At 37.8% G+C, this 71,862-nt stretch overlaps 1 protein-coding gene across 2 annotated transcripts; it reads left to right on the top strand.

Annotated features, from left to right (window-relative positions):
* The first annotated feature begins 11,231 nt into the window (after positions 1 to 11,231).
* Positions 11,232 to 59,533, top strand: LOC117394740 (M-protein, striated muscle-like). 2 transcript variants are annotated; one of them, XM_059015264.1, is made up of 37 exons: positions 11,232 to 11,357; positions 11,754 to 11,954; positions 16,618 to 16,758; positions 18,839 to 19,052; positions 20,165 to 20,322; positions 22,066 to 22,158; positions 25,228 to 25,316; positions 26,332 to 26,388; positions 28,019 to 28,183; positions 28,749 to 28,910; positions 30,930 to 31,071; positions 31,444 to 31,643; positions 32,327 to 32,383; positions 32,919 to 33,043; positions 34,641 to 34,824; positions 34,996 to 35,170; positions 35,470 to 35,591; positions 43,012 to 43,208; positions 45,073 to 45,199; positions 45,432 to 45,616; positions 45,875 to 45,989; positions 46,852 to 47,008; positions 47,156 to 47,262; positions 47,698 to 47,742; positions 48,227 to 48,363; positions 48,811 to 48,955; positions 49,259 to 49,318; positions 49,953 to 50,020; positions 52,630 to 52,743; positions 53,498 to 53,585; positions 54,102 to 54,140; positions 54,247 to 54,352; positions 54,681 to 54,844; positions 55,059 to 55,095; positions 56,684 to 56,706; positions 56,915 to 56,970; positions 58,276 to 59,533. In XM_059015264.1, exons 2-37 carry the CDS (start codon positions 11,827 to 11,829, stop codon positions 58,564 to 58,566), a joined length of 4,473 nt encoding a protein of 1,490 aa, XP_058871247.1. In that variant the 5' UTR covers positions 11,232 to 11,357; positions 11,754 to 11,826; the 3' UTR covers positions 58,567 to 59,533. The 2 variants fall into 2 exon arrangements, with proteins under 2 accessions (XP_058871247.1, XP_033849139.2); XM_033993248.3 differs by having other exon boundaries at positions 11,749 to 11,954.
* Positions 59,534 to 71,862: the final 12,329 nt, after the last annotated feature.

Below are 71,862 nucleotides of genomic sequence, written 5' to 3'. Positions count from 1 at the left end.
AGCTTAGCTCCTCAGATTGCAAGGGTAGTTATAGATCATGAGATGGTAAAAGGTTGGGTTTGGCCGGGGGTACCCTCTTGAAGAACCCTCCTCGCAGAGGTAAAGGAAAGCAGAGCTTAACCAAGGGTAAGAGAAAGTGAGATCACTAACCCCCCAAAGGATGGACCCTCAGGTCCCCGCTAAAGACTCCTATGAGTGCATACAAACAAAAGAAACGCCAATGCATATTAACAAAGAAATAAAGAAAACATTTACACAACAAAGAAGGTTAGTGACTGGCTCCCTGCTAACTATGTGAAGACCCTCAGTGGAAAGGAAAAAACCCTTTCTTTTTAGGAGGAAACCTTTGGTGGTCCCGGTGGAAGGGACGTCGCCACTCCGGACATACTAGCAATAGACTGTTGTGCAGAAGATATCTCAGATGGGGAAGAAGGTATATATGATTCAACTGCTGATAAGGTCCAGTGACCCATATTTTTAACCACCCAGCTGCCTATTTATATCGGCAATTTCCATGTTAAAAATTATTATTATTTTTTTTTTTTACAGATTTTTCATTCTTAGCCCTCAAATAAGCAATTTGGACAGTTTTCTAAACAATTTTTGCTATCTTAATATATATTTTTTATTGTGATTATGAAAAATGGAAAAACAGTATTTCAATAGAACTTAAATAACAACATAACAACAATGTGTTTACAACTGTAGCATTATAATATAGATCACAACATAACATCATTTTTTCCAATGGCAGCATTATATAAGTATAAATAACATACTTTTTTCCAATGGCTGCATTATAATAATATTATAATACTTGTGCAGGCATATCACTTTTTAGAATTTTTTTTGTGTGTGACAGATTTCAAAGCAGACGCACTTTAAACCCTCATCAATGCTAACATCTTTATCTAGCACATATACATCAGAAAACTTCAATCACGTCATATACAGTATCTTCCCCAGTTTCAGGCACAGGTGTATAGCACTGTTATTATGCATTATTATTTGTGTAGATACTAATGCATAATGTAATTACGCGTGGATACACCCATAAAGAAATTGCAATACATTTTACAGTCATATATAGTATTATATAGTATTAAAATGTGAGCGTGTGTGTGTGTGTGTGTGTGGGGGGGGGGGTAATACACTATACTTACGAAATGCTTTTTTCGTAATGGCTTCGCTTTATGGTGTATCCACGCGTAAATACTCCTAATGACAATTAAGGAATAAAGTGTTATTTTGTGTTTTATTCGTTCACGTAGCAATACTAACATTTACTTCAAGTTATTTATTTATTTTTTGTCTTCATATTTTCAATCCATGAAAGAGGTTTAAGCTAGGCTACTTGTATATTTTCAAATATATTAGGCTCGTAGCAAACAAATAAATACATAAAATACAACCCACAGCGAATAACTAATCCCCACAACAATCATGTAGAAAAGTTTTTGTTTTCAGTTGATTGACATTCGCAGTAGCCAATGAAATCATAGGATATGCAAACTTAGAAACGTGATTGGCTGTTACGTTAAGTCCCAGAGAAAATGCTGTCTGATGGTTGACAGAGAATTTCATTGACAGAGGTTTTCCATGACTCAGAATTTGAGTGACAGACGTTTTCCGTGACTCGAAATTCGAGTGACGGTGGACACAAAATACAAATGATACCTGATACAAATAATGGCTGACATAAAAATCACATGAGGGATGACAGAAAAAAATGATTGTGAAATGACGACTGATCGCCAAACTAAATGATCCATGACAAAGAAATTCCTGATAACTGACGCTGAGACGTGAGAAATGACGATGTCCTAATATGGACACCGTACAGGCATCCATTTTTCACTCTCAGATGACCCAGTCTGTCAAGCACATTTCTTAGGGACTGCTGCCATCTGCCAGTGAAAAACAAAACTGCTTACACTTTTACAATACAGTTTTCTTATTTTTTCATTGAAGCACGTTAAAAAGACTAAAGTTAAAAAGGATTAAATTTGCAGATGCACATATAAGTGCCTGCACGCTAGTCTCACAGGATTGACAAATTTGGACTCGCTTGCACTCTGTTCCCTTTATACAGTGCCCTCACAGGTCGGCAGGAAGATTTATAACCAAGATTCATTCTTTGTCTGTCACACCGTCACAGTAGTTGGATAATAAGAGGTGAACTGGAACGGCCGTTATTGATAATATGAACTGTAGATTTGTTATCGCAAAAGAATAGTATTGATTTCTTTGACCAAAGATGACCCCATAGATGTGCTGCCGCAACTATTGGGTACATTTCAAGAAGAGCTGTGGATTTTAGATGCAGTGATAGGTTTTCAATTTCTAGTGGCCATGCACTAGAGAACCATTGATTGTTTAAAAGACCTCTGAATCCTGTGAATGAAGAGTCCATAAATAAAGCCAGATAGTGAGGTGGTGAAATGAAATCATCATAGAACATAGACAGGCCGTCCCGATGCTGTATGAGAGCAGACCACATTTTAATGTCTTTCCTAGCTTCTAATGAAATATTGATGTAGGAGTCCAAGTTTTTTGCTGTCGATGAAAGAGCAAGTAATCAAGATATAAATGTCCGTCTCTGGGGGACAATGTGAATTCCAAAATTGAAATGGCCCAGCAAATAGAACAGTGTGAGTTTCCTGATCGTTTTACTGATCTGAAAGTTCTGAATAAGAGAATGAATATGATCCAGTTTAGATATGGGGAGGCTGGCTTCGATACTGTGTCCAGTATGATTCCTAGAAATTCCAGTGAATGAAGGGGGACGATTGTTTTTTCTTCTGAAAGCGGGACACCAACCTCTGAAAATAAACTTTTAAGATTGGTGATCGCTTCTGCTGGCGGATCTGAGGGAGGAGAGATCGCTGTGGATCCGCAGTGCGAAAAATGATGGATTGGCAGGAACACATTTCGGAGGACGCGTATTTCAGCCTACGTTACCTGAGTCGCCGGGGGGTTGCAGCTGTGAACCGGGATAAAAAAAAAATTAAAAAATGTGGGCATTCCAAATTGGGGAGAAAACCGGGGTAAAAACCATTGGCGACAACAACATTTAAAAAAGTAAAATAAATAAATAAATAAATAAATAAATAAATAAATAAATAAATAAATAGCAAGTCCAAACAGGTATTATATGTTCAAACTGGCCAGCTTTATTAAATTAATCACCCCAACACCAGCAGTAGTAATGGGGAAAACAATAGCCGGTGGGGATTTGTGACAGAGATCAAATGATTCTTGGTGTTAGATCTCCCTCCCGACCTGTGAGGGCGATGTGTAAAAGGAACAGTGTACCCTTAACTAAATGGCATGACAATTTATTCCTTGGGTTAGGTGGAAGTTGGTCATCTAGAAAAGGGGCTGAGCTACGGTACCCAAACTCAATGACCCGGACGGGAAATGGTGTGGCAGCCGCGGATTGGAGGAGCGGATGCGCTCGTTAACCTAGGGGTCATGGGGGAGAGTATATAAGGGGTCGTAGTGTAAGTGATCTGTTCCTTGGTAAATGGTTAGATACAACCTACAAGGAGCCTGTGTTACATTGCTGAAAACCGTGAGTTTTGTCTTGTGTGTGTTAGTGTTTGTTATAACTGTCTGTTTGTCTTAAACTAGACTACCTATAACACAATCTGGAGCTGTAGCACAAGCCAGCATCAACCCGGACATCACTTTCACCCCTGCATTCATGGAGAACTATATTACACCACTATCACCTATTCACTGTCACTAAAAACTGTGTTTGTGTTTAGTGTTGGTGTACGAAACTGGATTTTTGGTTAAGGGTCAAACCCAGGGATTACAATTACCAAGTGATACACGCCGCTGTATCACTCTACCATTATTATTTACAGGTGTTTGCCATAAGGCTCTGGACATTGTTAATAAACCAATAAACACCCTTCCACCTGGAAATCATTGTCTGTCTGTTTTGCATCCACTCTGCACTGCACGCACCTGTATTCACTCACCACTTTGCCACAGGATTGCAGTCCCAAATCAAAACAAACAAAACAATAATATTTCCCCGCTTCCCATAGCTCTGCTCCAGGCTCCGGTGCAGCAATCATGCAAGAACGTGCAGGGGTAAGTGCTCCAGGGTGAGTGCTGGCTCTGCGGCTTCAGCTCCTATAGTATTCCTCCTCTGCAATGCAATACGAAAACAAACACAGCAGCGCTCCGGCTGAATTAGCATTCAACGTAAGGGGCCATACTCACGTAGCTGCGTCCACTTTGTACTGCCAAACTCCTCCCTGTAGTCAGTGCGACGCCACTCTATATCCAATTGCCGCCCACACCACAACTGATCACAATGGAGTTGTTCCGCAGCCACACAGCTACGCCTTTTCCCCAAGATGGCCGACTTCTGGTTTCGTCCCCCCCATCGAGTTGACACATCTTGGAGACGGTGTACCACCAAACTTACCCAACGCTCTTCTCAGTCGGGAGGTAGATTTGCAGCTTGGATTCCTTCTCTTCTTGTCACACGACCCATCACCCATCTTCTTCCATACCAGTCGACAGAGTGAAAGGCTTATCAGAATTCTGAATAGTTATTTTAAAAAGATTTATATAGCACGGCTGCCCTTTATCATTAGCAAGATCTTTTCCTTTTATTTAGTATAAATTAATTGGGCATGTTAGAGTTAATAGACATGTTGAGAGTAATTGTCAACTTGACATCAGCTATTACATGGTAAGGATCATCCTATCAGGCAGGATGTCATGTAATAAACTGTTGCTCACTAATGATATGATTATTTGTAGACAGTCCCTTGTTGACATGTTGAATGTATTTGAGAGTTCATAGAGTACTAAACGCGAAGAAAAATTAATGGATAAATTGCAGCCCCCAGTTAGCTTACAGTTAGTGGGAAATCTTTCTGAAAATTGGAAAAGATTTAAACAACACTTTGAAGTGTATATCTGCGATAGAAGTGGATGGAAATAGTGAGAAAATGAAAGCAAACAATTTACTGCACATAGTAGGGAAAGAAGTGTTGGACATTTATAACACATTCGAAATCGAGGTGTTCAAAGAAATGGAAATAGATGCATACCTGCCAAGTCTCCCGATTTTGTCAGGAGACTCCCGATACAGAGGCGTGATCTCCCGTCTCCCAGTGAGACTCAAGAAACTCCCGATAATTTAGATGCATTATTACCTTAAGTAAATTTTCTCTAACAAGCCCCCCCCCCCCCCCCCCCACCCCTCGTGCACGGTCACACATGGTCGCTCTACAGGGGAAACAGTAACTGAATTAGGAACATGCAGCAAGACCTGTGTGAATTTGATGAGTTAACAGAGTCACTCTTTAAAGAATAAGGATTGCTTACCAGGAGAACACACAATTAAAACAGACACACAAATCAACACCAGTAATACATTCATGTAGGAAGCTACCTTTTGCACTGCAAGACAAGCTTAAAGCAGAGCTTGATAGGATGGAAAGCCTAGATGTAGTGAAGAAAATAGATGAGCACATTCAATACACCACACAGGAGATATAGATGTGCTACCATTTGGAATTGCCTCAGCATCGGATTTGTATCACAAAACCATACACATGCTATATATGAGCACATTGAGGGTGTCGATACATCTATGGATGACATCATAGTGTGGTGTTCTACCAAAAAGGAACAAGATTGCAGACTTCAAAGTGTTATGGAAGCTACCAGGAGAGCAAACTTGATGCTGGACAAAGAGTGTGTACTTGGAGTGACATAGCTGACATTTGTGGTTGACATACTGACCAGTGAAGGAGTTAAGCCAGACATGGTAAAGGTATCAGCAATTGAAAATATGCTTCCACCTCAGTGTAAGAAAGATGTTCACAGGTTTCTGGGAATGGTCAACTGCATGGGCAAATTCATACCAAATCTCTCTGAAAAAATAGCACCTCTGAGGGAACTGACTGAAAAAACAACTGCATGGAATTGGAGTTTTGAACATGAAGCAACATAGAGGCTACTTATGCAGGAAGCTGTGTTGATGGTTTTTTGATACAGCCATACCAATTCAAATGTAATCTGATGCTTCACAGACAGGGTTAGGAGCAGTAGTACCGCAGAAGTACAACGAGCAGTGGCAGCCAGTTGCCTATGCATCTCGTTCATTAACTGATGCGGAAACTCAAATTGAGGAGTTGCTGAGCATTACCTTTGCTAGTGACAGATCCAACAAGTTTGTGTACAGATAAACAGTGAGCATCGACTCTGACCATAATCCACTAATTTCCTTGTTTGTTAAACCTTTGAATGAAAGACATGCGGTAAATGTGCCTTACACATCTGGAAAATTCATGTATCTGCTCACACTCTCTCGAGAGCAGTGGATACTAAAGCTAGACCTGAAGAAAAGTCAAGTGAAGAAATTCAAGCATACGTTGATATGATCCTCACAGCCATGCCGGTAATAGACCAAAACATTTTGCTGATTCAGAAAGAGACAGAGAAAGACAAAGCCTTCCAAATCCTGAAAGATACAATATGCTAGGGATGGTGTGGCAGGGCAGAGGAAAAGCCTACACATGAATAGGGGGCAGGGCAAAGCCCTGTTGTTTAAATGTATTGTTTGTTAATTTTAGAATGGGTGATTGTATTTTGTGTTATTTAAAAATTATTTTGTGTTTTGGTAAAAACACAATGTGGGGTTATGATTTAAATATATTGTTTTGTACTTTGATTTAAAATACAATGTTTTGTTATTGTTTGGTTTGAATGTGGTCTGGCAGAGGTGGTGTTAACACAGCTCGTCTCTGTCAGATAGATTGTGTGAATGCATGGTCAGCAGTCGGTGATTGACTTCGGCCATGCAAACAAAAACTCTCCGGAATTGACTAATTAAGTGTTAATTTGGAGATGGTCACAAGGATAAAAGCCTGCAGCTTCTTCTGTTCTGGGTGGAGTGTTTTGGAGCGAGGGAGAGGGAAGGAGAGCAGAACTGAACAGAACAGAACGAAATGAAACGAAACAAAACTAAAAATAAGGATCAGTGAAGGCTACTGCCCAGCCTGACCTTACGGTTATTTTAGTTTTCCTGTTTAAGACTTTGTTTTTTTTACCTTTTTTAATTCGTTCTGTGAGCAGTGTTTTTTTGTTTGAATATTTATTTTATTTTTGTGTCAATAAACACAGTCCAACAGTGCGCTTTGCACCCGAGTACCTTGTCTGTGAGTCTGACGTCACCAGCCTCAGTCATCCTGTCACAGATGGCCACGAGAGAAAAGGGATTGCCCTCTGCATATTCAAGAGTATTGGAACTGTAGAGAAGAACTGACACTGATTGAAGGAATACTATACAAAGACAGCAAGTTCCTGATCCCAAAAAGCTTAAGAAAGCTAATGCTAGAAAAGATTCATGAAGGCCATATGGGCAGGTCACAGATAGCTTGTGGTGGTGACGTCAGACCCGGAAGACAGTGGACACAGACAACAGTGCTGGGGTATGAAACGTGAATGAAATGTGCTGACGCGCTGGTTTATTGCAAAATAAAAGGTTTTAAAAAACACAAACACTGATATAAAACAAATGGTACGTTGGCCAAATGAACAGACAGACACTAAATAAACAATGTGAGTCAAAACGTAACAAACAAGTATCGTGCTGGTCCTTCCAGCACAAATAGCAATTGTAATATTTATCTTTAAAGTTCACTCCCTACTTTCTCTCGTTCTCCACTCACCGAACACCCAACCCAGAGTGAGTGAAACACCATTTTATGCAGCTGTACCGAGATTGGATTGCTAATCAATCATTCAATTGGAATCTCGGTACATCTGCACGTGAACTACTTTGTGCACTTCCTGTGCTTCCATACAAATACCCCTTTTAATCTGCATGTGAAGTGATTCTGCCATCCTCGTGTCTAAATACAAATATACATTTTATAACACTTGTGCTACATAACCCCACATTATATCCCGTGCACCAATACATATACACCAACATGAATACACCACTGTGGCAGTCTGGCTGGCAGTGGTGAGTGTGATGACGTCACGGACCAGGAAGTTACTGACACAAAAACAGTGGATGGGCGGGTGAAGCTGAATGCTTGTGCACTCAGCGTATTTAATAAACAAAACAAAAACAAGATTTAAACAAAACAACCAAACAAAAGGGCACGAGGGCCAAACGAATGAACAAACAAACAAGTAAGTGATGTGCTGGGTAATCCAGCACGTTTTAGCAATTGTTTTTCAAATGTGGCTTTCTCTCTCCACTCTCCCGTACTCTCCTCTACACTCTCAACCACGAGTGCACAGAGCTGCAGGTTTATATACTCTGGCCGAGGGATTAACTAGTAGTTAATTATCTTATTATCCCTCGGCCAGAGTCTGCACGCGTTTGGTAAGGATGCATGACTGTCAGCTAGTTAAATAATCAGTAGCTGATCAGCCATGCATCCTCACGGGGTTTTTAAATATAATAATTTATACAAACAAAAATACAAATAATAATAAATAGGGGCGGGACACTCCGCCACAACCACACACAAATATAAACATAAAATACACACAGGGGCGGGGCACACTGCCACAGGGCACTAAAAATGTAAAAAATGGGGTTGTGAAGTTGTGTACTGGCCCAGAATAAATCAAGATATAGCAAATGAGGTATCAAGCTGTTCATTGTGCATTACATATCGATTTGTCATTTGTAGACAGCCCCTTGTTGACATGTTGAATGTATTTGAGAGTTTATAGAGGAGCCCTGTATTGGAAGAGGGAAACTAAAAGATGGCTTCCAAAGTTTACATTAGTATGTGTTACAGCGTGTTACTAAGAAATTAATAAAGTAGTTTCCTTTCATTCCTTGTGGAGTTATTCATGAACCCAAGAATACATAAGGAACAGCACTCACCACCTCTCTAGGAAATAAATATTCAAACAAGCAAGCCGCGAACAACAGGTTATTATGCAATTAGAGATGAATTTAGGATTGTTCCAGTTATTATATTGAATTCTCTATTAAATTAGCCTGCTTTACTCATAGTTTCTTTGGTCTACAAAATGTATTATTTGTTGCAAGGTGTTATCTGTAATACATTAAAGAGTGGTTGTGGTAAGTGGAGCTGGTTACAAGACTAAGAGTCAGGAGATCTTGGTCCAGTACATGTACTTCGCCTCCAGTTTGCCCACAGTGGAAAATAGCCCACTCCCTGTGTGTCCTTGACCTGCCAGTGTCCCAGTCTCACCCAGTTGTCAACATCATGGTTAATGGTTTAGAGTAAGTTACAGTAAGCTGGAGTTTTAGCTTGAGTTTCCAAACTCAAGAGAAGCATTGTTTAAGCTACAGCATTCTGGTTACAATCTCCCTTCAAAGAGTGCATTTGAATACCAATATTAAACATTTTTAAAAAGTTTAAGAATTGAAGGCTTACTGTAGACAGCCATTTCATCTGACACTGTAATGGACAGACAGAGTCTCAATTTTGTAATTTGAACTTGTACTTTTCATGTAATCATTGGCAACCTATTAACAATAACCCATTTTTTTAATTGAAATTTTGCCTATTGCTATTATTGGTAGTTTTAAGTTAAGTTTTTTTCTTTTTTTTTCCACGCTTTTTACGCCATGTATACAAATGCACATAAACATTTGTTCCACATGCAATAATCATACCTCTGACCTCTTCTATGTTTAAAATATCATGATAGATTTTTTTACTGCATTGTGTGAAATGACACCCAGCTGTTACAAAGACATTGGACATTGCAAATACAGGCCTGTATAGGGTTTACAACTTTGAAGCTGACATTTGTTTGAAATGTCATTCACTAAAAGAGAGTAACTCTAAATTATGTTATATAAGTATCATTCATGTTCTTTGGTTTCTAATTCTTGTTTCATTTCATTTCCCATCATATCCTTGAAACTTTATTATTATTATTATTATTATTATTATTATTATTATTATTATTATTATTATTATTATTATGTTTGAGTTCAGCGTGGTTTGTAGCAATATTTTTTACTGCCAGACCATTAAACATTCCTCTAATTTAGGGCTTCCCGACCCTGGTCCTAGGGACCCTAAGTGTCTATTGATTTTCATTCCAACTGAGCTCTCAATTACTTAAGTAAACCCTTAATTTAACTAATAATTTGCTTAATTACTTTTTACTTGTTTTCAGCTCTTAACAGATGCAGATTTCAAATTAGCAATAACATTTTATAAGTAAAACTGAACTTTTTAGTCACATTATTAGCTCAATTAAGGATCTAGTTAAGTAATTGAGAGCTCACTTGGAATGAATTTTTTTTTACACCATATTTATTCTATTCTACCTTTAAGTCCAGATTTATTGTAAATATTGCTATATAAATGTTTTGTTGGCTTACCAGCAGTTTCCCCTTAATTCATTCAGGCTTTGGTTTCCCTGTTATTATAAACAAATACATACTTAAAATGTATATTGTATAATATGTTTGAAATAAATATTGTTTTAAACTGTTTTAACCCTTCAGTTGCTACTGTAGGCTTATAAACTTCGATGCATATGAACTTGTCACAGAGTTCTATTCTAAACATGCATGTATTGCACGTGCTTGGATCACACCCCCTTTTTGAGCAGCTGTCACTGACAGTGGAACAGTCATGTTATAAACTAAGAACACTTTAGCAGATGGGGGTTTGACACTGTTCTCAAATACTTTGCTTTAATACTGATATCAACCCTAGTTACTATTACAAACAGAAAAGCAAACTGCCTTATGATAGGAATCATTTTTGCCTTAATCTTTTATGAAATAGATTTGCTTTTAAAACAGAACCACTGTAATAATAATAATAATAATAATAATAATAATAATAATAATAATAATAATAATAATAATAATAATACATTTGGCCATTCGATTTTCTTTCAAAATATAGTATTTGCTTACGAAGAATAGTTAAGTAGCTGGAACTTTGAATAGAATAGAATAGAATTTGAATAGAAGTGCAGAAGTGTGGAGATTGTGTGGATGTAGTGGTACTTCAGTGCTGAATTACACTCCATCACAAAAAGCCAAAACACAAACACAATGCCTTTGTCTTGAGATTTCATACAGCTTTGTGTGCAATGCTTGTGCCTGTTCTGTTCATTAAAGTGGGTGAGCGAAGATAGCCTACTGCTCCCTTGCGTCTATATTTATCAACACTTCCTGGCCATAAAAGGTCGGGACTGTGGCACTGACATTCCACTGACTGCATGCATTATTTTTGTTCTGGACCCTGGAGTCCAGTCCGCAGCCTGTTCCTATCCACCGCTTTGCTTGGATTCATCGTTAGTCACTGGGATTTTTATTTCCCACTTTTTCACCATTTGTTTACATTTTAGCTTTGGTAAGTACTGTTATTTTTTCTTTTCTATCTTCTGTAGTCTTTGTCTGTTACAAAGTTGTGACAGAATTTTAACCGACCGATCTTCACTGACAATCCAAAATGTTGACTTGGCATTTTGCTGATGCATGGCTTATGGGATTAACCTCTAATTTGTTTTAAAATGTTGTTATATTAATAAATTACTCTTACACTAGCACATTATCAGTAAGACAGTATCAATGTCAGTATCTTGATATTTTTTGCGCATGACCATTGATCAGAAAATAAAATCCTGCTTCATGACAACATGATTATTTATATACTTCTGAAAAGGTTTTCTGATGATAGTTTCTGTGCAATTCATAAATGTGAGAATAAATAAAATGATAATGTTTCTCTCTCCTAATGTTAGAATAGTGCTTTGCAGGAAAGTCACTATTGCTACAGAAGAATCGAACTAAATAAAGATCATTGACTGGAGCCTCTCAGGATGTCCTTACCTTTCTACCAGAAACACCACAAGCACTATGACCGCGGGTACCGCAGCACAGAGGTGCAGTCTGCGCTCAGCCAATACCACCTGGATGAACAAAGCAGCACTACATCCCGCAGCAAAGGGTAAGGAAGAAATCTTCGGAATCAGTGGGCTGTAGTGCAGTGGTGTAGTGGTAAATAAAAAAGTGGGTAAACTCCCCTGTTTGGTGCTCAAGGCCAGGCAGTGGTATGGTAGGAACGTTTTTTTAATTCGGTTTGGAGGACATCAGGGGCAAAAATGAAATCCATTAAAATGCATTTCTGGCTCTCAGTTCCACAGGGACAGTGACAACACTGTTTTAAGAATGATTTTGGTTTTATAAATAGCACAAACTAAAGAAGAGTCTCCAAGGCAAACAGAATGCACACATTATAAATGTCAGGACTCTGGAAAACCTTGTTTAAAAAAATAATTGAAGCACTGAACCAATGCCCCCCCCCCCCCAGGGTTTTATTACCTGCTACGTCAATTGTGGGTGTCTGCTGAGTGACCAGGACTTATTTTGGGACACCGGCCCTGTTTCTGCAGGATTTATGATTGAGCTGGCGTGGTTTATTCACAACACACGCTAAACTAGCAGCGACACAAGTATCACCTAACTCAAGAATTTTGTACTGTGAAAATGTACATCATACCAGGCCATCTTTTGAGAATAAACACTAAAGTTACACAGCCTTTTTCAGACTATGATAATCCTTATAACTATAATCCATGTTGTAAGTATCTACTGCACAATGGCCGTGCATTCAACAAACCAACAACAACTAACACAATGCTCAGTTGTGCAGCTCCAGCGTTATCAGTTGTCTCGTCAAGTTGTATGACATATACAACAGTATTTTCCGTCTAAAGTGGTTCCGCTTGTTTCACAGAGTCCTAATGGAGATGGGAACCTATTTCAACAAGCTCCGTCTAAAATAAAAATGGTCTGATGTTGTGACAATGGTGATGAAGCTCAATGTGCTGCTAGAAATTGAAAGGGATAATGTAGCTGTTATGCCAAAATGAAAAATAGATAAATAAACAAATACATACATGAATAAATAAACAAATATAGAAAGAAAGAAAGAAATGTTTATATACAGTATGTATTTATTTATTTCTATATTTATTTATGTATTTATTTATTTTTCATTTTTGCATAAAATATCCCCCATAACCGGGTACATGAAAATATAATTTAATACAGTATACATTAAAAAAAAAATAGGCTATATTAAAATGAGTTGTCTAACTTGACTTTTTTTTCTCTCTGTCCTGAAGTATTTGCTTTATTATTATGTTCTATTAAATGTATCTTCTCTTGTTTTTCCATATCTCCTGCAACACATGTCTGTTTTGTTTTTCTCTGCTTTACATTTCAATCCCACCTGTCCATTGATTGAAATCCTGAGATTACTTAAAAACTGTCATTTGCATCATTGACATATAGATTTCTCATTTAAATACTGAATAATTATTCTGTCACCTTTATGTAAACTGCACCCATTCCACCTGTCAGAAAACAGCAGAAAAGAGTTTAATTTTATGATGGAAACAGCGTTCTAGATAAGATTGTGTCGGCAGACCTCTAAATTCAGTAGGCTGAGGGCTGCGAATGTCTCCCTCTGGGGTTAAAATTTATTTGTGTCTCATCAACTGACTTTATATTTTCATTAGTTTAAGAAACAACTATTTTTTAACAAATCATTTATAAGAACCCCAAGAACTCAGATACTTGTATATTAGCTTTCTGAAAGGCTCCCACTTGAAACCAATCAGAGCAATTGTATGAGATTGTTTTGTGTAATTTTGGCCAGCTTCCTATTAAGCAAGGAAAGCTTCACTTGTAGGGTGGTGTAAATTGTAGTCTTATTACAGGATGTCAGTTAAGATAATAATTTGGATACTGATACGGTGCGCAGTGACCTGCGTTTAATGATTATTGGCTGTGACTTTATCACAGCAATTAGAAGGAGGCAGCCAACATAAACTAAAACTTCAAAAAGAAACTAAAACTAAAAATAGTGATTGACAGGCCATGGCTTTGTTATTGATGTTGCTTGTATCCTCTTGCAAGAAGCAAGAAGCAGACTGGGACAGGTTTCTTATATACAGTTTTATGCATGTTATGTAATAATGTGTTGTTTTATTATAAAGCTGAATCTCTACTTTAATTTATATCTTTCAATCGAACAATTAGAAATTATAGAAATCACTTTCTTTGTGTTTTTTCTCTCTTTTTTTAACTGCCCAAATACTTTTGTCTGTGAATGTTTATACAGTATATACTATAAAGATATGAAAACATTGATTGTATTTTTAAGATAAATATAGGGTTGAAATGAAGACTATAATGAAGTTTGGGACATATTGGTAAGCTGTTGCGTCTTGTCTCAAACTCAACTGATGGTTAAAAAACAGCATAACCACTACAGCTGTGGCTTGTGAAATGTTACTGCCTCCTGTGTTCTACTTCTCGGGATAAGTTGGTATGTCGAATTGTAATACCGCCTTAGACATCTTTCATCTAAGCCATGGGATCACAGGAAAATACCATTTTTGTCTACAGTTCCTATTAACTCTGTTGCTGTTTTCTCTGAGAGGGACATTTATTTTGACAGAAAGTTCAAATTTCAAGTAGTTTTTCAACCGGTTGTAGTTAGGCCATCATAATTACTGTAGCCATGGTGAAATTCACCTGATAGGGATACGAGTGATGGAAAAAAGGGATTCCCAATAAGGGCTCTTAAAGCAATTGTAGCTAACAAAATTATTTGATATATAATACCCATTTTGTACTTCCATTAGCATTATAGTTCAAAATTTTAAAGAAAGGGATGTTATAGCAAATGTATATTTTCATTTAAAACAGACTTCTGGTACTACACTAAGTTCTCAGTTTGCTTGCCTTGTCTTTAATTCCTTGATCAGTGTCTTCTTGGTGAAAGCAGCTCAGTGAATAGGGAAAGCAGCTGATTGGTTATTGACAGGGAAGTAGCCAGTGAATCCCTTTCCAGGTGAAATTATCTAAAAGCATGGCTTGCAAATAGATATGTCTTTAACTAGTTAAGTACCAGATATCATGTTTTAAAATAAAAATATATTGTTGCTAAAAAGAACCCCCAAAAAACAATAATGCGTTTCTTTAAAAAAAAAAAACACATTTGAGATTGAAATAATGAATGGATGTACTTGGTGGAGAAAATGTGTCAAACTATTTTGTTGGCTACATTTACTTTAAGAAACCCTCACACAGCAATGAGTGCCAATAGATCACATGAGCAGCAAATTTTACTTCCAAGAAGTTCAACAAAATGGTAAGAGTGTTGTAGGTCAAACCCCTGGACAGTGAACTTCTTCCCCAGTAGCTGGTATCCAGTGGGTTGGTAGCAGCAGTGTTGTTGGATTATCTATGAAAAAATGATGTACTGAGAATTCTAGAGCTACATTTTGAGCTTTCCAATTGTTATAGCCATTATTATTATTATTATTATTATGTATTTCTCAGCAGATGCCCTTATCCAGGGCGACTTACGATTGTCATAAGATATCACATTATTTTTACATACAATTATATTTACACATTATTTTTACATACAATTACCCATTTATACAGTTGTTTTTTTTACTGGTGCAATCTAGGTAAAGTACTTTGGTCAAGGGTACAGCAGCAATGTCCCCCACCTGGGATTGAACCCACGACCCTCTGGGCAAGAGTCCAGAGCCCTAACCACTACTCCACACTGCTGCCCATAAACTATCTACCAATTACTAAAAAAAAGTAGTTGGTAGATAGTTGACAAATCCTCTGCAATCCTTGGTCACCTTTTCATTGAAAAAAGGAGTTAAAGTTGAGTTCAAATTATTGGTGTATAATATTTCTTGGAAGCCAACTTAATTAACTCAGGTCTACCTCCTGCTTTGCAAGTTTTTAAAATTTGATGAGCCAAATCTTTGTCAAGTTTATTGCTTTCTAGTCAGAGGTCAGAATCTTGGTGACTTACATTTGTATGATTCTGAACACTGATTGGTTGAACTATTGAAGGATTTGTCTTTTGTGTGGTACTGACCCCTGTAATTAGTTTTTTTTAAATATATATTCTACTGGGAATACATATGTCACTGACATACCTTGTTAATTTGTTCAGATTCAGGGTAATTTGTTCCTTAGATGGTAACTCATCACCTAACCAAGTACCGGGAAATGTGAACTGCTATTTTTTAAAGAAAGTAAACAAAACTGATTCCAGTAGTTGCCGATGATTAACAATTTGAAATGGCAAGTTGCAATCTACTACTGAGGTTTAAATTAATCAGAAAACCTGGTCTGAGCTGAGACTTGGTTAAGCGCTAGTTAGGATTGCTGGCTGACCAAAATAATTAATACCAAATACCTATAATGAAAGAATTTACTTCAAGAATTACTTACATGTGGAAATATTGGGTGTTGGTAAATTACAGTAATATACTGTAATGACCATTGTACAAAAACATTATGCATGTAAGCATTCTTTTACATTAGTGTAACATCAAATTGCTAATTAATCGTCCACTAGTAAATCGTAGCCTGCTGATGGAACCGGTGGCAGCCAGAGTTTGATATTGGAAAGAGATGAGATTGAGTTTTTGTCTCGTGGCATTTTTGTAAATTCTTTATTGTAGTTTTCTCTATAATAGTTCTAGAAAACAAATTCAGAACAATGGATTGAAGTAAGGTGAAGTGCCGCCAGCAGTTAACCATTGGCCATGTTGTTTTCATTGCAGATCGAGAGTTGCCCTCTATTCAGATGAGGTACTGGTGGAGAGCTCCTCCAAACTGAGCCCACGACCCAAGAGACCAAGACCGACCTACACTGCTCTGGATCATGAGATCATCGGATATGTGGTGCCAGTGTTCAGAGGCCGGTATGTAATCTGTGGCGTGGGATATCTGAACATTTTAGAGCTGCTCTGAAATGGACCTTGAGGTCACGATATCAAGGACATCATAATTACGGTAATCAAATTAATGGTTTGCAGGCTTTAACCTTTAAGGGGCTTATCACTTAATTCCATGGTTAAGGAGGACATGTGTGGGCTATAAACCAAGTGCCTGTTCCCAGCCACTATACTGTGCATTCATCCATAAAACCCATTTAAGCACAACCTAGATCTGTCAGTTATTAAGTTTTATGGCCTTAATAAAACATATGCTTTTATAGCCTTTCTTTGCCCTATTCTGATTTGTTTCAGGCAAGGTCCTTTATTATTATTATTTTTTTCTTCACTACAATGCTGGGCCCTGATATATTTTAAATGATTATCATCCCCCTGGAATTGCATATACCAGAAGACAAGGATATAGTGGCGAGTTATATCTAGGTAACTGCTTTCTGATTCTGATCATTTTTAGGTCCTTCTTGATCTCAAATCATTAAGAGATATCAGAATGAAGGTAAAAATTGAGGAATATATCTGTCCCTCTGTGAACAAGTGGTTTGCAGTGCGCAGATGTAGTGGTGATGCAAATGCTCCAAACAACGACAGACACAAAGTTCACAGTTCAAACAGTCTTTTATTTCTCTTGGTCTGCTTGAGACCGTTAAATAATAATGCTGGCTCTACACAACAATGTGTATTGCCAGCATATAAACCATGAGGTTCAGTCCCGAAATAATAGTAACACACAGACACACAACACAGATAAAGACACTTCTCTCGATAGTGAGTGCTCTTGGTGCAGGTGTGGTGTAAGACAACAAGTATACAACAGGTGCAGTGTAGTCCGGGTTTGGTGCTTGCTGGTAGCGACAGCTCCCGGGTTCATGTTAGCTGTCTAACAGTGACAAACGCAGACAGTTAGCAACAAACAAACAAAACACTTAACACTCACGATACGTATAGTAATGGTCCGTTTCCTTTCTCAATCCTTACAATAACCATAACAAAGGAACTGATTACATCATCACATCCCCAGATATACCCTTAGTCACGCCCCCTGCGATAGCTAGTTCAATCACATCTCCTCCAATCCATGGCTGACACATTGCGCACCGCATTAGGGCGATGACTTTGGGCATTGTGACTCCGCCCCCTTCCTGGATGGCTGGCTTTCGACTGACTCTGGAATGAACTGCCAGACCATCCAGTACAAGGCACACTGTTCCTGTTATACAGCGCCCTCACAGATCGGGAGGGAGATTGTTGACTAGGATTCATTCGTGCTCTGTCACACCCTAACACTTACGTTGGTCTGCATTTTCATGATTCTGAAGGTGATGGTGGGGAATGAATATTAGTAATATTCTTGTTATCTAAACAGAATGCAAATGGGTTAATATTAAACATAAATAAACACAATCCCATGCACATATTTGCATGTTAGAGTCAATAACAGAGATCAGCTGGCCAGCTGCAATAAAGCAGATTTTGATCTAATAGTTTAGGCAATTTCTGAAATATTTTATCCATAGAAGAAACCAAGGGTCAGTAAGTCTACCAGTAATTATACAAGGTTGTCTTGCATATATTGGCACACAAATGTTTTATTAATACAGACCCAAATGTTGAAATATTTTAAAATACATGCAGGGAAAAAAATTTTGTTCCAATATGTATTCAGGAAAACATCACCCTAAATAATACAAGGCCATGATTACATTAAGCCTATCTGGTGAACACTTATTTTACTCTGTAGAAACTAGCTGTTTATTACTGAAACAAAATAGGGCTTGGTTTCACCACAACAAGCCTGTTTTTTAAACCAGTTCTTTTGCTACAGACATTCTGCCTCTAACCCTCATGGTATGCATATCAACAAATCACTAAATCCTCAAAAATCCCTGTCATTCTCAGTATGAGAGGTTAAGGCATTGGGTCTGACTTTGCACACATAATCACCTAGGATTTGATCTCCTGACTGTGTAAAATAATTGCTCACTTTTCATGACCTATTTTCACATGTCAATTCGAATTACCTGAATGACAGTGCATTTTTTTTCTTCAGTCGAGAATATATTAGTGGAATAACAGATACAGAAGAGGAAAGGATCAAGGAGACGGCAGGATACCTGGCTAGAAGGAACCTTTTCACTACCGGTGAAAGTGTCACGGCTATCAGCAGATCCACGGTGGACACTGTGGGGGAAAAGATGTTTGAGAAGAAGTCTAGAAAGACTGCAATGCGAGAATCAGCCGAGCACATTAACTTAAACAAGAAGGTAAGGGAGTTGAGCCCTAAAGGCACATTTACTACCATCAATTTCTTGTGACTGAGCACATCTGTGCAGTGCAGGGGTGGACAACTTTGGTCTTGGAAGGACCTTTTGCTCTAAGTTTAACAGGTAGAATGAGATAATTAGCTACTAGAACTTGGTGTGAGTTTTAATTGGTCCAATTATACAATTCATGACATGGCTGTAACAAAGCCCTGGTCTGCCTTGGCCAGAGCTCTCTATTCCTAGTGTAGTGTAACACCATGGGGGTTTGTGCTGTGGTGGAATTGTGCACTTCCCAAACGAGTGTCTTAACCACACGAACGGTTGTAGAGCCTGTAACTTTGACACCTACTGTACATGGGTAAAAGTTCATACTGGCAGTATATCACAAAACACTGCCTGTTACATTAAATAGTCTTTAGAATTTAAGTCTAGGCAAGAGAAAGGTACAGTTATTTTCAATACAAGACCACATAGTCTTACTATAACATCAAGACTGTAATAAACTGACTAGTAAAGAGACAATTTTTCTCTGCCAGCACCATTAAAATTCAACATCTAGATAGAAAATGGCTGATGAGTCCAAAAATTCCCAGCTTTTATTTCTAGTAAAAATGAATTAACCCAGCTAAACCAGTAGCTTTTTAATATGATTTAGTTATGTTTTATAACAGCATACTACAACATGTTATTATTTAAAATAACTGTCTAATCTTTCGTAAAACATAAAAAAAACATTTTTTAGCATTCCATAATATTGTTATGGCCACCTTTGTAGAATCCAATAAAGTTTTAATGAGAAAGGTTATATCCCAGTAACTTCCACCTAAGGAAACCTAACCTAATATTATCAGGTATTACCCGAAATGCAAATTGATTTAAACAGTGGGATCTTAATACTGTCACTACTGAAATCATCATAAAAAATAATAAAAATTATTTAATGACAATTAAGATTTATAAAAGGGCAAGTGAGCTGATTTAGTGCAGTTATTTCTGTTACAACATAAAACAGGGAGTTCATGGAGTTATTTTTTTATTGATTTGAATGGTATTAAAATCTGTCATTGTTGAGATGAGTTATATAGACCCTGTTATGTTGACTTACTTTTCAGATCCACGAGACCATGGAATTTCACAGGAAGCTGAATAAGGACAGTCTATTGCATGCTCCTGAGTTCGTCATTAAGCCCCGGTCCCACACTGTCTGGGAGAAACAGAACGTCAAACTGCACTGCACCGTCTCTGGCTGGCCTGAGCCCCGCGTAACCTGGTGAGCACACAGGCCCCAAACACTGAACTAACCGCCAAAGTGGACTGTATAATTGGTGATGCTTCCTATCCCAAAAGAGGACCAATTGGACTGGTTTGCTTGTGGAAATAGGTAATGTTACAAAAGTGATAATAAGTAACTCAGAAAGGTTATTTAAAAGTGCTCAAAAGTGCCAACGTTATTTGTTATCAGTTTTGTAACATTAACAAATTATGGTTCAAATCTAATTTTGCGCCAGTATAATTTTACATCTGTAGAACGTTAATGTTCTAGGCTATTGTCATTGCAACCTGTGTAATGAGTAAATATAGCCACTAAGGTATTCCAAAGCTTTTGTGTATGCCTGCACCCCTTGTAAATTTCCATTCTAATGGAGATGTTATTTAAATCCTGATAGTCTGACAGGGATACTGGACTGGAGAAGGAGTTCACAGCTGACCTTGTCATTAGGGAACTTGCTGTCTAACTTTACCATCTGACTCTGCCTGATTGGAATGTGGCTTGGCAGAAATAACAAATGTTACTAAGAGGTGTATCTCTTAACACCCGTCTGTAAAAGAAAAACTACAACATTTTCTTTTTTGCATTGGCGACTGTCTAGAAACTAGGTACTACATAAAAATGAAATTGTGACCTCAACTCGTCATGTGGATGGGAAGTTTTCATAAAGGTTTAAGAATGTATAAACTCCAATTTATATACAGTTGATTATATATATATATATATATATATATATATATATATATATATATATATATATATATATATATATATATATATATATATAGTTTCAAATGACATTTTAATATTTTAAGATTTTTGCAATCATTCTGAGTGGTTCTTTTTGCAGTTATGCAAATGTTGCATATTTTTTAGCTTCTATAGTCTTTAGGTGTTAAAGTGTGCTGACCTGAGTAAGTAGCAGTAATATCTAGGGAACAGCCAAGCTTCCATTTACATTGCTGACAATTAGGGGTGTGGAGATACTCACATTTTCCCAGTTATTCCATTGGACATGTTTTAAGTTGTTAGGTGCTGTTAAAATAATATACAACATGGTAATTTTACAACACAAAACAAAGCTTTCCCTTGTTCGCCCTTTTCTACATCTGTATTGACCACCAATCACTAACAATCTGACAGTGTGATTTAATACACAACCTGTTGTATCAAACCAACTAAAACCATTCATATTTTGATTTGACATAAAATCCTTGTGATTTCACTTCCTGATTTTTCACTTTTCTCGTCTCCATAGAAACGCATCATCTCTACACTACATTTTGGGATTGTAGTCTTGGACAAGATTTAATCTGTGATTCAACTTGACAAACTAACACATCTTCCAGTATAGAAGACTGATAGATAATTCAGTCAGAGTAATTAGCAAATCCGTGGATGGCAAGAAATACTGAATAACTAAATCTTCTGAACTAAAATACAAATTAAAAAGTGCAATAATTACCACTTAAAATAATTGCAAACATCATAAAGGGTAAGGGGGCTAAAAAAGAAAAAAAATGTATTTTGAAGCTACTTAGTCTTAAATTAACCATGTACACTTTGATTTAATCTAGGTCTTTATATCCCTCAGAGCTTTCGCCAGGCTCTTTAATCCTTCACATATGCTTCTACTTTCCAACTCCTTATTCTTCTCTCTAACATTCTTGAAATTATCTGCACAACTGTTCTATCAATTATTTCTCATCTCCTCTGTCCCTTTGCTTTTTGTCTCACTCTCAGGTACAAAAACAATGTCCCTATTGAAGTTGATGCGTACCCTGGCAAGTATAAAATAGAGAGCAGGTACAGCGTGCATTCACTGGAGATCTACAGGTACAGAGGCTATTTCACTCTTGTTTTATTAATGCACATGCAGTGTTTTCTTTTGTTTAGGACAGTGGTTTGTTATTCATGCTGTAAAAAAAAATCTTCACATAATTACATAGTGTTAGAGAACACTATCTCATTTGTGCAATGCAAATATTATCTATGTAGTGCTGCATTCTGCTTTTTGTGTATTGATGCAATTTCCTTTTAAACATCACATGCCTCAGGATATTGATCTACTAGGGATTTGCTCCCAAACACCTTCGATTACCATAGATTACCACCCATTGTGGGTGCATGTATTGAGACCAAATTAGGTATAGATATGGCACAGTAGTTCACCGCTTAGTTTAAAGATTCATGCAAAAGCCTAGTCAATTTAAATTGTTGTCTTGTGTGGCAGTCTATTTATTCTGAACAAAAAAGATTATTATGTTCAGTAATGATAACGTATCAGCAGAATCACAACATAAACTATACAAATGTTAGAACCATTAATTAATGAGTTGTTGTTGCTGGTGAAGGATGATTTGTGTCTTTAACTGAATATACACCCTGAGAAAGCTGCCCACCAGCTGTTTTTAAACAAAGGCTTCCATACAAAATGTAGCTGCACAATAAACTAACCAATTATATTGTGTATGGTATAAGGCCACCTGACACTTGCCTCAAGGATTTGGATCTCGGTACACTGCTGACTGGAATGAGCAAATGTCTCACTTATTCGCTGCTTTTCCATAGCTGAAGATAATGGTGCAAATGCTTTTTCTTTCTGGCCAATGACAGAGCAGTTCAGCTTCACTTTTCAGTTTTTTTTTCTTCTGCATGGAAACATTTTAATTGATGCCAATAGTGCCGTTCAGGCATAGGCTATTTAATAACATATCTATTAAAATGCATGGCACAAAAAATAATAATAATAATAATAATAATTGAAAAGGGAGTATACATTTATAAAGCATGGATAGTCTGATGCAATGTACCATGCAGGTGGTATGAAAATGGATAGTAGCCTACATACATCCCCTCAGAAAATAAATGTAATATTCAGTGGCAGTGTACTGTATATACTATAGAAATGCTTGTTCGCAATTTAATTTGTTGCCTCTCATTCCATGTGTCAGAGGCGTTAAAAGCATTGCATGATGCGTCCCTGTGGGAATTGACCTGGTGTTATATACAGACATGCTCAAATTTGTTGGTACCCCTCCACAAAAAACGAAGAATGCACAATTTTCTCTGAAATAACTTGGAACTGACAAAAGTAATTGGCATCCACCATTGTTTATTCCATATTTAATAGAAATCAGACTTTGCTTTTGATTTTTTATTCAACATAATATTGTAAATAAGAAAACAAATGAAAATGGCATGGACAAAAATGATGGGACCGCTAACCTAATATTTTGTTACACAACCTTTAGAGGCAATCACTGCAATCAAACGTTTTCTGTAGCTCTCAATGAGACTTCTGCACCTGTTAACAGGTAGTTTGGCCCACTCTTCCTGAGCAAACTGCTCCAGCTGTCTCAGGTTTGATGGGTGCCTTCTCCAGACTGCAAGTTTCAGCTCTTTCCATAGATGTTCGATAGGATTCAGATCAGGACTCATAGAAGGCCACTTCAGAATAGTCCAATGTTTTGTTCTTATCCATTCTTGGGTGCTTTTAGCTGTGTGTTTTGGGTCATTATCCTGTTGGAGGACCCATGACCTGCGACTGAGACAGAGCTTTTTGACACTGGGCAGTACGTTTCGCTCCAGAATGCCTTGATAGTCTTGAGATTTCATTGTGCCCTGCACAGATTCAAGGCACCCTGTGCCAGGCGCAGCAAAGCAGCCCCAAAACATAACCGAGCCTCCTCCATGTTTCACTGTAGGTATGGTGTTCTTTTCTTTGAAAGCTTCATTTTTTTCGTCTGTGAACATAGAGCTGATGTGACTTGCCAAAAAGCTCCAGTTTTGACTCATCTGTCCAAAGGACATTCTCCCAGAAGGATTGTGGCTTGTCAATATGCATTTTAGCAAATTCCAGTCTGGCTTTTTTATGTTTTTCTTTCAAAAGTGGAGTCCTCCTGGGTCTTCTTCCATGGAGCCCACTTTCGCTCAAAAAGCGACGGATGGTGCGATCAGAAACTGACGTACCTTCACCTTGGAGTTCAGCTTGTATCTCTTTGGCAGTTATCCTTGGTTCTTTTTCTACCATTCACACTATCCTTCTGTTCACTCTGGGGTTGATTTTCCTCTTGCGGCCGCGCCCAGGGAGGTTGGCTACAGTTCCATGGACCTTAAACTTCTTAATAATATTTGCAACTGTTGTCACAGGAACATCAAGCTGCTTGGAGATGGTCTTGTAGCCTTTACCTTTACCATGCTTGTCTATTATTTTCTTTCTGATCTCCTCAGACAACTCTCTCCTTTGCTTTCTCTGGTCCATGTTCAGTGTGGTGCACACAATGATACCAAACAGCACAGTGACTACTTTTCTCCATTTAAATAGGCTGAATGACTGATTACAAGATTGGAGACATGTGTGATACTAATTAAAGAAACGAATTAGTTTGAAATATCACTATAATCCAATTATTTATTATCTTTTCTAAGGGTACCAACAAATGTGTCCAAGCCATTTTAGAATATCTTTGTAGAATAAGCAATAATTCATCTCTTTTCACAGCTTCTTTGCTTTATTCTATGACATACCAAAGGCATGCAAGTATACATGATAAAATAGCTTTTAATTTCATCACTTTTCAGGAGGAATGAAGCATTATTTCAATGAGCTGTAAGGGTACCAACAAATTTGAGCACGTCTGTATGTACCTCATTTGTCAGCTAGCCTGTCTCAAGAGTAGATCATTGTATATCTGAGTGTGTATATATACCTGTAGTACATCTGTCCATTGGTCTGCCAGTCATTCATGGTATTAAAACTTTGCTAACTTGCTGTGACTATGTTTGCACTGAAGCTTTTAAAATCTGTATTCATTTAAAGTGTTTCCAGCATTTGTTTAATGTCCCAAACCATAAAGGGGAACTGTAAAAAATGTATTTTCTCCTAATGTTTTCTTGTTTCAGTTGTGACTTTGATGACACAGCGCAGTATCGTGCTTCTGCCATGAACGTCAAAGGGGAAGTCTCTACGATTTCCTCGATTGTGGTGAAAAGTAGGTTTCCAAGATATTCAGTTTACGTATTAACATCCCTGTGGCAAACTTGAGTATCTGTTTATGTGTGGGCTTTGTTTTCCCACTACAAACAGTTACGGCATATTAATCCATTTTGATAGCATTTGGCAAACTGCTGAATGACTGAACCACAGAAATGGATGATTAGCAGCACAGTGGTACAAATACGGTACTAATAATGATCAATGTTTTAGTACCATTAGTATGTCAAAATACAAAAATATATATGTTAGAATATGTGCTATTGAATCATTTGAAATTATGTGAGATCACACACTGTAAAGGTAAATACTATTTGCAATACAGAGACACCTGCATGTTTAACTGCAGTTCCCCAACTAAAACAGTGAAACAGTGATTTTAACAGTCAGTTCTGAGCAGAGCTCAATATGTATAGAAGCAGCTCAGTGTCATTTTATTGGCCATTTCCTAGTAGGAATATTGTGGCCCAAGGAGTATGCTATAAACACTGAATTAGGAGATGCCATCTACTGTATGTCTATATTTTCTGTTGACTTGTGTGTTATTTCATGGTAAATATGTGATCATAGCAAGGTTATTTATTTATTAGGCTCATTCAAAGCTCTACCAAAAAAACATAAGCATGTATTTATGTATGCATTCCTCTTGTGTCGTTATTTGTGTTATGTAAAACTGTAGGTCAGATTTATAAAGTGCTAAAAAACTCCTATTTTTTGAACGGAGAACAGCTGCTATGCATTTTAGAAATCTAGGATCAAAGAACTAGATAATATAATGAAATGTATTGCTCTCAGTATTGTAATATTAACATCAGTAAAATAGGAGAAAATAGGGCATATATTTGTGCTTCATGTTAGACATGTACATGCTAACCTTTACAAACATTCATTAATTGTGACCATGATGTTTCTGCCTATTCATCCACTGTAACTTCTGCAATGTGCTATTTTATATTTTGTTGCTATTACTTTGCATAGTAAATCTAAAACATAAATGTGTTTCCCCTTTATAGGATACAAAGAGGAGATGGATTCTTCTTCTCTTGGCACTGTTTCATTGCCTTTATCATGTAAGTAATGCACACCATAAAATGTGTGTTTAACTCTGCAATGTCTGACATATATTAGTACAGAGGTTCCCTACATTTTTTTGGTTTTGGGGACCCCTCTTTTTAAAATGATTTTGGATGGGGACCCCCAGCTGAAAACTGAGGAAAAGGCAAATTTCAATAAGAACACCCTTCAAACGTTCATGATAATTCTTAACAACCATGTTATATCAGGTTGGTGAAATCTGGGCCCATTCTGTCTTGCATATTTCCTTCAACTCAGACATACTGGATGGATACACAATGCTTGGCTACAGATTTTTTCAGATCAGTCCAAAGCATTTCTACTGGATTGGGACCTGGTGATTGTGAAGGCCATTCCAGAACTTTTATCTTCATTGTCTTCAGAATTCCAGTTGACTTAGCCATATGCTTTGGGTCGTTGTTGTGTTGGAAGATAAACTGTCTGCCAATCAGCCTACGAGCAGATGGTATCATTGTACTTTGCAGAATGTTTTGATACAAGGAAGCATTTGTTCAATCTTCAATCACATGGATGTCTCCAGTCTGAACTGCTAAAGCACCCCCATATCATGATCAAACCACCTCCGTGTTTAACTGCAGTTCATAAACTCATTGCCAAAGTGTCATAACACAGACTTATAAAACAAAAAGAAAAACACTTGAAAAACATTTCAGTACATTGCAATGTAAGAGAACGGTAAAAATGTACTTTGAAGCTACTTGCACTTTAGAAGTTTCCTCTTTGACTCCCACTGGAGTTCAAGAACCTCTGTACTAGTGGATGTTAACATTTAATGTATTCTGCAATATCATATTGTGGCGAAGTGGTTTGCAGTGTGCAGGTGTAGTGGTGAGGTGATTAGGAAACAGAAGACAGACAACAAAGTTCACGATTATTTTGTAACTCCTGGTCTGGCGACCACAAAGATAATCTCAGGCAATACACAGCAATGTGTACAGCACTGTTCCAAAACAACAGGTTGCAGTCCCAAAATAATAATACACAGTTCGAAATGAATAAACATGGTAGAACACACACAAAGACACACACATTCACAAGTCCAGACTGACTGTTATAGTACTCGTGGTGAAATACAATTTACTCGTGTACAATGGTGCAGCATTGTCCGGGTTTAGTGCTGGCCTGTAGCGACAGCTCTGGATCGTGTTAGCCATCTAATAATAACAAACAAGTAGATTTTTAGACACGACAAAACAAACAAAACATTCACGATAATTCACAGTACTCCTTCCGGTTCAGCTTAACTATAATAAAGGAACAGATCTCCTCGTTACATCCCCTTTTGTACCGTCAGTCACACCCCCTTGGTTGCCCCGGAAGGGAAGCGGTTGCCACATCGCTTCCCTTCTGGGTCGATGACTTGGTGTATCGTAGCTCCGCCCACTTTCTAGATGGCCGACTTCCACCTAACCCTGGGAATGAATTGTCAGGCCATCCACAGCGCCCTCACAGGTCGGGAGGGAGATTTATCACCAAGAATCATTCTTTCTCTGTCACACACATATGAATATATATATGTACATGTTCAGTTATACTAAAACTTACAAAATGTTATGTCTTTGTCATCTCGTCTTACCTTTTTCTAAAATAATCTCATTTTTTCAGATGGTCTTTCAACCACTGATTATGGCACAAAGTTTAATATCCACATTGTCGAGAAATTTGCTGTGTCATTTGGTAGAGAGGGGGAGACCATGAGCTTGGGCTGCACAGTGATTGTCTACCCCAATATGAAACGCATACAGCCGGAGATCCAGTGGTACAGAGATGGTAGGTGGAAAAATGTTAACACCATGAATGTACTGTGTTTATCCATACTGATGTAACAGTTAGAGCCTCCCTTTTCTCGTTAACATAAGTATATTTATTACACTAATTTTAAAGGGTACTTGCTTTGTTTTTCTATACTTGATTAGCTTTAATATAATTTTCACAAGTTTCCTGCTATCCTGGTATGAGAGCCTTTGTTTACAGTTCAGGATTTGGTTGTAGTCTTCCAACAGCACATAGCAGAGTTCTTTATAGAACTTGTGGAGACTTTTGTACGCATGCTTGTCACACGTTGGGGTTCCAGAGGACTGTTTATCTTATTGTGATAAATCTTGGTTACAACATTCTTTACTACACATAATGGAAAATCTGTGAGGATACGATGGAACATGTCCATCTTTATGTCACACTTACACTTTCAAATTATTCATGTGGTAGATGTAGTTCATCGTTACTGACTTTTTCACAAAGCTCTTATTTTGTATTTCCAGCGGTGGCAGGGGGTTATAATAGGAACATACCAGTTGGAGCTTGCTTATGCAAACACATGTCATTTTGTTCCCAGGCGTTCTTCTGCAGCCTTCCAAATGGGTGCAGATGCACTGGAGTGGGAACCGTGCCACACTGACACTTACCCACCTCAACAAGGAGGACGAAGGCCTCTATACCATGCGCGTGGTCACCAAATCAGACTATGAAACCTACAGCGCTTATGTGTTTGTTAGAGGTAAGATGGCACAGCCATTTTAAACAAGACATCTTGGAAACCAAAGCTGATGAACTTCCTAAGACCCAAAATGAATGTAACTTCAGAACTTCAGAGATTGGTTCACATTTATCAAAGCAGGGTGTCATTGATAGGATAGAATCCGATAATACTTTAGAGTCCTTAAATTAAAGTCTATATTGAGATTTTTTGTTTGCAGGTGTGGCAGGCACATACACACATAGCTAGGAAAAGGTCTCCTACACAAAGAGCAAAAGACAATTAAGAATGATGAGCTAACATTTCACAATGGCGCCGTTGTGATTTTATATTTATCATTGTTAGTTACTAAAACACTAATTAGGCACTTACACTCTTCATAATGATATTCATTGGTGTGGCCAGTTTTAAAAAAAGAATGGTCAGGTGAACAGTGCTGTGTGTGAGGTACAGTATTTATTATTTTACAAAAAGTAATAATAACTATTGGTGCCATGTGTATTTACTTTCCAGGAGAATATTGGATTGATTATTAAGAACAGTTGCTAAAAATGCGATTGCTATAATGTTATTGAAAGAGAACGGGGCAGATGTTTGTGTAGAGGGAGGAGTTAGTCTCAGCTTTTTGCTCCGGGTCATTTCCAGTGTGTACGAAGGACCGTTTCAATTTGGATGGTTCACTACCACTGCCAGTATTTGTTTCTTCATGGCTCGCTTACCAGTAGCTTCTGATGGATGCCTTATGTTTTGTGACCTGTTATCGACATTATTAGCTTTGATGAGTATATGAACAGCAGTAATGTCAAATCTTATTGAATGATTTGTATATATATTTGATAGTCACGCAGCTTTGCTCAGCTTCAACATCATTGAACTAAGGTAATTTGTTCTCATTGGCTCCAGTGAGTAGATGATTTTGTGGGAGGCAGTGTAACATTTTCATGAATGGGTAGAACATATGATTGACCAATCAGAGAGCAGCATCTCTGTCTGCTGTTTTATAAGGACAGTTTTATACTTATTTTACAGGTACTGTTTCTTTAAGAGGCATCTTTCCTATCAAATTTCATTGGGATGAGTCATGAATCTATTTCTGTCCCAGTTGCTGAAGGCAGCTTAAGTTTGTAATATTAACCTAAAGACCAATGGGATTCTTAGCTAGTCGAACATGCTGAGAACTGTGTCACTTTGCACAATTCAGCAGAACCGTGGAATAAACTTTTCAAACGCCCAACAAAAAACAACATCGGAACTGGAATCTTTTGTGCATTGAAACGATTCAAGAAGGATTTCTTTTACATTTTTCAAGCTGGAATTTTGTAGCAGATTGTGTTAGGTGGAATTGAACCATAAAAATCACCAATATCTTTTCAAGTGTCCTCATCTAAAATGTACACTTAAACACGAATGGCTAATATCAGGTTTTAATTTAGACATTTTCTTTTAATGAAATAATCTTGAAAGATGACCTTAAAACATTAAGAACTATAAAAAAATATGACATTTTGCATTGAAATTTTGCACATTAACAGTCATTATTTTACAGTAAAAAGTTATGCAATTCAACAGGCTTTCTCTGAGCTCATCCTTAAACTATAGCATGACTAGTATATCTTACTAGGAAACTATAACAGACACATATCTCTTAAGTAGTATTTATTCACTTTCCACAGTATGAGATTTTATACTGGAGAAAACCTTCTAATCCACGTTTCTGAGTTAAGTAGCACAGTCTAACCTGGCTGTGCACAGTGCTAATCCGGAAGTGTATTCTCACTGCCTTGTGCCACTGCAACACTAAGCAGTAACTTTAGGGCTTTCTTCTGAACGGTATGGTCACATTGTGCTCTGTTGAACTCAAAACACACACACACACACACACACACACACACACACACATGCACAAGCGTACACATTTAAAAATAAATCCCAGTCCAAAATTCTGAAAATCCTTCTGATGCATAGCATATTTTTATAGATCCAGCATCAGGGCCAGCGTGCTGTTCTATTAATACAGCACTGGGTTTGCTCATGTTTCAGATGCTGAGGCCGAGGTTGCTGGGGCTCCTGCTGCTCCCCTGGATGTAGAGTGCCTGGATGCCAACAAGGACTATGTCATTGTCACTTGGAAACAGCCTGCTGTAGACAGAGGCAGCCCCATCCTGGGATACTTTGTGGACAGGTCAATGCCAAGTTAATTTGTTCAGTGCTTTCAGAATGCCTGGCCTTTTTTAATGACAGTAAAATCAAATAGGTATGCAAGGGCTTAGGAGAGCATCTTTTTAACTATTGCAAACATTCTCTGAGATTTGCTTCTGAGGGATAGGAAAGCAGAGGAATGTTTTTGTCATAGTTAAAAGTAATGATCTTTGTCTCCAAGGGATGTTCAAATACTGTATATGTTGGCATACTATTTTTTTTCTATATTTGGTTATCCATAATGTATTGCAATATAAGAGTCCATATACTGTAATATATTCTCATTATATTGCAATACATTTAGCTTATGTAAGGGAAGAGAGTAGCAGCATTAAACTCTTTCTGATTTCATCAGGTGTGAGGTGGGCACCACTCACTGGAGCCAGTGCAATGACACCCCATTCAAGTTTGCTCGTTTCCCTGTCACCGGCCTGGTGGAGGGCCGCTCCTATACCTTCCGTGTCCGGGCTGTAAATAAAAATGGCATAAGCAGACCATCTAGAGTATCCAATCCCATCGCTGCAATGGACCCTGCTGACAAGGCAAGAATGAAAGGTGAACACATTTACTTTGCCATCTGTTACAGGGACTCAGCACCTGACAGTGGAGAAATAAGTGATTCTAGATGTGGCATAGGTGGCGGTGTGGCTGGCTCACAGCTCCCTTGCTTAATGATAATTTATACTTCCTCAAAAATATTGTTTTTCAATATCTTTCACTTTGCTTTTTGTACACTTTTACCCAACGGATAACTATAAGCAATAACTATAACTATAACTATAACTATAAGCAATAACTATAACTATAACTATAAGGAATAACTATAAGCAAAGAAGCTACCCACTCCTTTCTACTTACAATTATAATACAAATTATACAGCTGGCTTAGTTGGTACTTTTAGTGAATTGAACATTTTCTTCTGGATGTTACCTGAAATTGATGGTACTGTACCTGAAACACATGGATTGTCTTACAAGTTATATGTACTGTTGCCATCTAATTTAAAATATAATCTATAGCTTGACATTCTCAAACATCAAAAATCAGAATTTTACTAAAGAAACTTCTGTCAGGTAAACTAAAGTTTCAGCGTTCTGCCTTTTCAGGTGTAATGGATTAAGATATTTGTTTAGTTTCATTCAGATTATAACAATATTCTGCTTTAAACCCATGTGTCCTTCATCATAACTGATTATAGTTCTGTCATACAAGCCTCCTGAATTGTTTTATTTCTTAGGTCATCCATCTGCACCATGGACAGGGCAGATTATTGTAACTGAGGAGGAGCCTGCAGGTACAAATAATTCATTTTTTTATTATTTTTATTTCATTGTTTTCTCAAGATCCAACAATTTAAAGACAACACTAAAATAAGGTAACAAGAAATTAGTATTAAAAGTATGGTTTCATAGAACCTGATTAGCACTAACCTTGGGCTATCTAATGTTAATCGGGGGTCTGGAAAATCAGCTGGAAAATGTATAAACATATCAGTAACTGAACTATTTTTGTGGTTTACATATACAGTATGCAAATAATTACAATAAAAACATTGGGCTTTTTTAAGTGCAGAAGCTAATTGTAAGCATAAAGCTAGAAAGAAAGTAGTTTATGACTAGCTGTATGTTACACGATTTTTTTCCTCTCCACATTTCTTTTGCCTTTGCTTCAAAACAGGCAATCAGATAAGTTTTCCAGATGCCCAGTTTCCACTATCTCCATGTAATACTCGTTTAGTGTGTACTGTATAAGATTGATCTCCTCTGTTCCTCAATGCATTCCTATCTTATTCAGCAAAACAAGCCATGTTATTATTTGTGCCTGTACAGAGGGAGTGGTGCCTGGGAAACCCTGTCAACTGGCAGTTACTGAAGCCACCAAGAAATATGTTGTCCTGAGCTGGAAACCCCCTGGCCAGAGAGGCCATGAGGGCATCATGTACTACGTGGAAAAGGTGAGCTGCAGTGACTTGAAACAACACAGAATATCTCACTTCAGAGTTTGCTTCTGGTTTCTAAAAAACTACAGTGTAATAACCCTTTAAATACCCTACAGGCTGTTAAAAATAATCTGATAGTGGTTTATATATAGTTTTGCTAAGGTAACAGAAATCCATACTCTTTACTTTTGTTTTTTTTGTTTGTTTAAAAACCATGCTGGAGGGGGCTCCCGAGTTGTGCATCCAGTAAAGGCGCTCCGCGTGGAGTGCAGGATGCACCCTATAGTCTGGACGACGCTGGTTCAAGTCCAGGCTATTCCTTTGCTGACTGAGGATGGGAGCTCCCAGGGGGTGGTGCTCAATTGGCCGAGCGCCACCCGGGGGAGGGAGGGTTAGGTCAGTCAGGGTGTCCTCGGCTCACCGCACACCAGCGACGGGCGACTGGCCGGGCGCCTGTGGGCTTAACTGTAAGCTGCCCAGGGCTGTGTTGTCCTCTGACGCTGTAGCTCTGGGTGGCTGCATGGTGAGTCTGCAGTGTGTAAAGAAGTGGGCAGCTGACGGCACACGCTTTGGAGCACAGTGTATGTTAGAAATGACATAGTTTATGAATAACACTTCTTTGCAGCGTCTAACATTTAAAAACTTTAAGACTGCATCTACCTTAACATATTTGGGAAGAAAGTCTAACAATGTGTAACTAACACACATGAACAAATAAAGAACGACCATTAGTCTTCTAGTATCCGACAAACCACTGCTTAACAAAGTGTTAACTGATCAAAAGATGTCTTTGACTGGCCATCTCGAAAACTGGATCAATGGGCTCAGCAATGGGCTTAAACTCAGTATTTGTTTTCTTGAACAGTTAATTCTAGAAATGGCCAGTATGATTCACTGCTAAATACTTACAGACCATTGCAATGCAAGTATAGTTTTATAACGTGCCAGATTTTATACAAGCCTTACATTGTTTTGTTACATTATGAATTTTATTTACAGCTAACTTACCACTGAATGCAAGTTATACACCGTGAAATATATTTTAGGTGGTGCATTTTGTATTGAGCATATCTTACATAATTCTTAAATACTGCCAACCACATCTTCTTAGTGCTACTATAATGCACGGGACATCAATTGTAAATAATATGGTATTATCAGAAAAAACAAAACATCGCACAAAAATACAGTTGTTTATTCTATGTCATTGGTTGCAGAAATTCCTATATGGTCTCATTGATTAAATACTTTGATCCACTCCCAGCAGCTCTCACACGCTGCTTTTCAGGAACCCTGTATATTTCAATATTGTTCAAGTTTTAGAAAAACAAATCAAAGATACCACGCTTCGATGCATTCCACGCACGCCTCTTCATCATCCTCAATAAAATGCAAATGGGTACGCGTTATACCATGAAAACTACGATATACCCTGTGGCTAAATAGGTTCGTAGTAAAATCCAAAATGGTTGAAAAATGCTATGCAATGGGATTCTTATTTCCATTCCTGCTTTAGCACTTAATAGTTACATGAATTGCTCTGTAGTTACTAAAATGCATATTGCAATAGCTGTAATATGTTCCCTGGGCTGTAACGTGTTGTTTCTCGCAGTGTGTCGCAGGCACAGATAGCTGGCAGAGAGTGAACACAGAGATCCCAGTGAAGTCTCCCCGCTTTGCTCTCTTTGACCTGGCGGAGGGCAAGTCCTACTGCTTCCGCGTGCGCTGCTGCAACTCTGCCGGAGTGGGAGAACCATCTGAGCCAACCGAGGCTACCGTCGTGGGAGACAAACTCGGTAAGCGCAATGCCGATAATAGCGTATTTTTTTTGTGCATGATGTTTACAATATGCCTTGCCCCCCCCCCAAAAAAAACAAACAAACAAAACAAAAACAAAGCAAGTGTATTTTTCCCATAGATATATATAATTATTATTATTATTATTTTTTTTTACCATTTCTGTACAGATATCCCTAAGTCACCAGGCCATGTTTTGCCAACTAGGAACACTGATACATGTGTGGTCCTGACCTGGGCGGAATCCAAGGAAGCTAAGGAGCTGATTGGCTACTACATTGAAGCTACTGTTGTGGGCTCAGGAGTATGGGAGCCCTGCAACAACAAGCCAGTAAAGGGCACCAGGTACTGCAGACTGCATCTGCATATTTGATTTTGTAAATGTTGTTCAAAAGAGGTATACATAGTTATAACAGACAAATAGAACAGAGTTTTTTTTTTTTTCAATTGACTGTTTGCTTCCAAGAAGCATCCGTAAAATCACATACATGTGTTAAATTGCTGGTGAGCTATTTAATGCCCTCTAGTGGCAATGATGTTTTATAACAGTAGCATCTCCTCTACACCAGTACGCCACGCTTGCTGCTTGAAATACACATAGATATATGAGGTAATGTTTTGTTTTATTTTGTTTTTTTGCACAGGTTTTTCTGCCATGGACTTTCAACTGGTCAGACTTACATCTTTAGAGTCAGGGCTGTGAACGCAGCGGGGCTCAGTGAATTTTCACAGGAATCTGAGGCTATTGAGGTCAAGGCAGCAATTGGTAAGCAACTAGACATACCCTTTTAAACTGTTTATAAATCATAAGGTCATTTTTAAAAATGTTTTTGAACATCTATATGAAGTTTATTAAATATATTGTTTTACTGTTCCATTAAGTTTTTATTGCACTGCACCATAAGCATTTCTTTTCCCACCAGCAATCTCTGTAACTGTGCACTTTGTACCTCACTGTAGTAACAGAATAGAGTAATTCTGTCCACCATCCCGTCCCGTCCCACCATTGATATAACAGTAGTAGACTTCCTCTGGTTTGGCCCATCAATATCCAACATGGGAGGTTCCAAACCAGCCTACCAACTGCACAATCACATTCCCTCTGGACAATGACTCCCAGCCAGTCCCTGGTGTGTAAGGTATCACTTCCTTCAACCTCACCATATGCTGTATCTGTTTCCATTAATCTCGCTTCATTTCTTTCCATACCTGGGAACCTGTGATTACTAACACTGGACTGCATTCATAAGATTTCAACAGTGCATGTAAAATGAAACTCCAGCTAACCAGCTGCTCATTTTTTAGCATTTGTTTGTTGTTGTTTGGTACCAAGCAGCATGATTCCTTTTGAAAATACCCCTTGGGATATGTGCCACTGTAATTTAATTCACATGCACCCCATAAAGGACAGTGTTTGATCCCACAGATGCTGCTGAAGCTCTGCATAGCTAGTGTATAGACACAGTGTTGGGCTTAAATTCTAGTGGTTTAATTTCCATGGAGTGTTATTTTCAAAAAGGGCTGGTCCAAAGCCTAGTTTGTGTGTGTCTTATTAGACCATTATATCGATAATCATCCAGATGTCTTTGCCTGACCATCTTGCCTTCAGTTTTTCACCCTTGAAAAAAAATGAAGGATTCACTAATGTATTTAATATTTCTTCTTTTGATTGTTTTGCTCTGTATACTGTATGTGCTTGAATAAAGTACTCTCCTATTCTCTGCTAACTCTAGGGGGAGGTGTTCCTCATGGTGTGTGTCCTGAAATAAGTATAAAACTGGTGGACTAACCGAGTGCTCGTCACGCTGGGAAGGCAAGCATGGGGCCTCTCAGCCTTCTCCCGACACTTTGCTAAAGCGCGATGCTCAGGTTAACAGGGACATGCTGCCCGCTAGCTTGGAGTCTTTAGCTCCATGTCCCAAAGTAAGTAAGGACAAGGAGGCCAATGAGGGCACTCTGCCAGCTGCACCCATTGCCTCAAAGAAAGTAGATGTTGAGCAGACAAGTAAGTCAGAGCTAGAAGGTTCAACCAAGAAGGACAAAATGAAGCAGCGGAAAGATTCAGGTGAGATTTAAAGAAATTATAAATAAATCATGTTTAACATGCATCTTTGAATTGTTTAATATGTATTTATAAATTATCATTCGAATCCGTAATTTTTTGATTCCTATGCTACATACAGTACTGTGCAAAAGTTTTAGGCAGGTGTGAAAAAATGCTGTAAAGTAAGAATGCTTTCAAAAATAGACATGTTAATAGTTTATATTTATCAATTAACAAAATGCAAAGTGAGTGAACAGAAGAAAAATCTACATCAAATCAATATTTGGTGTGACCACCAAAACAGCATCAATTCTTCTAGGTACACTTGCACACAGTTTTTGAAGGAACTCGGCAGGTAGGTTTGCCCAAACATCTTGGAGAACTAACCACAGTTCTTCTGTGGATTTAGGCAGCCTCAGTTGCTTCTTTCTCTTCATGTAATCCCAGACAGACTCGATGATGCTGAGATCAGGCTCTGTGGGGGCCATACCATCACTTCCAGGACTCCTTGTTCTTCTTTACGCTGAAGATAGTTCTTAATGACTTTCGCTGTATGTTTGGGGTCGTTGTCATGCTGCAGAATAAATTTGGGGCCAATCAGATGCCTCCCTGATGGTATTGCATGATGGATAAGTATCTGCCTGTACTTCTCAGCATTGAGGAGACCATTAATTCTGACCAAATCCCCAACTCCATTTGCAGAAATGCAGCCCCAAACTTGCAAGGAACCTCCACCATGCTTCACTGTTGCCTGTAGACACTCATTCGTGTACCGCTCTCCAGCCCTTCGGCTAACAAACTGCCTTCTGCTACAGCCAAATATTTCAAATTTTGACTCATCAGTCCAGAGCACCTGCTGCCATTTTTCTGCACCCCAGTTCCTGTGTTTTCGTGCATAGTTGAGTCGCTTGGCCTTGTTTCCACGTCGGAGGTATGGCTTTTTGGCCGCAAGTCTTCCATGAAGGCCACTTCTGACCAGACTTCTCCGGACAGTAGATGGGTGTACCAGGGTCCCACTGTTTTCTGCCAATTCTGAGCTGATGGCACTGCTGGACATCTTCCGATTGCGAAGGGAAGTAAGCATGATGTGTCTTTCATCTGCTGCAGTAAGTTTCCTTGGCCGACCACTGCGCCTACAGTCCTCAACGTTGCCCGTTTCTTTGTGCTGCTTCAAAAGAGCTTGGACAGCACATCTGGAAACCCCTGTCTGCCTTGAAATTTCTGCCTGGGAGAGACCTTGCTGATGCAGTATAAATACCTTGTGTCTTGTTGCTGTGCTTAGTTTTGCCATGGTGTATGACTTTTGACAGTAAACTGTCTTCAGCAATCTCACCTTGTTAGCTGAGTTTGGCTGTTCCTCCCCCAGTTTTATTCCTCCTACACAGCTGTTTCTGTTTCAGTTAATGATTGTGTTTCAACCTACATATTGAATTGATGATCATTAGCACCTGTTTGGTATAATTGTTTAATCATACACCTGACTATATGCCTACAAAATCCCTGACTTTGTGCAAATGTACCTAGAAGAATTGATGCTTTTTTGAAGGCAAAGGGTGGTCACACCAAATATGGATTTGATTTAGATTTTTCTTCTGTTCACTCACTTTGCATTTAGTTAATTAATTAATAAATATAATCTATTAACATGTCTATTTTTGAAAGCATTCTTACTTTACAGCATTTTTTCACACCTGCCTAAAACTTTTGCACAGTACTGTATATATTTTTTTAAATTTAGTCATCGCCAATTATTTTTATTAGAATGTCCAATTATTAGGCACAGCTCACCGCTGCCACCCCTGCGCTGACTCGGGAGGGGTGAAGACGAACACATGCTGTCCTCCGAAGCGTGTGCCGTCAGCCGTCCGCTTTTTACACACTACAGGCTCACCATGCAGGACAACGCAGCTCTGGGAAGCTTACAGGCAAGCCCACAGGCGCCCAGCCAGATCAGCCAAACTACCCCCCCCCCCCCCCCCCCTTGGCGGCACTTGGCCAATTGTGCACCACCCCCTGGGAGCTCCCGTCCATGGTCGGCAATGGAATAGCCTGGACTCAAACTGGCGATGTCCAGGCTATAGGGCGCATCCTGCACTCCACGCGGAGCACCTTTACCGGATGCGCCACTCGGGAGCCCCCCTATGCTACATTTTTATGGGCACACTTTTACAGACCACACTTTTACAGACCACTTACCAATAACCTGCCAGGTCAAAGAGTAGCATGTCCATGCATTTTACAAAGCAGAGTGTGCAGAGGAAGTCCATTAATAAGAACATAAGAACATAAGAAAGTTTACAAACGAGAGGAGGCCATTCGGCCCATCTTGCTCATTTGGTTGTTAATAGCTTTTTCATCCCCGAATCACATCAAGCAGCTTCTTGAAGGATCCCCGGGTGCCAGCTTCAACATTACTGGGGAATTGGTTCCAGACTCCCACAATTCTCTGTGTAAAAAAGTGCCTCCTATTTTCTGTTCTTTATATAATCTCCATTTGTAACCCCTAGTCCTTGTTTCTTTTTTCAGGTCGAAAAAGTCCCTTGGGTTGACATTGTCAATGCCTTTTAGAAATCTGAACGCTTGAATCAGATCGCAGCGTAGTCTTCTTTGTTCAAGACTGAATAGATTCAATTCTTTTAGCCTGTCTGCATATGACATGCCTTTTAAACCCGAAATAATCTGTTCGTTCTTCTTTGCACTCTTTCTAGAGCAGCAATATTCTTTTTGTAGCGAGGTGACCAGAACTGAACACAATATTCTAGATGAGGTCTTACTAATGCATTGTAAAGTTTTAACATTACTCCCTTGATTTAAATTCATCACTTTTCACAATATAGCCGAGCATTTTGTTGGCTTTTTTATAGCTTCCCCACATGGTAGACGTAACGTCAACATAAACTCCTAGATCTTTTTCATAGATTCCTTCTTCAATTTCAGTTTCTCCCATATGGTATTTATAATACATTTAGTCCTGTCATTTCCAGTGGTAGTTCTGTATATTATTAGACATTGCAGTACTGTGTTGCTATTTACATCTCAATATAGGAAAGTGTTTGCATTGATAAAACACTGCCCCTTAGTGATGTTCATGTACAGTATTCAGCTCTTGTTGCTGAACACAATCCTATCTTTATATGTGGAATTACTTTACAATTTGTTTTCATCCCTTGGGATCATGAGTCTTTTTTGGTTAGTTATACAGTATTTGTATAGTTGAAGCAATAAAATATATGCCTCTTAACCTTATGTGATTATTCAATGCAGTTATAGTTGAATTAACTAGGAAAGGTCAGTAGACATCAAGTCAGCAGCGTCATTCACTTCAGTTTATAACAAGTCTATGACATTGACTTCACATTGTTCAGTATAAGAAGGGTCCATTGAAAGAGATGGGATTGTCTGTATCTCTGTGTAAAACTGTGCCCATGGGAATATAGTATTAATCCTGTCCTATGTTAGTATGGTAATTAAAGAGTAGCTTGGTATGGGTATGAAATATCACAGTTACCTTAATTCATTTAGTTGTCTTCTTGCTTCAGTCACAAGTAACTCACAAGTAAAAAGCACATGTGGCCTCAATAGAGCTCTCAAGAATCTCTCCTAACGAAATACCATTAACCGGTCCTCCGATACACTCTTATCCTATTGGGCAGAAGCAGTATATTATAGAACAGTGGTTCGCAAACTCATTTTTTTGGTGGCCTCAAATGCAGCCACACTGTAAATGTTTCCTAAAACATATGAAAAATAAAGAAAATATAGACATATGCACTTTTTCATTTATTTCTATAATAAAGCCAGTGTTTCTCTTTTAAAAAATACAGCAGTCCCTCTCAACTTTTCCAGGCCCTTCTAATAAAAAGCTAGAGACAATAATCTTGTATTTTGCTAGATTTATTTTTGTATTGCTCTGACAACAGGTCAAACTTAATAGGTTAATAGATCATATACATTTATATAAGTTAATATAATGCCTAAGCTAAAGTACATTAACGTACTGAAGTTAAATAAATACAAAAACTTGTTTCACTTTCCTGTTCCAATCACATGCTGCACAATTCCAAGCTAAATTTAAGAAAAGTATAACGATTTATATGATATTGTACTATATTTGTAATATATGGTGGATACAGATGTGCAGCAATGTTTGTTACAATATTCAGATTGTTTCTCCACACTAAAGAAAATAATATTACTCCATGTTTTCATGTCACACTAAAGTCTTCTCTCGTTGATCAAACAATAACCACTGACACAAAGCGAAATGGGCAAAGATTTGTGATGCATGCTAAAATGAAATCTGATCAGAAAGAAGCTTGGCCAATCAACAGGCAGTGATTATACTGACGTTAATGCTGGCCAAGAAAAGCTAGAAACAGAAGCATAATGAGGAATTAGAATGCAAGCAGCATGAACTGTCCTGAATGAAAGCTAGATAGCGGTGCTGATTAAGATAAAGATTGATTAATAGAGGAGTTGCATAGAACACAAATCTGGTATTTCTTATGTCCACTGTACAGGTTAATGGTTATTCTCTGCTGTATCAGATGAGAGAAGACATGTGAGATCTCTATAGAGGCAACAGGGGATTTTAACCTCTGAATCTAAAACGTGAATTTAAAAAAGAAGAATACATTAGTCAAGATAAGTGACATCTTTCATGTCCCAAGTTGCTCTTTAATGTGTGGTAGTACAGTACTAGGTGCTGCAGCAGGAAGGCTAATCTCAAAGCCACATATAACATATGGGCAGCAATAGTGCATAGCCACTCCAGTGTGCCCAAACCATAAACATGTTCAATAACCCTCCACCTCATTCACCTCCACTCACTCACACTCACGGCTCCATGGCCTTTCTAAACCTAAATTATGACAAGGTCTTATGAATTTCTCTGGCCTGACCTAGCCTGAGCAGCATATAATGCCTACCCACAGCTGAGACTACCAGACACGTGTAGTTTTTAAGCTGGTTAGAAATGTCAATAGCTGGAAATTTAAAATTCCTATCACCCTCCTATCACCTTAATTCCGACATTAATTTGTTCTGGTTATTGTGATTTCTCATCAAATCATAGCATACAGCTATGCCAGAAGTGTTATCAGACTTTAATGACAAAAGAAAATACAGCGTTGCCACAACTCCTAAACTACAGTATTTGTGTTGCATGTGTTTTGAGACAATAACAAATACTCACTGTGCTACTTTAGCTTGAGTTTTTAGTAATTAATGTAATCTCTCAACAGTAGAACTGTGCATGCAAGTTTGTTCACTGTTAATATTACAAGTCTAAAGATGACAACTCTTTAATTGAATTTCAATAAGCAGCTGCAATGTAAGTTCTGTATATGGTGCATGAAAAACACTCAATTGGAAAGATCATGTGTTTCAGCATGTAGAAGAGGCTGTATTGCAGATTGTAGGTGTGGTGCTCTTTGGTCGCTGGTCTGCATGTGGTAAATATTAAAACAGGATTCCAGGTGGGAAAGCAGTAAACTGAGTATTGCTTCCAGGCAGTAAAGTAAGTGTAAATTGTTGAGACAGGAGAGATTAGCAGGAAAGTTTCTTTGTGGAAGGTAAGTGTTGATATTGGACAGCATGATAAATAGAGGGTGCAATGGCAGGCAGCATCCACGTGCTGCTCAGTCCTTTAAATATGAACTTATTATATAAATAGCTTTTCTTCATGTTTGAAATCTTTCATAATATACAGTGGCGTATCTGCCACCATTTTTTTTGACTTATTGGTTCATTCAACAAAAAAATGCATTTAACAATATAAATTTGCAGCAGTTTCTTTAAAGGGGTTACTGGTTAAAAAGTCTGTGATTTTTCAATTTAAAAACAAAAAAGCATTGCATCTCTATGTTAAATACTAAGACCTTGCTCTGGTTCCAGGGCAGGTTACTGTGGTACTGTAGTATTAACTCACTGTGGCACTTATGCACAGCCAATTCAGGGCACTTCCCAACACTGGTTATTAAGCACATCCATGTGGTCAATATGAGATTTTAAACACTTAACAAAAATGATGTTGTTTTTTTATGTATAGTTATTTGCTATATAATGTTTGTATATTTCAACCCCCCCCCCCCCCCCCCCCGTGTTTTACACCCTGACCTTTACTATCTGCCAATTGAAACAGCTTCCCCTGCCCCACCCTATGGAATCAGTGTTCTTGAAAGCGTTCACGACTCCATGGTGCTTGGATGGAAACAGCCCAAATTCATTGGCGGGGCTGAGATTACTGGGTACTTTGTGGACTACCGTGAAGTGATCGATGGCGTAGTGGGGAAGTGGCACGAGGCCCACATAAAGCCTGTCAGCGAAAGGGCATACAGGGTAGGTTGCCTATTTCAATCAAATCAATCAATCAAATTTATTTGATATAGCGCCTTTCATGCTGAAGCATCACAAAGCGCTGCACAGTGAAAACAAGTATACAATATAAAAATAAAACATCAATACTAAAACATTAAAAATAAGTACTTAAAAAAACTAAAACTTAATAATAATTTAATTCACAATATAACAATATAACAGCATGTAAACAGTCTAATACACAAAACACTCAAATAGGCCATCCCAGTCTACAGATAGGCCTTTGTGTAAAAATGCGTATTACGTTTAGATGTAAATGTATTTAATGAATCAGCATTACGAATTTCGAAAGGGATAGTATTCCACAACGAGGGTGCATAATGACTAAAGGCTCGTCCACCAAGAGAACTACCGTTAACCACTGTAGACACCAGAAGTCCAGCACCTGCTGATCTCAGCTGGCATCCAGGGACATAGAGGTATAAGCATGTGTGGCAAAGTGGTTTGCAGTGTGCAGGTGTAGAGCTGATGTGATTATGAAACAGAAGACAGACAACAAAGTTCACGATCCAAACAGACGTTTATTTTTTTGTAATCCCGGTTTTCTGGTGACTGCAAAAAAATAATCCCAGGCAATACACAGCAATGTGTATTGCACTGTTCCAAACAACGGGTTACGGGTTACAGGTTTCAAGTGGTGAAATACAATTTATTAGTGTACAGTGGTGAAGTGTTGTCTGGGTTGGTGCTGGTCTTAAGCGACAGCTCCCGGTATGTGTTAGCTGTCTAATAAGAACAAACGAGTACAATTAGACACGACAAAACAAACAAACACTAAACACTCACGGTTATGTTATTATTCTCCTTCATGGGTTCTCGCAAACATTACAAAGGAACAGATTGCTTCTTTTGTACCGTCGGTCACGTCCCCTTGGTTATTGAGTGCAACCGTTTCTCCTCCAATCCGCGGTTGCCACATCGCTTCCCTTCTGGGGCGATGACTTGGTGTACCGTGGCTTCTCTCACAGCATGTCATGTAAGTAGGGCCATTTCCAGAAACAGCCCTAAATGTCATTAACAATATTTTGAAGATGACTCTATTTTACTGGAAACCAATGTAGCCATTCAAGAACTGGTGTAATGTGTTCAGATCTTTTTGTTCCTGTCAGAATACGTGCTGCTGCATTCTATACATGCTGTAAGCGATTGATAAGCTTACAGGGCAGACCAGCCAGGAGGGCATACAATAGTCCAAATGGGAGGAAACAAACACATTAATTACAATTTCAGCATCAGATTCAGCAAGATACGAACAGACTTGAGCAATGTTCCGCAGATGGTAATAAGCAGACTTAACTAGAGACATGAGGCTGGAAGCTGGCGGTGGAATGCAACGAAACTAGTTTGTGAATCCAAGACTTTTCTCCGTTCATGAAGAGCTGATAGGGGGACTGCTTAGGGTCAGTAATGATGGAGTTTTGTTTAGTATTGTTTTAGAGCCAATCAATAGCAATTCATTTTTAGTTTCAGCTGCAAAAAACTTTCAGATTTCCTTTTTTCCTATTCCCTGCCTGTGTTCTAAAGACAACAACAAATTTAAGTAATTTGAAACATTAAGGCAGGGAGAGGGGGGTTAATTCCATACTTTCCTAATAACAACATATTTGCTCTTTCTGTCTATTTTGTTGTTTTCTTAAAAGGATGAGTGTATAGAAGGCATTATTATGGACTTTAGCTGTGGAAAGGGTACAGCAAAATGAATGGATGAATTGATATATTACTGCTGTAGCTAGAAAACCTATTATTAGTAGACTCATAATTAGAACTAGGGTTGATATGGTTCTGGAAGTTAAGTTTTAAACCAAGTTGTATTTTTTTTCTGCAGGTAAATGACCTAAAGGAGAGCATGACCTACCAGTTCCAGGTTCGTGCTGCTAACATAGCTGGGGTTGGAATACCATCCCTTCCAAGCACACCCTTCAAGTGTGAGGAATGGACCATTGCAGTGCCAGGTGAGAGTCAAATGTACAGTTGTAGGTGTTTTTTTTTAATGAGCAGTGAATGAAATTATGAGTTGTTTACAGTAACATACTGTATATGTGATAGGAATAACTGCACAAATCCATAATGAATTCCAAGTATAGGAATAACCTTCACAAATTCGCTGAACCTTATACAGAGGTGTGGCCAAGCGCTCCAGTTGCTATTTTAAGTGAGGGCTTACACATTGCTGTCTTTGCACAGGACCTCCTTATGACCTCAGGTGCACTGAAGTGAGGAAAAACTCTCTGGTGCTGCTCTGGAATCCCCCTGTATATACTGGCCGCAGCGAGGTCAATGGGTTCTACATAGACATCAAAGAGGCAGAGGCGGATGAAGGTCAATGGAGGTCTGTCAATGAGAAGGCAACACAAAAGAAATACATGAAGGTGAGGGGAGCAAAACATTTATTGTATGGGGGATTCATATTCCACAGCATTGCTTGAAATGGAAGCCAACATAAAACAAATCATTTTGTTATTGAAACTTTTATCTCAATCAACTCTTGGATGCCCTTGCCTGTAATCCTGCTGTCCTTTTCTTCTTCTCTTTTATCACAGTTACAAAATAATTACATGTGCAATTACATGACTGTTAATACCACTAAAAAGTAAAGTGTTACCTTCTAAATCCTTTTTTGTGAACAGATTAAAGACCTGAAGGAAGGCGATACCTATGTCTTCCGTGTGCGAGCACAGAACAGAGCTGGAGTTGGAAAACCCTCAGACGAGACAGAGCCTGTCCTTGCTGAGACTCGCCCAGGTGTGTAACTTAGTCCAGGTTAACTGCTCTTGAAAGTCGTTATATACAAGGTATACAGTATTCTGTCTATCTACAGGGAGAAAATGGCGTATGTAAAGGATACTCTTTGGCCCGTCTACACTTGTGAAGTTCGTTCCTTATTTTGCTTCTTGTGTTTTCTTTATTTGTACTATTACATACAAACCTACTATCTCCCCTGTATACCCTCTCTAGTTTATTTTAGCTTTCCCTTAATTTAGGTGGTATATACAATACAATATATTTACAAATGTAATTACATTGTAGATGCACTAAGCCTAGCTACATGTGTAATTACAATGTGATTAATACTACCTGAAATAATGTTATACATTTTCAAGGCACTTTTGTAGTTTACCATTTGCTTGCAAATACTTTCCTGTGCTGTAACTATGCTTTATTAAACTTTGTTAGGTTTTTTTAAGGTGGTATACTTTAATATACTTACTGTAACCAACAATTGAACTACGTTAGGGAATGTTCGCTCACCTGTATAGCAGTTACTAAATTGGAGGTTACATAATCTCAATTCAGATTTCAGAGCTTCATTGCGTCATAAGTCATAAATTGCCAGCTCTGAAGTGATTCAGTTTGTTAATGACATTGCCTATTTAGGCTGCAGATAGAAGGTGATGAAGTGGTCAGGTTACAGGAGATATAAATAGAGCAGCTTGGGCAGATAGAGAGTCAAACAAGTAGAGACTCAGAGAAACTGGGTGTGTAGAACAATGCTAAGACCCCATGCTTTCCAGGGGCACAGGGATGTAAAGTGTAGCTGTATATGTATAGTATTATAGTGAAATGAACCTGACAGGGTAATGAAAACCCTTCCATTTTTCTTCAGGAACCAAGGAGGTGGTTGTGGATGTTGACGATGATGGTGTGATTTCATTGATCTATGAGTGCTCTGAGATGACTGCAGATTCTAAATTTGACTGGTCGAAGAATTACGAAGATGTCTCTGATTCGTCTCGTCTTGCTATGGAGACCAAAGGTGGCAGGTAAATCATACCTCTTCAGTTCATTTGTAGTCAACAAGGAGCTGTTGCTGTTATCTATGAACTGCTGATCTAAGTAAATAATGCTAATGCGATTTAAGAAAATGAACGTAAAAAACTGTATTTGTATCTTCACCCTTGTTTCCTTAGGTCAAGAGTGGTCTTCAAGGACCCAGCAATTGAAGATTTGGGCATTTACTCATGTGTTGTCACTGAAACAGAGGGAGTATCTGCTAGCTATACCTTAGATGAAGACGGTAAGTGTTTTACTGTAACAAAACTGGTTATATTTGATGGGTAATTTCAGTTTTGAAAGGTTGTCTTGTAGCTGTATTTTACAGAAAATGTAACTTATTCGTTAAATATGTATAACATGTTAACTGTTATGAATACTATTTATTTTTCCTTCAGAAAATGAATCTAGAGCTGACTAGTACAAACAAAAGGAAAGTTCTCTTTGTGCTTGTGTGTGGCGTCCTTTGGCTCATTATGAGAGACCATCACCACCAGGGAGACAGGAGCACCATCAGCATCTAATAGGGAGCTCATTTTATGTTTTGATAGTCATGAGTTTCACAACAGTGTTTCTTTTGAACCTTGCCTATATTAAATGTAGGTTTATAGGTCTATAAGTTAGTAAGCAAATCAGAGTTGAACAAAATGACTAATTGTTGTCTTGTCTCTTCACACAGAGCTGAAACGTCTGCTACAAATCAGCCACGATCATAAATTCCCCAGTAAGTAAAAAAAAAAAAAGAGGAGCTTTTTTATTAATGTATGGCCAAAACTACATTATTTGGGATACAAAAAATGTTGTATCAAAAAGTCTTACAATATTGTAGTTTATAAGTTGAAAACATTACTGTTTCTGGAACCAACATATCAGACTATAATGTATCAGATACATTATAAAATGGTTGCTAAAATGCCAGTGGCATTTTGTCATTGTACTCAGCCAACCAGATCTGGCACAAGTTAATCTATACATATTGTTAAACTTAAGTGATTTTTTAGTGTAATCACAGTATGTGATGTATTTGACATCAGGTTGGTGTACAACTACTGTACGCAAGAGGGGATTTATTTAGAATACGTCTCCCCACAATACCTTGCTCTATAGTGTAAACAGTGTAAACAGTGTTTTGACTAACAACCAAATAATATATAACTAACCAAAACTGGGAAACAGCACTAAGCCATTTCCTTTCCTTTTTTTTCTAGTCGTCCCTCTCAAATCAGATCTGGCTGTTGAACTGCTGGAGAAGGGACGCGTTCGCTTCTGGCTGCAAGCAGAAAAGCTCTCTGCCAATGCTGTAACTAACTTTGTCTTTAATGATACAGAGGTGATCCATGGAGAGGTACGTCCTTTTTTATTATTATTTACCCAATTTATTTTATAGTTCTGTACACTGTTTCACAGCTTTTACATTAGTTCTGTCATACTTGTACAGCTCTTACATTAGTTTAGTCATACTTGTACTTGCTAGAACCAGAGTCATTGTATTTATCTTGCTCTTAATTGTATTATTACTTGTACTGTGTAAGTCACCCTGGATAAGGGCGTCTGCTAAGAAATAAATAAATAAATAAATAGTTCAAAAGTGTTAAATTTGCACTGTAACATAATCTTAATATAATCTTATAAACCTGGGGTTATTTCACTCATCAGGATAACTGTCAACAACCCTTCTGGGTTATTCAGCCATCCTCATCAACAGAACGTTCAAGAGGTGTCCTATATATACTCTATATAGCCAGACTGGTTATTGTGAGTAGTAAAAATAGTTGTTGATTTTGTTTTACAGAAATATAAAATGAGTGTTGACAAAAACACTGGTATTATTGAAATGATAATGGAAAAATTGGAAGATGAAGATGAAGGCACTTTCACCTTCCAGCTAAAGGATGGGAAAGCAGTCAATCAGTCCAGCTTGGTTCTGATTGGGGATGGTAAGGCATTGGAATAAAAGATCAGGCACCTTCAAAACAATCATACTAACAACTGTTGTTTTATTACATGCTTTTAAAAGGTACAGTTAGTGGTCACACACTGATAAGTATAGTTGTAATGACTTTATGTCAAAGCAATTTTGTTAATGAAGAAAGCTTGTTGTTGCATATTCTAAGCATATTTGCAAAAAAATGTTCATGTGACAATATTCTAGTGGAGATGTATTATACACTCCTCAGCATGTATACGGTAATATGATTCAATGCAGTTGTTGGGAGTAAATCATTTTTTTCTATTTGCAGTGTTCAAGAAGCTACAGAAGGAATCAGAATTCCAGAGGCAAGAATGGTTCAGAAAACAAGGTAACCACAAACAAGATGCTATGCAAACAGCTTGGAACATTCGAGCAATCTTGAGTTGTTGTTAGCAGCATTGCATAGATGTGTCATTGTTATTTTAGTGTGAACGTACAGTGGTCACCGGTTTCTTGTAATTTAATTACATTTGTTTTACAGTTTTTTGTCATTGTATAAGTGTGATAACACACTGCAGATAATCATATCTGTGTGACACTACACTACACGTACATTTATTTTGCCTTTGTTATGATACATGGGTGGTGTTCCACCATTAGGCATTACTCCTTATCTAAAAAATACCACACATTTCAGCAATATTTGTAGTCTCTTCTTCAGGATTGAGGAGAGTTGGCAAGGTTATAAGGCATCTCACTTGGTGTCTCTTGGCACCATTGACTATTTTTCCCTATGGACAAATAGCAGGCAAATTGCCTCTTCCATAGTATTGTGTATTACATGGGCAATTTCTCCACAGTAACATTAAAGTTACAAAATAGATATATTAGAAAAAATGAAAAAAGTCCACCCCTTGTCATTATATACTGTTTTAACATTTTGAAAAATAGAAAAAAATAAGTTCTTCATTCAGTTATTAATATGAATATAAATCATTCTGTTTAATTCCATTTTTATACAGGTCCTCACTTTGTGGAGTATCTTGGATGGGAGGTTACTCCAGAATGTGATGTTCTGCTGAAATGCAAGGCAAGAAAATAAATCAATTATTATAGACAGTTTATGGTTGTGTAGTTCTCCTTTAATTTAATTAAGATTAATTGAATGTTTGTGACTGAACATTGTAATAGCTAAAGAGAATTAAGAGGATTTCATTTTATTTTGTTTTTTTATGTTTGTAATGTTATATATTTGGCTTTCATCTACTAAAAATCTTTTTAACTACAAGTAATGTATTCTGTCACCCATAAACAACATTGCGTAGGGCAAAAGTCCATTCTGGTTGTGCTTCAAAATGACAGCCTAATACAAACCATAGAGGCTGGATTAAATTATGTTTTTAAAAATAAACATACAGTAAGATTATTCTGTTTTGTTGTTTAATCAACTGGCCCATTGCCTCTATTCGTACAATATATTGGACAGTATATTGTTAGTTTATTATCATAACCCTGGTTCTCTGAAATAGAAATGTAACCATTACCGTACGGGTATTTACCTTCTAAAGACCCAAAACCTGAATAAGATATACCAAAACTGCTCAACGAGCCTGTGGTGCAGACATGCCCGACCCCAGAAGGCACAAAAGTACTGTGCTCACAGATCTCAGCATCATTTTTCCTTCAAGCCTGCTGCAATCATGGATGCAGCGACCTTGAAGGTTATTGGTTACATTTCTATTTCAGGGAACCAGGGTTATAATAATAGCATAACGTTCCCTTTCAAGTACGAAATGTAACCATTACCCTATGGATGAGTGTACAATGAGGGCAATATTGCAGAACGGCTAGAATGCTACACAGCTAAGCCGAGAGGCTGCCTTGCGTGTTACCATACGGAACCCTAGTAACAATAGCTAGGGCGAAAAAACTGAGGGAGAAACTCACCTCTATGCCTGTGTTGTAAGGGTCGACTGGGAAGCCACTCATAACACTCTAGTTCAAAAGCTAAGGTTTTGAGGATCCATGACATTCAGCCTGCAGAACCTAGTGAAGGTATGGGGAGTAGCCCACACCGCTGCATTGCATATGTCCTTGACAGATGCACCCTGGAATAAAGCCCACGAAGTTGCCATGCCCCTGGTGGAATGGGCAGTGAGCTTTTCTGGAGGGGGCAAGTTGACCAGCTCATAGACAGTCCTGACTGTGTCTGCTATCCACATGGACAGCCGCTGCTTGGACAGGGTTTGTCCATGGGACTTAGCCCCATAGCAGACAAAACATTGTTTGGACTGCCTCCAACTTTTCATCCTGTCAAAGTAGTACGCTAGGGCCCCCCACTGGGCAGAGCATATTGTGCATATTACGTCATTCTCTGGCAGACTGGAAAGGAGGTGGATGGAAAGCCACAGACTGGTTGACATGGAATGCCAAGATCGTCTTCGGCAAAAAGGAAGGATTGGTACGGAGTGCAACCTTTGTCCTGGCCTCTGTAAAAATTAAGCAGGCTTTAGCTATGGAGACAGCCTGCATCTCACTCACTGGCTTTGCGGAGATGATTGCAAGCAAGAAAGCTGCTTTGAGCGATACAAATTTCAGCTCAGCTATGTCCTTCATAGGTGGCAGAAGCCGCTGAGCCCCTTTCAGAAATTGTCGACCTGTCTCATGGCAGTTATACTGCAATTTTTGCAGCACTTTGTTGACGAGGGGAAATCCCTGCCTACATTAAAAGGTCTATCTGACAACCGTTTCGGCTTGCCATGTCAAAATTGACTCGGTCTCCCCAGGAGCTGAGCCGTGGGCCGGTTCCGAACATCACCTCTAGGTGCTGGGGCATAGGGTGCCAGTTTGCCGCTGGTTTACGCACCAGAGGTGGTAGCTTGGGAAGCATGCAAACCATCTCCTTCGTGGATTCCTGCATGTGGTGAGAGTGCTTCAGCATCTCGTCCACCGTGGGACCAAACGTATGCCCTGGTGTAATCTGGGCGTCTAACAGCGGTGCCTTTTACCAGTCAGACATGCGTGGCTGGGGAAGCCAAAGCTGTTTATGAGCAGCTACCAGTGCAGCCAAGTTCCTACCCACAGCCTTCCCATTGAATATGGACACATGAAGCAGGTTCTTGTTAACTAGGGGTAGCTCATCCAACTGTTGTGGTGAGGGCCTATGGTTCTCAGAAAGGGACCTCAGCAAATGGCACTGGTAGGCTACCAGGGTGCTATTATAATTGCCCAGCAAATGTACTGGCTGAATAGCACGCTTGAGGATCACCTCAGAGACCCGACACTGCCTGTTGGGGCAGGTAGCGTCCTTGGACAGGAGCACTAAATTAGGCGCCTGGACCAAGGCGGCAATAGAAGTCTTCACCGGCGGAAAATGGGCCAGGCCCAGCTTCTCCGCATCATGCACCCTATATAGGGCGTCCATTGACCAGGAAACGGCAGGAGCTGTAGCCGGGTCATCCCAGGAAGACTAGATTTCAAAAAGAAAATCCAGGTGCACTGGGGGGGACACGGGAGAGATGTCAGGCACATCATCGAAGATGGACTCCCCTTGTTTCGCCTTCTGTAGGCAAGGACACATTCCAAGACTAAGGAATGTCACTACATTACCAGTTCATATTCCTCTTGGAAGAGCAGGGCAAATGGCTCATGGTTTACACTCTGGAACCCTCATGATTTAAGATTCTCTTCTGCTCTCAGGTGGCGAATATTCTGAAGGAGACCACAATTATCTGGTACAAGGATGAGAGAGAGATAATGTTTGATGACAAGCACGACTTCAAGGAGGGGGTGTGCACTCTGCTGATTTCACAGGTAAACCAGCTATGTAGGGGATATAGTGGAGGTGGTGTTACATACTGTATGTACATATATACATATGTAGGTATGTCAAAATAATGCAAAAATGCTTATACAATTGTGATGAAACTTGGTGTTAATATTATTTAGCTAACATTATTTTGAGTATTAGATTCTGGGGATAGAGAGGGGTATCGGTATGTCACGCTTACATTTGTGTATGCATTTTGAGAACACATGATACTAATACCCCATTTGCTTACCCAATGACATCTGGGTCTTAAATACTTCTTATTAGCAGTCTATGATATTTTGTACAGACTGTTGATTTATGTCATTGTCATCAACTTTTTCGTCACACTCATAACTCTTTTTGAATTTACCGCCATAGCGGGACATGTATGCTACTCACATAATTGTTTAAAAAAATTTTTCATGCAAAACATGGCCCAAAAAAGGTCTTCCTTGCATGAGAATCTGAGTTTAGGCGGTAGACTGACATTTTGATTAATGATTAAGGATATGGATCAAGCTGTTTCCTCTTCAAGGGGCTTTCTCTCAAAGACCCTTCACGGTGTCAGAAGATTTAGAACAAAAGTAAATTGTGGCAATTATAATAGTGGACTCATTTAATCAATCAAGTGATACATTTAAAAGATAAGGGAAATTACTCTCAGGCATAAATTGGGTAGATTAAAATGTACTATCCTGCCAAGCTCTAAAACCATTCACTCCGATAATCTTGTTTTTATTTTACATTTTATTCAAGATTTCAAAGAAAGATGCTGGTATTTATGAAGTTATACTGAGGGATGACAGGGGAAAGGATAAGAGTTTGTTGAAATTGGTTGATCAAGGTAAGGACTTTTTCTTTATGATGAAATTAGATTATCTTGCATTCACCTTTTCTGCCTGATTAATATAAACTAAAAGCATTACTTGAATGGCTACAATGTTTTACGTTATCTCTATCCGCTGGTTTCTCAGACCCAATTACGTAATTTTATTTAATATAATATTGTATAATTATTATTTGAAATAATTTAGCAGGAAATAACAAAAATTATCCAGAAATAATATTTACAGTGCAGCACCAATGTAACACAAGTTGTATGTATTGAAATGATTATATCAGGAATATTGAGATTTACTGCACTTGCCATATAAAAAGGTGTTAAAAAGAGAGTAGACTTGTAACATAGAAACAACATGTTACAGGTTGTTCTGTATAGAAAACCCATTAGACTGAATTATCTGCATCAATACCCTGTAAACACTTAAGGTGTTTTGATTAGCTCTGTTTCTAATGGCAAAGCCACGAAAACAGCTTGTATGGTATTTATGAACAAAAAAATATTGATGCTGTTTTCCAGGTTTCACTGATTTAATGAATGATGTATTCAGAGTCATCGGTAAGTAGCAATGCAGTGCTATAAATGCATGATGGAATAAATTTTTCCAGATTCTGATAAACGAAACAAAACAAAACCTACAGTAGTCAATGTTTGTTCATTACAGCTGAGTCTGCCACAGAGCTGAAGATCCAGAGCACTGAAGATGGAATCAGACTGTATTCCTTTGTCAATTATTACACTGAGGAACTCCGTGTCAGCTGGCATCATAAGTACGGAGTTTACTTATTAATTGAAATGGTATAGAGGGTGGTGTAAGAGCTAGTAAAGAGATGCATCAACATTGCAGAGGTCTACAAGTAGAAAGAGCGAATAGATTAAAAGCTCTTTCAGATCACGTGGTTCCCAGGAGGAAGTTCACATTTAAGACAATTAAGGGTAATTACTCCTATTTAAAATGGACCATTTTTATCTTTATTAAGATATGAAATATTTGTAACTTCAAAAAATCAAAAATGTAAGTTTAAAAAGAGCGAAGAATAATGAAATTGTGTTTTAAAAATATATATATATATATATATTGTTTGTTTTTTTCTGCAGAGAATCAAAGATTTCTTACACAGACAGAGTTAAGTGTGGTGTCACTGGCGAGCAGCTGTGGTTACAGATTAATGAGCCCACTGAGAAAGATAAGGGCAAATACGCAATAGAAATCTTTGATGGTAAAGGTGGACTCCAGAAAGCAGTGGATGTGTCTGGACAAGGTGAGAATACTTTATGCCCACCCACCTCCTGCTGTTTAAAGTTAATGTTAAGTTATGTCAGAAAACCTTAAAATATTTTTAGTGAGTTTTCAAAATCTGAATACACCTTGCATCTATATAGTTAATGTAGTTCTAAAGGTTTACGATATAAAACTTTGTTTTCTTGTTTGTTTTCTTGTCTTTATTATAATAATATTTATCAATTTCATTGCAGCATATGATGAAGCTTATGCAGAATTCCAGAGGCTTAAGTAAGTGTGCAATCATTGTTAAACTATACCATTTCTCATGTTTAAACAATATGTGACTTTCTAATTGCATACATTTAGTTTCCACCGACAAAATGTAATGCAAAATTGAACAAAATCTAAATGCACTTAAGATGGCTGCTATTGATTTCTGGATGATAATACCTAGAGATATTGGCTTCATACTCGGAAAACATATTTATTCAGCAATTCCCCAAGTCAAGTTCAATTGTTGGTGTTGTACAAGAAAATGTAACTTTTCATTTTTTGCAAAGTTCAGAAACCATTTGAGGTAGTGATTTCAAATGACCAATGTCATATAAACCCTCCATGCTTGATGGGCTCCTAACAACGATATTGACCTCTGACCTCTGACCTAACATTGCTGCCAAGGCACATCTGCAAAGAGACAGTACACTTGGAGTTACTGTATTCATGTTTATCACACAGTTGCATTATTTTATTTTCTTACTTAAGTTGCATTACCTGTGATGTTCTCTCACATTGCTTTAAAGGGCACATAAGGACCTTTTTATTTTATTGTGTTTCATGTTCCCATGTGTTGCTACAACTGTTTACGTATGGTGTGTGTATTGTTTTAATTTGTTTTAAATTTTGATCACTTTTTTAAACTTTTACATTGCATTCCCTGTACCCGCATGGACCTCTCAGAACTACATTTCCCATCACCCTCCTGTTGTTTTTTTTTTTTTTGGGGGGGGGGGGGGGGGGGTTACTGCACAGTCTTGCACCAGGGCTGCAGACTCCGACCTTGATGAAGCTATGGCACTGGCCAAAAGGGAAAGGAAAACAAATTTCCACAAAGATGAAATTGACATGTTAGTTAGTGAAATGGAAAAAAAAACTCAGGAAATACTATTTAACAATTCGCACGGCCAAAAAACATTAAGAAAAAAAACATTGAAAGAAATAACTAACTAAATAAATTCACTGGGACCAGAATCTGTAACGGCAGTGCCTCACACAACACTGCCCATTACACTTTTTAAAAAGTCTGCTATATTATTCAAACATCTAGATGTACTACAATTGTGTGTGGTTTGTTCCCCCACTATTTTGAAGGTAAATGCACATTTTCAAATGATTACAACAAGTCACTCATACTTTTTAAGGCACCAGTTTTCATAGAATCAAGCAACCACCCAAACAAGAAAACATATGGAAACACTTAAGGCATATGATAGAGTTGTATATTGAAAACGGTCCAAAGTGGTCTCCAGGAAATGTCTCTGGAGAGTAGAGTAGTTACTATACACTTTGATGTATGACTTGCTTCCTGAAAAATGTTTGTTGGTTGAAAGGTCACATTTCTCTAAAACAATGCTGGTGTTCTGTTTACATCATCAGAAAGCTTCCTTAAATTCTGAAGATTTCAAACAAAGATTTTTTTTTTTTAAACAGAATTCCAAGGTTATAACCTCAAAGTAATCTGTAACTAACATACTGTTTAAAAAAAGCAGTGTTTCAAAGAAAGCTATTTTTTGCAAGTTTGTAATCATAAATATATTTTGTATACTATAACACATTTTTGTACCTGGTTATAACTTTGACCTTTTCCTTTTCCCCTCAGGCAAGCTGCAATTGCAGAAAGAAGTAAGTACATCTGTTAAACATTTCCGTTATTAATAGTTAATGCATTTAGAGTAATGTACCAACACACTGCATTAGTCACAGACTTAACTTAAAACATGCATGCTTTCATTATACAGCAACTCATTCACAATTCATAGCTGATAAGGACTTGTCTTACACAGCAAATTGTATTTCCTGAGTAGATTATTTATTTTGCCTTTCTTTTCAGACCGTGCTCGAGTGATTGGTGGTCTGCCTGATGTGGTCACAATCCAGGAGGGCAAGGTAAACGATAAGTGTCACAAACCAGTCTATTTTCTCTTCCTTTCAGGAGATTTGGGAACAGCAGAAGTTGGCATGCCTAATAACTTCCAGTGTCCCCAGTTTTATATTCTGTAGGAAGTAATATATATAGATCCTATTTATTTAAAACCCCCAAATCCCCTTCATAATTTCTTTATCCGTTATTGTGTAACTAAAGTAACTCATCTTGACAGTTCTAGGGCTTGTATACACTGTTAAGACAAGAAAAGAGTATGGGTTGTATCAATTAAACTATACTGATGCATTAACAATAGAAAATGTATTGATTCTGTCTCTAGAACAGGTTGCATTGAATATACTTGCACATCTGGTTTCATAGACCCTGATTAGCACTAATCTTAGTACCGGTAGCAAGCTTCTGTGAAACTGTAGCAGGGTAGCATTGTGGTCAAGGCTGGTCAGTGGCAGGAAAGCAAACCAGGAGATAGTTTAAGTGCTGATGTGCACATTTATTAAACACAAAACAAAGAACAAGACAGGAACAAATAAACAAAGACACAGTGGCCAGAATAAAAGATTAAAAAAATAAATAATATACACTTGTAGGCTGGGCATTCACAACACAATCTTCAAAAGGCTTTTTCTCTCCCTTATATACATGTGGCCATTCCCCAATTGGGGAATGGCCACACCTGTGATTGTTGGCAGGGATAGATTTAACCCCACCCCTGCCAACATTACATTTCCATCAGTATTTCCACCGGCAGGGCTTACACCAGCCACAGAAACCCATATAACAAAATACTACAGCAGTTCAAAAACACTATTTTTCTTATGATATAAATTACACTTGTTATGATAATTGAGGAGCATCTGTGCTTTTGTTTGGTTATTATGTCTATGTGCTGGGGAGGCCGCACTGTGGTTGATCCCCGGAGTCGGCATCGCAGCCGTTGTGTGTGCTGATGCGCTAGGGAGGCAATAAGCTGATCCCTGGAGCCAGCATTACACTTCAGCCATCAACACCAGACAGAAGGATATCTACATCATCATATGGAAGGAAGCGCAAATGGATGGAGACACAGATGGATCACATTAGTTTATTAGAAAGCTACGTCTTAGTTGGTGCTTATCTTGGCGAGAGCCGAGTTCAAATCAGCATGAAGTTTTAACATCTACTCTCGTGTAATGGAAATCATTTTACAGTTAAGATTTAAATCAAAAGGTAGTTTTTTTCTGTAAATTAAATTGTAGTTACATGTATAAACAGAACATCTGTAATGTGCTGCATCGTTAACATCCTTTTTTTTTTTTTTTTTTTTAAAGTCCCTTAACCTTACCTGCAACATCTGGGGTGACCCTGTTCCCGAGGTCACGTGGCTGAAGAATGAGCGTGAGATGGTGGGAGATGACCACTGCATCCTGAAATTTGAATCAGGAAAATTTGCCAGCTTCACTATTACCTCTGTCAGCTCGGCAGACTCCGGAAAATACGGCATTCTGGTGAAAAACAAGTATGGAACTGAGACTGGTGACTTCACTGTAAGTGTGTTCATACCAGATGATGAAGGGGAGAAAGCTGCTCCCGAGGCTAAGAAGGGAGACAAGAAAAAATAAAAGTCTAGAGAAAGAGTAGCGAGTAGTCAAGTATAATACAAAACATAATTGTGTGTACCTTTTGTTTTATTTGCTTTATGTTTTGACTCTGCGGGCTAAGAATCTGTGTTATCTAATGCTTTCACTCACCAGGGGCTGTTTTTTAAAACAAAAGCTTGTTGGTAGATGTATTGGACTACTGTGTAATGCACTTGCCTTCTTGCTTGTGCTTCAGAAAAACTGCCCCATGTCCCTTCAATACAGATGGTCTGAGAATGACAACTTATTCTTTAATCCGAATCCCATAGTTTGGTGCTTAGTACTTTTCTGTAAAATCTTGCATTAAAATTAGAAACCGTTAATGTGGTAGAAACACAAACTATAAATTGCTCTGAGGAAGGACTCTATGTTGAGTTTGGCCTTGCCCGACATTTCTTGTCAGGTAAAATTGTGCTTTTGAACCTTTTGTGGATGGTTAAAAATGGCAATTGATATCATCTCATTGATAAACGTTATTTCAACCCCGATCTTCCATTTACACCTGAAATCTGTTTTAATATTCAGTGGATTCACGGGCCTGATCATAAACATGCAGTGGGTTGTTGGGCCTGGCCATGCTTAGTTTGGTGTGACTAAAACACTGTTACAAGTCAAGGCAAGGAATTATTGTGCCTGCCGGGTATTCAGTTGAAGGTGAGTGAAAGTTTGAATGATTTCAAGGTGGAAGACAAACTATGTTTGTGCTGTAGTTTTAAATTTAAAAAGACTGTTAAGTTAAACATTTAATGAGTGAATTAGAAAGCTACAATATAGGCAATTTTAGTTCATGTAGAGTTGACGTTAACCAGTCATTATGTTGTATGTGTTACAGTTAATTTACAATCACCTCAACTCCGAAAAACATCACAATAATAACATTGCCACTGTATTAGGAGCCACCTTTAAATTGACTAATAAATGGTGCACATGTCCTTTATCGCTACCTCCATTTGGTTTACCTGTGTCTTTCTTCACTTTTATCACAGCTTGACACCTTTAACCTTCACAGTGCATTACACTTGGGTTTTAGCAACTACAGATTCACCCATTTTTTTCCCCAGATTCAGCTGAATGTCAAACTATTGCAATCTGGTTCCTTTTCTCCCTCCCTCCCACTCTTAATCTATCTAATCTTCTCTTCCAAGTTATTCCCCCTCCAACAGACACAGCTTTAGTTTTAAAATGCCTCCTTGGATTATATTATTTGCAGCCAAGAGCTTCTGACAAACTGTGCACACTGGGAACACATTAGCAAGCACACTAGCTCTTTAAAGAAAGGCCAATAAATCTGTTCAAAATCAATGCTTTTCGGGGGGTACTTGGATACATCAAATGATTGTTATTCTGGTACTGTTTGTGCTGGCACCATGTGGCTTTTGATTTAGATTCTATTCTAAATCAGAAAATGAAAGCACAGAGTTTTCACATTCACATCACCCTGAACAGTTTTAAAACATTTAAAGGGATGGTCTCATGTTCAAAGTTGTGTTGCCCCAAATGGAAAAGTATAATTCTATCATAGCAGTCTAGTGTCAGTCAGGGACATTATGCAGTTAGAGGAAAGGTCATTGGGCTGTTGTACGTTGGGGAATGTAAAGCAGCAGAACAGATTATTTCCAGATATCTTATGAAGTGTTTTGCGGATGGTATGTTGGCTGACTCATAGTACTTTACTAGGATCCACCCTGCAAAATGTTGTGTGCGTGCGTGAAGACCACATTTAACATGTCTGACTCAAGGTCTGACCATAATTACTTTCGTTTCCACATTTATTAGGATCTTCTAAAAGCTTAATCCACATTAACAACCTGATGGTTAAACAGAAATACAAGCCTTTACTGCAGTCAAATCTTTCAAATTCAGGAGACTTAATGCAGCTGTTTAATTCTGTGCCAATCTCCTCATATTAATTCCTTTGACCTATTTAACACCCTGGTGTGTGGCATGTTTATTTTCTAATTACTTGCAGCCCTTTTAAAACGGAAACCAGCTGGAAACATTTTGGCTTCCTACTTCTCTCAAGTAACAAAAAATCAACATCATTCACAAGGGATACATTTGTTTTCTGCTTATTCTATTCACGCATCCAGTAATTACGTTTAAAATCCAGTTTAAAAAAAAAATCTGAGATCTCTTTTCAAGGTCCAGGATACACTAATGCTCTCACGTTTACAATGTTCAGTATAGACCCTTAAGATAACTCATTTAGTTTTCAGGGTTACCCCAGAAGGCATCAAGAATACCCTTACTCATAACCTTACTCAAATGATGCGTAAGGAACACATGTTGAAAACATGATTGTCATTGACTTGATTCATTATCACAATATAAAAATGTGTTGATTGTGTATTATTTAGGTAGGTTGGCTGTTGGTCACAAATGAGTTTCTAATGTGACAAAACAAAGCTCAGTTGTAGAACTTTTACAATCTAAATCAAACAGTGTGGTGATTTCTCCTATTTTTTTCCACTCATAAAATACTGCAATTTATTTAATTGTAATACAGTATGCTATGGAAAGTGTAAAGATTATCAGTTTTACACTTGCTGAATAAAAAATTTAGATTGTATGATAGATAAAGATAGGACACCATCCTACATTCCCAAATCAATGTTCGATAAAACACCTTCTGCAGGCCTTCCCACTAACTTCACGTTGCTGATTAAAAATGTATTTGTCATCTACAAACTAACAAGTCACTGCCCTACATCTAGTACAGTTCTTCATCTTTCAGTTCACAAAGCCCTGACAGCTTTGAGGTTATAAACCCAAAAGGTAGGTTTAAAGAGTAAGTAGCAGGGTTCTGAAAAATATAGCATTATACATCCCTGTGTGTTGCTACAACTGTTTAAATAATGTACCTGTAATTTCTCTTTTTATTGTTAATACCCTGACAATTTTTTACACGTTTCAAAATGTTCGCTATAGTGCACTGGGGTTTGAGATCTGTCCTCTAAGTCTAAATCACTGCAATAAAAGCAATTCAAAAATTTTTTAAAAAAGTAACAAGTGCTGTGGCTTTTCTGTTCTGTACCACATCATGGATTTTTATTGCTGTGTTACCTATTTGACAATGTTGGCAATAATCCTTACACTATCAGTGCACTAGAACGGACATTTCGAAAAGAGCTTTGAAACAGACTTTAAACTTATAAGTGTAAAAAATTGTCTGGATGTTAACAATGAAAAGAAAAATTACAAGTATGCTATTTAAACAGTTTTAGCAACACCTGGGGACGTGTAACACTATATTTTTCGGAACCCCGCTACTTACTCTTTAATGAGTCTACTATCTGAATTAATTAGCATTAAAGTCAAGTTTACATGTTTTATGTACATTTACCCTCCACCTACAGACCTTTTAAGAGATAAAACCTGTATTTTAACCTGTGTTATATGCTTTCTTATTAAACTTGACACACTGTGCTACATTATTCACTACATTACCACTTCAACACCACCTCTTTTTTTGATGCCTTGCTAAAACAGTTGGGTTCACAACATTCTGTGTGTGTATGTGTATTGTGACAAGGAGAGAAGGAATCTGAGCTGCAAGTCTACCTCCTGACCAGGAAGGGCACAAGGTAAGGTTGATGGTACTCTTTCACAGAGACGGCCCGACTTGATGGTAAGACAGAACCGGAAGTCAGCCATTTTGGAGATAGCGCGTAGCTGCAAGGCTACTAAACAAATCCATAGTATGGTACCATATTAGGACATCTTCATACATCAGGCAAAAAGGAGTCATTATGTGCTCTCTCCTCTGTAACTCCCTCCTCTAAAACTCCCTCCTCCCTCCTCTGAAACTCCCTCCTGAGAGCTGAAACAATAAGGACTGATTTTTTAGTAACACAATAAAAAATAAAAAATAAATCAAATTGAACCTACTAAAAATATACACATAAAATTAGATGGCTTAATTAGAATTTTTTTTATCGAGTATAAGTAAAAAATAGTGTTTAAGTACAAAAAATCATGTGTGTGTGTATGTATGTGTGTGTATATATATATATATATATATATATATATATATATATATATATATATATATATATGCTTTTTTTGCAAAATAACATTACAAGAATGTGTACTTTTAAGGAGCATATTTTTTAAACGAGTGTATTTTTTTAACATGCTTTTTTGGGCTTGATTTGTCTGCATTGAAATGCACAATTGCAGTCATTATCTCACAAAAACGATAATTATTCGGCTTTAGATATATTATTATTATTATTGTTATTATTACTTTTTTCAGCTCTCAAACGTTCTCAGGTGAATGTGTTTATTTAGCTACGCCCCATATAATTACGTAGCTGGTTTCCCAGGCAAAATGACTGGCATTTAATCTAACCAATGAAAATGCGTAAAAGCTGGAAACGGTTCTTTATTGGCTGATCTCTTGTGACCAGCAAAAATGATGTGGGAGGGAGGAGGGAGCATGACGGAGGGAGGAGGGAGTTACAGAGGAGGGAGCACATAATGATTAGTTTTTGCCTGATGTACGAAGATGTCCTAATATGGACACTGTACCATTGTGATCAGCTGTGGTGTACGCAACGATTGGATAGAGCATAGTGCCGGGCTGGTCAAGGGAGGTTTGGCAGTATAAAGTGAACACAGCTACATTAGTACGGCCCCTTACACTGAAGTACTAACATGCTGTAGTGCTGTGTTTGTTATTGTTTTGTGTTTACAGAGGAGTTGATGCAAGGCAGCTGCAGCCACGGAGCCGGCACGTACCCCAGAACACCACGACCACTACCCCTGCACAGCACAGCACAGCACCGCACAAAACCGCCACCTGTATTGGAGCACTTTTCCGTGCATCATTGGATTTACAGCATGTGACTGTTATTTGTTTGATATTTGTGTTTGGGACTGTAACCTGCCATGTAACCCCCATACCATTGCTGGTATAGGGGTGAAGCTTATTATTATTATTATTATTATTATTATTATTATTAAAAACACGGATGTTTATACCACTTGTACTATTGTCTGGAGATTTCACTTCCTTCTACACCATTCACATCCTGACATGTATGTATTAATCTTTGTCTAAATATTTACACGTGTCTCTCTGTCTGTTTGTATGTGCAAAAGTAGCATGGGTGCAAATGTATTCAGATTATGGGGTATTTTGCCAGTGCCTGGTGGTGTTTTGAACAAAAAAAAATGTTTTAACTAAAAAGTATTTTTTCAGACATCATGAAGAACCTCATGCTGTGAAGTGTTAACCTTATTTTTTACCCTTCAGCATCCCTAAAGCAGCTGCTCTATTATATTCAGGCCTACTTAATGGAATGTGCTGGAATGTTCTAATGTGCATGTACTAGTAATACCAATCATAAGCATCTTACAGGAAGTTGGATGGCTGAATATTGATTGCAGTAATGTTTTATTATGTTGAATTTTGCTCACAACATGCCTGCTTTCAAGTAGAAGACATAGATGAACAAGTGCAAAATAATAAATGCTTCAAGTTTCTATTAGCCATGAAATAAAATAGCATTGACCCGCACTTCCATATTAGAACTGTTTCCAGCAAGAACAAAAGAAGTTGCATTTATCGTAGTTTAATTTCAGCCTCCATTTGAAGTCTACTTAATATTTTCATCTGATATCTTTGTTGTTTGTTGTTTTTTTTTCTTTGTTATTATTTCCTCCAGGAACATTAATACATAACTCTTGATTTAAACCATAGCATTTATTTTTTAAACTGATATTTACAAGGTTTGTACAAGATTGATAGACATTAGATCATTTATAATTATTTTAACATTCCGGTACCTCTTTCGTTCTGTATTTCGTTCTTCATATTTCACTTTAAGATAAAAATGTTGTACTCATAGCATTTCGATATAATCACACTAAACACAGCATAGCATAAAACAAGTTAGACAACAGACAAAAATAAAAAGTGAAAGGGTCCATATATATTATTTAAGGAACGGGAAAGCTGCCAATAGTCTGAAACTGCTTGATGTTTTTCTCTATTATTTAACCTGTTCATAACTTGAGTGATTTTTCTGCTTTGCTAGCTGATAGTTACCCAGGCTATTGGAGAAATGTGCATGGCGATGTATGTAGCTGATGCTGCTGGCAATGTTCTAGAAACTATTACTACCGATGGCAAGAGCAAACCTGCCACTCCAGCCAGCTCTAAAAAGAGGAACAAATATAAAGGTAAGTTTCCTTTTCACTGTTTCAGATTTGGGTGCCCACCGCACAAATGTTAAAATCCTGAGTTTGATATTATTCATACTGGAATCTATTTACTGTAAACCAGGATTTTTTTGTGGCAACTTAATTTCGCTAATTTTTTTCTGCAATACATGTTTGCGCTTCTTTTTCTTTTAATGTACGGCACATGTATGAATAATATATTTCACGGCACATTAATTTGCGGATTTCAAATAAATGTGAAATAACTGGCTTTATAACTATACAATTAACTGGATTATACCGCATATGTTCAGGGCCCACATATGTATATGGAGCTCCTTTTCACTGGGGTTAGGGTAGTGTATTGTACAGTACTTTGTAACAACAGTAACCCATGCTCGATAAGAGCGTCTGCTAAATAAATATATAATAAATAATATTAGAGCACACGTCCACATAACAAGCACATTTGTTGAAAAAGAATGCAAGCAGGTGCAAAATCATTGGATCGTCATAGCACCAGGAGGATAAATCCAATGAGAATCAAGAATGTTTTTTTAAAGGTCTTATTTTAATTATTTGGAAATTAATTTTGTTTTTCAATGTTTGTCATGAAAAACCGAAATAGAAAAAAAATGATTAGTCGGAATGAACCTCCCCTCCTCCTCTATTGTCCAATCAATCCCACAACGAGTCTTGCTTCACAATTAGAACACAGTCCATTAAACCCGCCCCTCGTACGATTGATTGGTCACTTCGTGGGGACAAAACCCGCCCCCTCATGTGACTGACAAGCTTTAAAGAAGTCTTCGTTTGCCAAATGAAATTGAAAGATCATTTGCCAAATTATGGAGGGAGATCACTGTCAAAAATACTTGTATGCGTAAAAATAATTTGTACTTGTAATTACAGGTACAAATCAAAAATATAAGTACAAATCAAAAATATGAGTACAAATCAAGAAAAGCTATGGTTACAAATCACAAAGTTACGACTACGACTCCAAAAGTTACGAGTACAACTCACAAAATTACGAGTTGGATAGAGTGTGAAATCACTGTCAAAAATACGCCATAGAGGCCACAGGACAGGCTGTTAATTGAGGGAACAATCGATGAGTATTTAACAGCGCATGCCTCTAGCACCTTGCATTGCTGATAGAAGGGAAGGAGTGGCTGCATGTTGGTGAAATGTGTAGGTGGAATTTTCAAAGCGGGAATATGGCACAAAGTCGCCCAACAGATGGACAGTCTCAGTCTCAGCAAAGATCTTCTATATACACAAGATAGTCAACTCCCCCTTTTTTTCCAACCCCACCGATGCGGTGCATCATGGGAATCCAAAGAGTTCTGGTGGCGACTTTTCTCCTATCTCTATAATGTAGTCTGCTTCATTTCCTATTCAAAGCTTTCTCTTTTGAAAATGATTGCATTTTTTTAGCAAGATTCACCTGGATTCTTTTTAGAGACACCCTCCTAAACGCATGCGTGTTATTATTTATACGATCGATGTTTTCACTTGGCCTGTTTTTGTCTTTTACTGCTGTGTTATTCCCCCCAACTAGTGCACTAACAAATTTCAAAGAAAGAATCAACGTCTCTCTGTACAGTTCCTCAAACACAAGTCATATATTTTCTTTGTAGGAAATGTGTGTGTGTGTGTGTGCAGGAGGTTGTTTGGGTGGTAGGGGGCAGGTTACAACTTACTAACCTACATACACGTCAAATCAGATGAAATAATCAGGTATGCCTCACACTCGTTTAACCGTCACTAAAGTCAACATTTTATAGGGTCGGATATGTGAGTGCTGACTCTGTGTGTGTGTGTGTGTGTGTATATATATATATATATATATATATATATATACATATATATATATATATATATATATATATATATATATATATATATATATATATATATATATATATATATATTGTATTGAAGAAAATTCTTAATTTAAAATTCCATTAGGCTATCTAAGTTTAATCTACTGTTGTACTGATTCAGGTTATTTTCTCCAGGTTTTCACTGTCACGACAGTAGTTAACTGGAAATTAATTATGAATTTCCCATAAAATCTAAAAAACTCATATAAATGGCTTTGCTCATATTATAAGGCATGTCTTCTTGTCAGCCAACATGCTATAATATTCAACATTATAAAGAGCTGTTTTTGTATAAGTTGTTGTTTTTTACCTCGCACAGGCTGTTTTTAACTGAACAATGTTTGCTTTTGATAGTCTATTTGTAGTACAGTGTTTAATGAAGCTTAACCTAGATACATTCTGACACAAACTAGGACTTTGCTCTCAAACAACCTGATTTGCCAATAAACTAGTAATTAAATATCAAAGCCAGATCATTTCCTTGCCTGGTCCACAAAGCATATACTGGTTTCTACAGCCACACAAGTTGCAATATTCCTTTGCACCAACAGAGGGCACTCTACTATATACTGTGACTTACATTTTGGATTATACAGTATTTTTTTTTCATAGTTGTATTGTACAATGTGGAAATCTATATATGAATGTCTTGTGCAGCCCATACATTCAAATGAAGTGTCTCTTACAGCAACAGAGCACGTAAAGCCTCGTGTGGAAGAGATTGTGGCAACAGAAGAGACACCAAATGAGGAGTTGTCTGTCACGGAGGAGAAGGGAGACGTGCCACCAGAATAGGGTTTCTGTGCCAGTCGTCAGCCACACTAAGCATAAATCTGCAGCAGGAGGAGAAGCATCACATAAAGAGCCCAAGGCACATGCAGCAAAAAAATGAATTTAGCCAAAATGATATCTGCTTAAGACAGAATCACGGGAAGCTTTATTCATATCCAATGACTGTTATTCGCTTCTGTAGTACCACATTGTTCTACTAAATTACTTTCAGTTCATCTGTGCTGGCCTTTTGAATACACAGAGATACAAAGCATAGCAAGATATCATAACCTGCATACAGTTCCGCTGAAAGTCCATTCACTTATATATAACTTCGCATGATTGCATAGAATAAAACACAGGAGGACAACTTGTATTTTAATTCCACTTCACTGTATTGTAGAATAATATTGCTATAGATGAATTGCAAAGTTTGTCATACATCTTACGTGGTCATACATGTAACACTGATGATAATGCAGAGTATTTTACAGTGAAAACCCTTTAATAGAATAACTATCAGCTAGCCAAAGCAGAATTATCTCTACAAGTTATGAACCAACCACATTTTGTAATCAAAAACTATTCCCTTTACACTTATCAGTACAAAACCTACCCCTTTATTGAATCAGCTGCTTAATGTGATCAAAATGAAAAGTGAAAGAGCTTTTAAATGTAACATCAAATCACCATGCTATATTTCTTATGCACAACATACTATATTCTGTATTGTATCACTGTTACATCATGGTTTTATTATGTATTATTCCAGGGTTCTGGTACACTTGTATGTTTTTGAAAGGGGCAAGACAAAAAAAAAAAAGGTAGAAACTAAATTAATTTACAAAAGGCAATTTTGTTAAGTTTGACTGTTTAATCACCACCACTGACTTGAATAAGTATTGTTGCAGTTTAATATAAACTGATAAAAGTAGATGAGAAGAATTTTCTGCACCATTTAAAACAACTGTTTTAATTAAAAAAAAGTTTGAATGCATGGTTTGGTTATTGAAAAACTATTTTAACACAGATTACAATATCATTGTAAAAGGTTTGTAACAAAGTCCTGCAATTCACAAGTGAAGGCTGACATTTACATTGTATTGTATTGTGGCAAACCGTGGTTCCCACAGGCAGGGGTTTCTCTCAGGCAGAGGTGGGACGCAAACCCGGGACCTCCCGCTCTGGAGCGTAGCGCTGATAGCGCTGTACGAAAGAGCTGGCTCCCTTGCAGGAGCTGGTATCGGGCTTATGTCTTCATATTTGATTGCTTCATCTACCAACTCTGACCCCTGCTCCCATAGCATGCTACACTCTCCCATGCCAGCCTCAAGTCCGCCCTCGGACTTGCTCACCAGGCTACAGGCTTTCAAGTGCATGTCGGAGTACCTGCATCCATTTCTGACACCAATGTGACATGATGGCTTGCGTGATGACGTCAGAACAGTTAGTAATTGACACTCAGACAACACTGGGGTATGTAAGCGCTGCTGCACGTATAATAATAATAATAATAATAATAATAATAATAATAATAATAATAATAATAATAATAATAAATAAATGGTTTAAACAAACACAAAACAAAATGACACAGTGGCCAAAATAAACAGACAAACACATAAGGAACAAAACAAACAAGTATCGTGCTGGTGTATACCCAGCATGCGTAGCAATTGCTTATATTTCTATATTTCTCAGTTCTCTTTACTCATGTTCCACCTGTGACCGTCTCCAAATTAGTAATAAATCAATCAGTCAGGAGACGGTCACATTCTGAATGAGTTTTAGCATGAATTGGGAATTTTAACCCTATCCATGGTGTAAAATAATGAATAAAGCACTGTGTTTTTACACACTAAATCATACAGTAAAACAATAATACAAAATACACACAGGGGAGGGGTGTACCCCATCACATGTATATAGAAATTAAAAAAATTATGTACATTTTAAACGTTGCTTCTCTTTTTTAAATTTATTTCAACTTTGTGTACAAAGCAGTAAGCCATCTTTTTTGTATATTATTATTATTATTATTATTATTATTTATTTCTTAGCAGACGTCCTTATCCAGGGTGACTTACAGTCGTAAACAAAAAATATATATCCATATACTCTATATGCACTTGTCACTAAATAGATAACTTAATCAATAGCAAGCATGTTCAATAATGACACCCCTAAAAAAAAGTTTACCAGGGTAAATTTGCAGTTTTCCCATGCTTTTCCAATAGTTATACTACACCTTTAACATAGTTTATCACAGTTTGCCATGTTTTGTAATATGCTTTACCATACCTCTCTGGGTTTTATATTATATATTATTAATTTCTTAGCTGACGCCCTTATCCAGGGCGACTTACAATTGTTACAAGATATCACATTATTTTTTACATACAATTACCCATTTATACAGTTGGGTTTTTACTGGAGCAATCTAGGTAAAGTACCTTGCTCAAGGGTACAGCAGCAGTGTCCCCAACCTGGGATTGAACCCACGACCCTCCAGTCAAGAGTCCAGAGTCCTAACCACATCATTCAGAGCAACACAATGACTTTAGAATCAAAAGACAAACTGAAACTTCCCTTTAAAAAATATTTTTAAAAGTTAGCTTCAACGATGTCTGGGTAGTTCCTGAATTCTTGAGACATGGAAAAAAAAAAACAAAAAACAACAACAACAAAACGACTGTTTCATTTTTTAATTTTGCCAACATTCACCATAGGATCAATAATTAAGGGGATTTGTGTGTTCAATTAAATTATTAACGATATAGTTGTAACAAAGACCTGGACTCAAAGGACCATGGTTTCATAACCCTTGTTACAGAATTATATGTTCTGTATCATTTAAAAAAGTAGTCAACCTTGGCCTTCCAGTTCAGGTCTTTGTTACGAGCATGTTCTTAAACCTCTGACCAAGTCCTAAAGCACTTGTACAATAAATATACCTATTAAACATGGAATCAGGACTGGAATTGCTTACCTCTGCCAATAATAGTAACTGCATGTAGAAAATCACCAGTTATCAACCCTACATACTATTGAACAAAGACCTCAGTGAATACACACTACTTTATCTTCAGGAATTTGACATTTGCATTGGCTGAGAAAGACATAGAGTAGGAAATGAATTATAAAATGGCAAGAATAGAGGGAGAAATATCATTGGCTAACAATTGTTCAACCTGTGTAGATATGTCACCATACTAGCACAGCTTGGAACTGCTCTGGTAGGGAGGCAGTTTTTAAGCACAATTACACTGTGGAAGGGTAACCGGGCAGTCAAGGCTAGTTTGTGGCAGGAATCGCACATCCCCAGAACAAAGGGGCTAGCTACTCGTTCATACATTTGGTCTGACTCAATTGAGCCTGATCACATTCTGCACATGGTTTTTTACTCCCTTCCCTGCTGAACACTATAACCCACGCAATAGATACATTTTTACATGTGTTGGTCCACAGCCCTGCCACAAACACACTCTAGTCATGTAGAATTAGGCTTTGCCTCGTGCCGAACAACACCTCAAAGCGTGCATATTTTGGATCATATTTTACCATTCCTTTTCTCTTTGCTTTATTACGCTTTATTATACTTTTATCAGTGTACACCACAGCAAACTGAAAGAGGACTGTGCTGAGGGAATCTTTATTTATACCACTCATGTGGCTTAATTTCCATAAGTTATTTTTTGTTGTTATGACATTCGGTATATTATTTTCATGTTACACAATGACATATGGTATTAATGTCATGGGTGACCACCATGATTACAAACAACTCTTTGGGTGAGTTTGTTATCCTTCCGACACACACCGTATGTCATGGTTCTTCAGGATATATCCTCAGTTTAAAACCCCAGAAAAATGACTTGGTTAAACTCTCTTTAACTTTGCTTGTTTGATTTCTCCCAACTCTAAAACTGATTTTAGACAGGTGTCCTTCGTGGAATGAAATGCAGCAGCTCTGGCTATACTTGATAAAATAAATTCAAGTGTTGGGAGACCAAACAGACAAGTTATCTCCAACATGTTTAGGAGCTTCACTAAACTAATGCTTACTGTTATGGATTGGAAAGTGACCATGGCATGTACACATTTGTATATTGAAATCAGGGTGGTTTTCAGGATTTGCATGGATAATGACAACCTCACTGTAACCAAATGTAAGCTCTCTGTGTCACAACAATATTTCTAAATTCTGCAACAATATTTTAATAGGATGGGCCAATCCATTTGTAAGGAATCCATTCCAAAAGCATATGCAAAAAGCAGTGCACTGACAGTGTAAGGATTATTACCCACATTGTCAAACAGGTAACACAGCAATAACGATCCATGATGTGGTATGAAACAGATCAGGCAGAACACTTGTTGTTATGTGTGTGTTTTTTTTTTTTAATCGTTCTTTCTGCAGTGATTTAGAGGACAGATCTCAAACCCCAGTGCA

The sequence above is a fragment of the Acipenser ruthenus genome, chromosome 3 (assembly GCF_902713425.1).
Source record: "Acipenser ruthenus chromosome 3, fAciRut3.2 maternal haplotype, whole genome shotgun sequence".
Taxonomy (NCBI): domain Eukaryota; kingdom Metazoa; phylum Chordata; class Actinopteri; order Acipenseriformes; family Acipenseridae; genus Acipenser; species Acipenser ruthenus.
Note: the sequence above shows the minus strand (reverse complement) of the source record. Positions and strands in the feature narration are given on the sequence as shown.

Coding starts and splice junctions, on each gene's coding strand:
- LOC117394740 (XM_059015264.1), top strand. CDS start 11,827: ATGTCCTTACCTTTCTACCAGAAACACCACAAGCACTATGACCGCGGG. Junction 28,184..28,748: donor GATCCAGTGGTACAGAGATG/GTAGGTGGAAAA, acceptor TTTTGTTCCCAG/GCGTTCTTCTGCAGCCTTCC. Junction 48,364..48,810: donor CAGAGGTGATCCATGGAGAG/GTACGTCCTTTT, acceptor TTTGTTTTACAG/AAATATAAAATGAGTGTTGA.